The sequence below is a fragment of the Myotis lucifugus genome, unplaced genomic scaffold, assembly GCF_000147115.1.
Source record: "Myotis lucifugus unplaced genomic scaffold, Myoluc2.0 scaffold_78, whole genome shotgun sequence".
NCBI classification, from domain to species: Eukaryota; Metazoa; Chordata; class Mammalia; order Chiroptera; family Vespertilionidae; genus Myotis; species Myotis lucifugus.
Genome location: NW_005871126.1, coordinates 3490852 through 3562940, shown reverse-complemented (window position 1 = coordinate 3562940; position 72089 = coordinate 3490852). Strand labels below are relative to the sequence as shown.

The 72089-nt window shown below is 39.0% G+C and overlaps 3 protein-coding genes and 1 non-coding gene across 5 annotated transcripts in view; 2 read left to right on the top strand and 2 right to left on the bottom strand.

Annotated features, from left to right (window-relative positions):
* Positions 1 to 7436, top strand: part of GOLT1B (golgi transport 1B) — a 13746-nt gene extending 6310 nt beyond the window's left edge. Inside the window, exons 2-5 of the mRNA XM_006090666.3 lie at positions 2247 to 2338; positions 3725 to 3903; positions 4794 to 4875; positions 6903 to 7436. Coding sequence (XP_006090728.1) covers positions 2247 to 2338; positions 3725 to 3903; positions 4794 to 4875; positions 6903 to 6941 — 392 coding nt within the window. The 3' untranslated portion in view covers positions 6942 to 7436. The remainder of the gene's footprint in view (positions 1 to 2246; positions 2339 to 3724; positions 3904 to 4793; positions 4876 to 6902) is intronic.
* Positions 7437 to 15664: 8228 nt separating this feature from the next.
* SPX (spexin hormone) lies at positions 15665 to 20864 on the top strand. Its single transcript, XM_006090683.3, has 5 exons — positions 15665 to 15835; positions 16045 to 16102; positions 16672 to 16734; positions 18270 to 18353; positions 19540 to 20864. Exons 1-5 carry the CDS (start codon positions 15809 to 15811, stop codon positions 19596 to 19598), a joined length of 291 nt encoding a protein of 96 aa, XP_006090745.2. The 5' UTR covers positions 15665 to 15808; the 3' UTR covers positions 19599 to 20864.
* Positions 20865 to 23932: 3068 nt separating this feature from the next.
* On the bottom strand, positions 23933 to 67047 carry GYS2 (glycogen synthase 2). 2 transcript variants are annotated; one of them, XM_006090664.3, is made up of 16 exons: positions 66905 to 67047; positions 58557 to 58738; positions 55873 to 56064; positions 53143 to 53325; positions 47328 to 47472; positions 46729 to 46846; positions 46426 to 46546; positions 44238 to 44344; positions 43525 to 43584; positions 42383 to 42461; positions 41250 to 41363; positions 32168 to 32294; positions 30560 to 30655; positions 29436 to 29599; positions 27656 to 27736; positions 23933 to 24907 (listed from the first exon to the last, which is right to left on the bottom strand). In XM_006090664.3, the coding sequence occupies exons 1-16, from the start codon at positions 67023 to 67025 to the stop codon at positions 24686 to 24688; spliced, it is 2112 nt and encodes a 703-aa protein (XP_006090726.1). In that variant the 5' UTR covers positions 67026 to 67047; the 3' UTR covers positions 23933 to 24685. The 2 variants fall into 2 exon arrangements, with proteins under 2 accessions (XP_006090726.1, XP_023611307.1); XM_023755539.1 differs by lacking the exon at positions 55873 to 56064 and having other exon boundaries at positions 24581 to 24907; positions 66905 to 67025.
* Positions 41997 to 42159, bottom strand: LOC111826442. Its single transcript, XR_002829767.1, has one exon. It is a non-coding gene; the product is annotated as a U1 spliceosomal RNA (small nuclear RNA).
* Positions 67048 to 72089: the final 5042 nt, after the last annotated feature.

Here is a 72089-nt window from a genome sequence, read left to right as displayed (position 1 = left end):
ATAAGGAATAAATAGCAAAAGTAAACTCATATTTTTATTCTGATGCCAAAGGGATTTTTGTAAGGGAAAAAGATATATATAACCAAAGTTTTAGAATTCTGATTTATCTTTCTCTATTATGGTATTTTTAAGAAATGTACTCTTATGTAAGAACCAGAGGCCCGGTGCATGGATTCGTGCACCAGTGGGGTCCCTCGGCCTGGCCTGCACCCTCTCACAATCCGGGACCCCTCAGGGGATGTTGGTCTGCTGGTTTTGGCCCAATCTCCACAGGCCAGGCCAAGGGACCCCACCAGGCCTCTAGTATGCATATAAGATCTTTAGTTAATCTCTTCCCACCCTCCCTCCTACCCCCTTCTCTCTGAGATTCATCAGTCTGTCCCATGTTTCCATGCCTGTGCATTGAGCGTCTGCCCCCTGGTAGTCAGTGCACATCATAGCTACCAGTCAAATGGTTGAATGGTCAAACGGTCGCTTAGGCTTTTATATATATATACTAGAGGCCCGGTGCACAAAAATTTGTGCACTCAAGGAGGAAGGGGGGGGGGGTCCCTCAGCCCAGCCTGTGCCCTCTCGCAGTCTGGGACCCCTCGGGAGATAACGCCCTGCTGGGTTAGGCCTGCTCCCGGGTGGCAGAGGGCAGGCCCAATCCCTAGGTGCAGCCCCTGGTCAGGCTCAGAGCAGGGTCGACTGGGGAGTTGGGGCGCCGCCTCCTGTCACACACAGAGCAGGGCCCATCAGGGGGGTTGGGGCTCCATACCCTGTCACGCACAGAGCAGGGTTGATCAGGGGGTTGGGGAGCTCCCCCCTGTCACGCACAGAGCAGGGCCCATTAGGGGGGTTGGGGAGCTCCCCCTGTCACGCACAGAGCAGGGCCCATCAGGGGGTTGGGGAGCTACCCCCTGTCACACACAGAGCAGGGCGGATCAGGGGGTTGGGGCGCTGCCCTCTATCACCCACAGAGCAGGGGCGATCAGGGGGTTGGGGCGCCGCCACTTTCACACTCAGGGCAGGGCCAATGGGGAGGTTATGGCTCTACCCCATCACACACAGAGCAGGGCCCGTGGGAGGCGGGGGAGTTGGGGCGCCACCCGCTATCACTCACAGAGCAGGGCCAATCGGGGTTGGGGCGCCGCCACTCTCACACTCAGGGCAGGGCCGATGGGAAGGTTATGGCTCTACCCCGTCACACACAGAGCAGGGCCCGTGGGGCGGGGGGGTTGGGGCGCCGTACCCTGTCACACACAGAGCAGGGCCGATCAGGGGGTTGGGGCGCCGCCCCCTGTCACACACAGAGCTGCAGGGCGATCAGGGGGTTTGGGCGCTGCCCCCTGTCACGCTGATCCCGGTGCTGGGAGGCATATTACCCTTTTACTATATAGGATAGAGGCCTGGTGCACGGGTGGGGGCTGGCTGGTTTGCCCTGAAGGGTGTCCTGGATCAGGGTGGGGGTCCCCACTGGGGTGCCTGGCCAGCCTGGGTGAGGGGATGATGGCTGTTTGCAGCTGGTCACACACCCTTCAGGGTAGGGGTCCCCACTGGGGTGCCTGGCCAGCCTGGGTGAGGGGCTGAAGGCTGTTTTCAGGCTGGCGGGTGACTGAAGCTCCCAACCGCTCTTTTTTTTCTTTTTTTTTTTTTTTTTTATTCTGGGCCAGCTTTAGCTCTGGCTCCATCTCTGAGGCCTCTGCTGCTGAAAGCAGGTATCTGGTTTGTTTGGGTTCTATAATCGAAACACTGTATCAACTCCAGCTCTGAGATCCCGGCTGGCTGAAAGCAGGTTTCTGGGGTTTTGTTTAGCTTCTATATTTGTAACAATGTTTCAAACTGCAAGCTCAGAGGCCAGCAGCGGCAGGCGGGGAACGTTGGCTTCCTCCGTCACTGAAGCAAGCAAGCCTCATGTTCGCTTCCAGCTGCCTGGCTGCCGGCCGCCATGTTGGCTGGCAGTTAATTTGCATATCGCCCTGATTAGCCAATGGGAAGGGTAGCGGTCGTACGCTAATTACCATGTTTCTCTTTTATTAGATAGGATAGATTAGAAATTTCCATTTATATTTTAAATTTCAATGAAATTGTTGATGTTAATTTGTTGTAGATGTTAGTGAATGTCATTATAAAGTTAATCTGCAATGTTGGAGACTTTTTTCTTATATCAGCCAAAAGAAAAACTGAAGAATTATCTTAGTTTACAGAAATTTTAATGGAACCAAAATGTTTCTCTACCTTTAACCATATAACTTATATTGCAGAAATTGGAATGGGATTAACAGGATTTGGAGTGTTTTTCCTGTTCTTTGGAATGATTCTCTTTTTTGACAAAGCACTACTGGCTATTGGAAATGTGAGTTTTTCAATATGTATTTTAACTAACTTCATAAGAAAAAGTTAGCTATAACTGAATTCTTGCCTGCTATTGAATTTAGGTGAAATAATTCACTACTACTCATGTAAAAATTTCTCTTACATTCTCTGTTTCCATCAGAAATGAAACCCGTTAGCTTTCTGTTTAAGGTAAACACTTTAATGAGGTTTTCTAATTCCATGATTATGTTAAGTGTTTGATATGTGATTTACAATAGAACAGTGGTTCTCAACCTTCCTAATGCCGCGACCCTGTAATACAGTTCCTCATGTTGTGGTGACCTCCAATCATAAAATTATTTTCGTTGCTACTTCATAACTGTAATTTTGCCACTGTTATGAATCGTAATGTAAATATCTGATATGCTATATGTGTTTTCTGATGGTCACGACCCACAGGTTGAGAACTACTGCAATAGAATAAGTCAAGGCAGCCTCTAAATAGGAGTTAAAAATAGATGACTTGGGGGCATCTGTAATAGTCTCAACAATAAAGATTTTTTTAAAAAATAGATGACTTGATAGCCCCCATTGAATATCTTTGACAAGTGTATATTACCATTGGGCTTTTAATTGCAAATTGGTAAATATAAAGGAGAGCAAAATTATTCAAAATTGATGTTATAATAAATAATGTAAACAGCATTGGTATCTCAGAATCTGAAGCTTAACCATTGACTTATTAATCAATATATATATGAAATATTTTTCACTAAAGAAAGTTAATGAAGAAAAACAAGGATTTGGGAATAAAACTTGGGGAAAAACACGTTTTCTAATAGATCACTATTTCTTGTCCACTGTCTGAAAACATGCAAAATATATGTGTATTTGAGAACACGTAGCTGTATTTTTATTACTGCTGCTACCAGGTATTCTAGCTTCGCATAGTTTCTTCTTCTGTCACCTTCGCCACATCAGTATTTCTCCCATCCACAGGAGTGCCTATAGCTCAGGGTGAAGTTTACAGAACTTGGAGCACCTTTAGGTGACATATTTATAGGCAGCTTCCCTCTTTTGTCTTGCCATTCATCTGTTTGACTAAGCCATCTCCATCTAGCTTAACCCTGGGAAAACCACTGCTGATGCAGATGCTGGTTGGTAACCTCTAATCTTTCCTTGTTTCTCTTTTTTTCCATTTACTCAAGTTAGAGGAGGATTGAGAAGAGTGCAGTACTACTACAGCGTTCACATGCTTAGCCCACTCCTTGGTTCTGCTTCTTGGTGTGCATTGTAGTTTTCTCTGCCCAGTTGCCACAGTGAAAACTAGATGTGCTCCTTTTTTTAAAAATACTTAACTTTGACCTTCAAATTTATGTAGTGTGCTTACTTACTTTTTCTGTGTTGCATTTTCTTTCTTCTTTAGGTTTTATTTGTGGCTGGCTTGGCTTTTGTAATTGGTTTAGAAAGAACATTCAGATTCTTCTTCCAAAAACATAAAATGAAAGCCACAGGATTTTTCCTGGGTGGCGTATTTGTAGTCCTTGTTGGTTGGCCTTTGATAGGTATGATCTTCGAAATTTATGGATTCTTTCTTTTGTTCAGGTAAGGCACTCATTTTATTTGTTTTCTTTCAATAAAACAGTATGTCAAATAATTACAAAACCCAGATAGTTGTATCAGCATGAGTAAGAAGACTATAATTTTCTTATATGGATTCTTGTTTACACTGCATCTTTTATTATTATACTTTTAGGTAATTTAATCAACTATAAAATGTTTTATCAGGTGTGAATAATTGCCTGTTTAAAGCTATGAATTATCTTGTAAAGAATTTTCAATTTAATAAAATTAATTTTATTGGCCTTTTAAGGCACTGTCTTTATGTTTGCTATTTGCATCAACTAAAAGTGATAGATAAATAGATATATAAATATACCCAACATTTTAATATGTAGAACCTGATACTGCATAGTTACTGCCACTTGATGGCAATTTCTTTAGTGCTTATACATATTAGAAAATTTTGTACTATATATACTCTGGGAGATTTTGGTCAGTTAATATTTTACAAATGCCAGTTACCAAGTGAATAAACAATAGAATGTAATTTAAGAAAATACCTTTAAGTACGATTGGTTTAAAAATTTGTTCAGAGAATGTATATATTTTGTCTTCTATCTGTCAGGCACCATATTACCCACAGGAGACATAAATATTAATTAAGTGCCAAATCTGCTTTAGAGAATCTCATTTTTAATATAGAAAATACATAAAGAAACTAGTAGGATATAGTAGTAATGCTATATATACATATATATGTAAAATTTTATAAGAACATAATTAAGGAAGGAATCAAATCCTGGGAGAAAAGTTAACTGAAGTTTAAAGTCTCTAAAATATTCAAATTTTGACAGGTTCTTTTTACTTAATTAGCAATTGATTTTGGTAATAAAGAACGTATAAGTACAGAGAACTGTTTTTTCTTCTCCTAGGGGCTTCTTTCCTGTGGTCGTTGGCTTCATTAGAAGAGTGCCAGTTCTTGGATCTATCTTGAATTTACCCGGCATTAGATCAGTAAGTAATCTGTATTTAAAAATATAATCTTTAAACCATCAAAATACTCTTCAATGCTCTTTACTTCCAGAAATTAGAGTAATTGATAACATGATTAATTGATGTTTTTATTACAATATAAATGGTTGCAGCACATAGATCACGGTAACCATGAATACCAGAGAAAATAGTCATTGGTAAATCTATAAAGCCTGAAATTTTGTTTCACTGTATTCCTTTTTAATACTGTTCTCTATTTTTTAATACAACTTGGATTGATATGCTATGCTACCTTTCACTTTGAGAGTTCCAGGTACTTTTCAGGTAACTTTTATGTCCTCTCTAATTTTAGAAGCAATAACATGAAAATGATATTATTTCTTACGAATATTTTCTTTCTTAGACCATCTCACCAAATGAGGTGTATTAAGACAACTAAATGGAGCACTGTTATACTGAAAGTCAGATGATAAAATTCTGTCCCCAGCTCTCTATGAGTTGGACACTCTTAGCAAATCTGTTTCTCCAGTGTGAGTGTAAACTTGTTTGTAGATTTTTGTAGATGTTTCTAGAGAGACAGGCCATAACATTTACTGAATTCTCAAAGAACTAAAGGTACTACTATAAGCCAATTTTTTTTTTAATCCTCAAGTCAATTGTAGAGTCAAACTTGCAGCCCACACAACCTACATATTAGAAGTTACCTTTGAAGAGGGAATGTTGTGCTTTCTCACCAACTAAATTTACCTTAAAATTCTAATGAATCTATGAGTACTTTCAGAGCAACTTTTAGTTTCAGAGTACCAGTCACTTATTTACCATGATATAAAATAACATAAAACAAGGTGTTGGAACCTAGGTTTACAGGGATATATCCTGATTTTATTGGCATTGATCTCCAAACTCATAAAGTACCAGCGGTTCTCAACCTGTGGGTCGCGAACAATGAAAATACATCCTGCATATCAGATATATTCATTACGATTCATAACATTAGCAAAATAACAGTTATAAAGTAGCAATGAAAATAATTTTATGGTTGGGGGTCACCACAACATGAGGAACTGTATTAAAGGGTCGCGGCATTAGGAAGGTTGAGAACCACTGTGAGTAGTCAATGCTGTTTATACTTAGCATGGCTTTTGGAATTACTAAAACTTCTAGTTATAGAATTGTAATAATTATTCATGTCCTTAATTTAAGGACTCTTCGATATTTGCATAGATGGACACCCAATGCTAAAAGTTATGTTTCCTATTAATATTATTTCATTATAATAAAATATTTAAGTAAAAACATGATTAGTGAAATGAAAGAATTAGATGATTGCTAGACTTGATAGTATTATAGATTTGATGGTTGCATGACTTTTAATATCTCCACTATTACTTTGCTTCAATATTTGTTTGCATCACCATCTGGAATGCTTAATATTTGGGATGGAGTAACCAAAGTAAATAACCACTTACATGTATATGTATTAAAATTGTAAATTTATGCTTGTACCCTTACATCTATTTTTAATGTCATTGCCACTTTCAGTCCATAGTCCAGTTACACATTTAAAGTATTTTTAGTCAATAGCTGCTGTTAATTATTGTACTTAATGGACTTAAATCTGTTTGTTCAAAGACTACATAGGCCCAGAAGAGATCCACAGTCATGGTCAGTTGAAATATCTTATTGGGTTCATTAATGAATGATTGGCTGTGACATTTCAGCTTTTTAATTTTTTATTTTTTTCTTAAGCTATCAGTGTTAACTTCATTTTATCCAGTTTTTTTTCCCATTGTGTTGTATTTCTCATGTCGCACCCTTAAAGTCATATGTATAGCATGTCATGCAAAAATAACTTTTAGAAAAAAAATTTTTTTATACACATTTACGTGTCAGAAGATGGTGGTGAGTAGTACTGGATTAATCATTGTCAGTCATACCTTAAATTTCCACAAATCTTGTAAAGCTGAGTTTTTAAATTAACATTTAAAATGTTGATGTAATATTTAATAATGCTGAAGGCTTTCTTTTGTCTGTTTTTCTTCTTGCAGTTTGTAGATAAAGTTGGAGAAAGCAACAATATGGTATAACAACAGTACATTGAAGACTCATTTAAAATATTGTATTATTTATAAAATCTTTTGAAGAATATCCAGCACAGATTAAATTACATGAAATAGCTTGTAATGTTCTTTACAGACATTTAAAATGTATACCTACAAAGTACCAACAACAGTTAACAAAGAAGCAGTGACAACAGGCTTCTAATCAGGTGATGTAAGAAGACAGCAAGCAAACTGAAGGAGATGAAATCTGTTACATTGCATATTGAAACTCTTGAAGGCGATTTTTAATTTTTTTCCACAATGTGCGAAACACAACTATCCTCAGAGAGCTATGGTGCCTGATTCCTTTTTATTTTTTTTATTTTGAAGATTCAGGGGCACCCATAGGCATTTGCTTTTTAGAAATGTCCACTGCAACTGGAAAAATATTTCCATTTGCACCGTGTCTCCGAAAGTGATGCATGGGTTAGATTGGATTATGTCATGTCATTTTAATGTATTAAAACCTAGGAAAACCCAGTTTTGATATATGGATCACTTTTTTTGGTAAACTTGGTGAAGATAAAACTGTTGCGATTCTTCTGAGTCTTAATATTTTAAAGCCAGATGAAAATATGAACTAGATATTCTCTGTTGGAGTATGCAAAGGTCATTCTTTACTAGCTTTTAGTTTCTAAATTATAGCTGACTATGCACTTCTTTGGTCAGCAACACACTCTGGAAATACTCTTACTTCTTGGGAGTCTTAAGACTGTATTTGTATCATTTGTTACATATAGGCATCTAACAAAAAGCATTCTTGACAATGAAGTAGTCTGTTACGTAGCTTGTTTCATTGAATAGGGTGTTATTTAAAACATTAATTGCAAACCAAAAGGATTTTCCTGTCATGATGTAGATTTTTTTTTCTTCTATTTAAAAAAAAAAATTAGCAGTGGTTTATTATGTTTTTTACAAACTAAAATAACTAACTTGGTAATGTTTACTTTAAGACATAACATGTTAAAAGGTTCAACTTACAGCTATTTTTTAAGGGCTATTCATGTAAGCTGAGTTTCCCCTTATTTTCAGCTTTTTCATAACAAAAATCAATAGGTATGCTTCATATGATCACTCTTCATCTTAAGTCATAGAGAAAATATCTGAGTTCACATGCTGAGGCCGTTTTACTGTAATTAAACTGGTTATTATTTCTTAAAAATATGACACTAAAAAAATGATGTGTTGTTCTTTTCTACCGTTGCTGCTTGACAGGCAGAAAGAAACTGGTTGTTTCTTCATTAGTAGTTTTCCACAGTGGCAACTTGTGTGGTGGATATAGGAACACATTTCAGCAGCCATAGTACTATTTGTTTTACCACTAATGAGTGCACTATTTACTTTTTTTTTTTTTAACAGTAAAGCTTTTTAATACATGAAATCATAATTGAAATTTGTGGGTTTAGTTACAAACATGTCTACAAAATGTATTACACCTTATGTTACTTTTAAGTTAAATCTTTTGATGCACAGAGAATTCCCAGCCTTGCTCATTTAAAGAAGGACAGACTTGGTGTATAACCTAATGGTTCAGTCTTGTGGATTACTGTCTTTTTGGTACTGGCGTATGATTTAAGGCATAATCTGTGAAATCTAGATGATATTGATGAAATAAGACTCCTACCTCAATAGTTCATGGAATATTAAGAGACTTAGTAGTGTGTCTAATGTTCTTCAAAAGAATAAAATCCTCACTTGGAGAGTGTCAAATATATTTTGGGGACTGACTTACACAAGTTTCCCTGTAGGACTCTGTTAAACATATTTTTGACTGACCCTTACTATTTACAAAGACTAGATCATTCTACCTTTTTAGGGCAAAATAGTATCTGTTAATGTAAGGAACATCTGTATTATTTAACTCTTTTGTGGACATGAATTTCTACCAAAATGTTCTTTGCAAAGTAACAGAGATCTCTTTTCAACAATCTTATTTCAGAAAGCATTATCAGACAGAAGCGTGTCAAGGACTTATTAATCTACTGGTCCTTAGTAAGATTGAGAGGCTGGAGCAGTTTTTCAGTTTTATGGAGACCATGTTTAATCTCAAATGTGAGTTTGGGACTGCATGGCAGCATTGTATGTTTCTTATTCAGAACCATTGAGGAGGCTCTATTTTTAAACATACTAGTCCTCCACTATTTCAGTTTTTCTAAACCATGTTGATTTTTCCTTTCCAAAATTAGCCTTCTGTCTTCATGACAAAAAAAAAGAAAAGATTATTGCTATAAAGATGGAGGAAAAGGTGTAATTTTACTTAGCCTTAAAAGTATCTGTCATTGTTCAAATGTATTTTCTGTAACAGAAACCTATTTGGAATGTTTTTCTTTTTTCCTTATAAATTGTAATTCCTGGAATACTGCTGCTTTAAAAAAGTCTCACAGTCAGACTGTCTGATCTAACCATTGAATATTGTAAATACACTTGTCTTATCTCTCAATAAAAGGGTACTTTTCTATTAATTGCTTGTTGTCTTAGTGAGCTGGGCTCCTACGACAGAATTCCATGGACTGGATGACTCAAACAACAGACATTTATTTATTACAGTTATTGATGCTAAGAAGACCAAAATCAAGGTGCTAGCAGATTCACTTCCTGCTGAGGACCCTTTCTCTTGCTGGCTGCCTTCTCATTGGCTCCTCACATGGGAGAGAAAGGCTCTGGTCTCTCTTCCTCTTCTTACAAGGACACTAATCCCATCATGGAGGGCCCTACCTTTGTGCCTGCAACTAAACCTAATTACCTCTCAAGGCCCCATCTCCCAAGTACTATCATACTGGGTATCAGGGCTTCAATAAGAATTTTGGAGGGGTACACTTTAAGTCCATAACAGTGGTCAAATGTATCATTATGAGATTCTAAAAATTGATTTAGCGTTATACAATAATCCACCCTTTTTCTAATGTAATTTAATTTTTTTTTATAAAATGGTCATCAAATCTTCCATTTCCAAGTTGTATAAATGTAATCAACTAGAAGTAAACTTCGGGTAAACCAAAAAAGTAGGCAGTAAATTTAGAAATGAGTCGAGCAATGCTTAAATATTTTTTCCTCAAGGTAGAAGTAATATACACTTGGATTATTTAAGTATTTGTGACTTAAAACCACTTAACATCTGCAGTGTTTTGCTCACAGATTTTGATAAGGCCAAAAAAAAAAACCTTGCCAAGTCTACCACTTAAGTTAAGGTCCCCAATAAATGTTTGTTGAATCCAATTAAACTGTAAGTCTTGACTATTGTCCCATGAACTCGAAGTCTTGAATCTGTTATTAAATATCCAGCATATCTTTCTAACTTTGTCCTCGGGGCTGAAAGGTTCCAACCTCGGCCCTTTTGCTACCTGTATCCATGTAGGAGGTTGTACACAGAAGCAGCATGCCCCAGAATCCTTAAGACTCACTGACACACTTCCATAACCTTACCTTTACTGCCTCTCAAGACATGATTAAAAGGTCACCTCTATTCACCTTTTTTGACCCACTAGGCGAGTGGTTCTCAACCTTCTGGCCCTTTAAATACAGTTCCTCATGTTGTGACCCAACCATAAAATTATTTTCGTTGCTACTTCATAACTGTAATGTTGCTACTGTTATGAATCATAATGTAAATATCTGATATGCAGGATGGTTTCAGGCGACCCTTGTGAAAGGGTCGTTTGACTGCCAAAGGGGTCGTGACCCACAGGTTGAGAACCACTACACTAGGCCAAAACAGCTGGTCCTCTCATAGAACTTTCTGCTTATTTTTGTCTTTATTTGGTTATGGAAAAGAGATTCTTGTGGTTTAAGTAAAAGGACAGTGGTAAAGACATTGGCCAATGAATGGAGAATTTTATTTTATACTAGAGACCCGGTGCACAAAAATTTGTGCACTCAGGGGGGCGGGGGGGCTCTCAGCCCGGCCTGTGCCCTCTTGCAGTCTGGGACCCCTCGGGGGATGTCCATCTGCTGGCTTAGGCCCGCCCCCTGGGGGATCCGGCCCAAGCTGGCAGTCAGACATCCCTCTGGCAGCCCGAGAGCCCTTGGGGGATGTCCACTTGCCAGCGGGGAGCAGGCCTAAGCTGCAGTCAGACATCCTCAGCGCTGCTGAGGAGGCAGGAGAGGCTCCTACCACCACCGCTGTGCTGGCAGCCATCAGCCTGGCTTGTGGCTGAGCAGAGCCCCCCCTGTGGGAGTGCACTGACCACCAGGGGGCAGCTCCTGTATTGAGTGTTTGCCCCCTGGTGGTCAGTGTGTGTCATAGTGACCAGTCATTCCCAGTCTTTCTGCTGTTAGGGTCAATTTGCATATTACCCTTTTATTATATAGGATAGCAGGCCGCCTCAGTGTCCCTAAAGCCCCTCCTAAAATTGGTAGGCCTTGGGAAAATGACCCCTTTCACCTTTTTGTGAAACAACTGGCCTGTGGGACAAACTGACCTTGGCACAGAATCAGGCCAAAGGAGGAGCTCAAACCCAATGATGTCATTCATACTATTTCAAATTCCTCTCTATTCTTTCATCAAAGAAGCAATTTGGGTATGTTCGTATTATAATAGCCATATTGCCCAGGTAACCTAACCCAAGATAGGGGCTGTTTTCTATGTGGACACAATAACCACTGACCTTGTAAGAATGCAGTTTCAACAACAGTTATTGTTAAAATGGGGCCTGAGCACCCTGGAGTCAACTAGAAAAATTCAGATAACATCAGCTATGCAGGCAAAATGGTCTCATTGAATATGCCTATTCAAAAGGCTTAGGATCCAATTTGTTCAAATGCCCACTGCCTGGTCAGCAGAATAAATGTCAGCAGAATAAAACTGAGTGGTTAAATCCATCAACTTTTTTTTTTTTAATCAAATTTCTTAGCCCATCTCTAGGTTTAGACCTGTAAAAATCTTAAAATTTTGTGATTTAACAAAAACATCTTATTGGCAGTCAATGCCCTTTTAGAACAAACACATTCTGGCATGCTACTTTTGATAAGACTACAATATTGATAATCTGTCAAAGCTATTCTCTTCACTTGTGCATATTATCCCGAAAATGGCAGCATTGACGTCAAACATCTGCCTGTGAACTCGTTAGCTAAACTGTTATTAACAAACTGCATTCATTTACTTTCCTTTAAAATTGGAAATTCAAAACAGTTTTAGTGGCAACTCATTTTCCTGTTCCCCTTTATTAAACCTTTGTGTGTCTTTGGTGTGGAGAGAGGAAAAGGGCATTTTACTTGTTTGTTAGGTAACCTAGTAATTGGGTTTCATTTAAGAGTTCATTTAAATCATAAACACATGCATACTTCTATTTAGTTTATTGTTCTTTTTTTGGAAGTTGCTACAATCCCTTGAAATTAAATCCTAATATTTAAAGAAATATTTATATTTTGTCCAGTTTGGGTGTTAACCTTTTAGTCTTTAATTTTTTTTAATCTTTCCCCTCTCTTAAGACAGTGGAAAACATTACAAGCTTTGACTCTTTCTTGTTGATTCTTTAAAGCGAGTAAATATTCCTCAAGTTTCTACTTTCTGTATTCCATTCACATTTACTAACCAAGCTCCAGTTTTCTTGTCTGCACATAACCATGAAGTCTAAATAACAAGTATTAACAACAAATCTTTGTATTAACAACAAAGATTTGCAGGTAGCATCAGCCCCTCAAATTTCAAGCCCCAAGCAAACTCATCTGTTCTCTCCCCATGTTCCAATATTTCTACTGCTAGCCATTTTCCCAGCCACACAGACTCTAACGTTTACCTTTTATCACTTCTCATAGCCTCTAAAGCTTTACTACTCAAAATGTCCAATGATCAGTAGAGCAGCAGATATCAGCATCCCCTGGAAGTTCATTAGAAAAGCAGAATTTCAGGCCCGGCCCCACCCATACTAAATCAGAATCTGCATTTTAGCAAAACTCCCAGGTGGTTTATTAATACCTGAGAACAACTGGTATAATTTTTAGAAGAAAGGGACCATCTCTCTTATCCACTGTATCTTAGCATAGGTGGGCACTCAGGTCCTTGTTCAATATCTGTCTATATATGTAACTTTCAACTGCATATTAACATACTTTGGATCCTATCCTCTTGCCTTCAATGCATTCCTTTTTGCAGATCTCTTCTGCATCATCCATGTATCCTTTCCACTGATCATCTCCATCAGCATACATGTCCCGCAAATGGTCTCTTAGTTGTCATCAGAAAAACCAACAAACTGGACTGATTTGAGCAAGAGGACTTCATTATGAAGACCCTACAGGTGGTAACACCATCTTGGAATCTGCTATTAGTGTTGTAGGCAGTATTTCCCCCACCAATTCAAGCTTACTACAACCCCACTGTAACAGTGTTTCTCATGACCTCACTTGCTTTCATCCTATATCCAGATTGCTCATCTAGGTGAGTATATCTGATTGGTGAAGCCGGAATCATGTGCCCACATCCTACCTGATAGGGAGGCTGGGAAAGTGAGGATCTGGCACTTTCAGCTTCTACAATAGAAAAAAAAAGTCTCTGCTTCCCACCAAGAGTCCCAATTCCATAATTCATAATTTAGAAAATTTTAGGAATTCCCTAAAAGTGAAAGGGTTCAGATATTAATGAGGCCCCCCAAAATAACACTTCCACCACACTCAAGTATCTCATCTTTTAAAGAGATTCATTTTTCCTTTCCCCCTTTTAGTGAAATTCCTGAAAGAAGTTGTCCAAGCTTGTCTTTATGTCCTCATATCTTATTCACTTCCATCCCAATCCAATCTAGTTTATGTCCTCAAAAACAAATCCAGTATACACTTCTCAGCTCTCATCTAGTTTGACCTTTCAACACAATGGATAGTTTTCTGGATTCCTTGTCTCCTGGAATTTCTCCTTTCTTTCTGATTGCTTCACCTCAACTTCCTTACTGACTCTCCCTCTGCTCATTCTCTGCATATTTATTTTCATAGCTCTATCTCTGCCTCTCTTCTTTAACTTCATTCACTCCCTAAGTGTTATCATTCAATCCCAATCTTTTTCCTGCCTTAAAATTCATAGAATTCTTAAAATTCTGAAATCTGGTAATTCCTGCCTTCAGAAAAATATTGATAGGTTGATGACCTCTTTGCTGAACTCTATAGAGTTTTGTATTTCCAGTTGCCTACTTCCCCCTTCTACTTGGATGTCTAACATACATTTTAATTTTAATATGCCCAAAAGACAGCTCTTAAGTTCCCTCTCTGAACTGCTTCCTTAAGAAGTCTCTCTAGCTTCAATATATGGTTTCATCATCCACCCAGTGTTTAAGCCAAAAACCTAAGAATCATCCTTGATTTATTTTTGTCATACTCTCATATCCCACCAAGCTCTATTTTCTACCTCCAACCTGCACCCCAAATTCATGTACAGGTCTTCATTCCCTGCAAGGACCATCCGAGCCTAAACCATCATCATCCCTTGGTTATAACCATGTTCCCAAATGAACTGGGCCATTTCTTCCTCTCCAATCTCATTTCAAAGGGGGGTGGCATTACTCACACAACTTTCACTTCATTGGTTTCCTTCCTATTCCTCAAATGAGCCTAGTTCTTTCCCATCCCGAGATTTTTCTTTACTTTCTTATGCATATAATACAAATTCTCACTCCAACTTATCCCATCTCTGATTCCACCTGAACCTTCCAGACCCCTCCCTCTATTTTTACCTTCCTACCATTTACTTTACCTCATCATGTTGCTTACTTTTACTTCATAATGCATTTAAAACATCCTGTAATTACCTTGTTTACCTGTTTACTAGTTTAGAGTGTTTCTCCCCTGACTAGAAGGTAAGCTTGATTAAAGCAGAGACTGTGTCTCTTTGATGCCTGGCTGTGTCCCTTGAATTAAAAGGAGGCATGTCTAATGCATCGCAGGCATTCGAGAAAATGAATAACCGATGTCAAATTCCATTGAGATTCCCTAACCTTTTCATTTCTGCCGAAATGATTCATCATTCGTCATCGGTGATAGCTTGTAGCTAGTTACCCAAACAAGTTTTCTTACTTTATTCATTTAGTGTTGCTTGTGCCAAAACTTAATCATTTTCTTTGGTGATGATGATGATAAAGAAGAAGATGATGATGATGATGACCATGATGATGATGATACGCTGAGAAGTTAGTGGGAAAAATGGACAATAAGGCTGGTATTTTCAGAATATCTCCCAGTTGGTGTGGTCAGTACCTGAACACACGGTGTCCACCCATCAATCATTTCTCTACTTCCTGCAATTGAACCTTCCTGGAGGAGTCATCAGATCCTCTCACTCTGGAAGACTGACATGAAGTCCCCGGGGACTCCCTAATTCTCCTGAAGCCTCAAGGAGGGGCCCTTGATGCGAAGGCTTTAAAAGCCTCCCCTTCAAAACAAGCTTGGAAAACTCACAGGTAAAGTTATAGTTATCGCGGGTTCTGGAAAGGAGCAGAGCATGAAGGCAAGTAATGGTTTTACTTACTTAACTTTTAAACTATTTTATAAAACGCTTCAGAGCTGTTTACCTATTAAGTATTACTGTATACTTAATAAGCATTTTAGAGGATATTTAAATAATACTCCTTAACATATTAGACTCATTTGATATTACTAAGAAAAAAAATTCACTTATTCACACATAATATATAATTTTTTTAAAAGAGAACTCTCGTGGATTAAAAGGCAGACTGGGGACCCCTGCCCCCATTCTGAGTATTAAAAGAGATTCTGAGCAAAAAGTAAGGGGTTGGTAACTGTCCGGGCGTCAAGAAAGAAAGCAGAAGATCCTACAGGCACAGAAATGACTTTCTTTGATTGGTGGTTTCTTGCAGGGATTCCGAAGTCTGGCGGCAACAACCCTGGCTCTTTTCCTGGTGTTTTCTCTCATGGGAAATTCCAGCAGTGCCCCACAGGTAAGCAAACGCAAAAGAAAGACAGAAAGAAAATCAAGCTCCTGAATGTTCTTTCCTTCTTCTTTTCTCTTTCTTTCCCTCCCTCTCCTATTTTTCTTTTCTACGTTTGTTTCTTCACCCTCCTCTCCTTCCTTCCTTTCTTTTTGTTTTTCTAATAGAGGGCTGCGCAGCAATGTCTTATTAACTGCTTTTCTCTTTTCGGGTTGTAGAGACTCTTGGAGAGAAGGAACTGGACTCCTCAAGCTATGCTTTACCTGAAGGGCGCACGTACGTTCCAAATGCTTTGCTCTTCCTTGGGGGCGGTGCATGGGTCCATGGAATAGATGGAGAGCTGCGGGGAGGGGATAATATCAAGTTTGTTACCTTCAGGAATCGAGGTCAAGGTCATCCCGGTCTCAGTTAATCAAGGGAAAGGGACGACATTGGGGTAGGGTGGGGACTGCTATTGGCAGGGGAAGACTCTGAAATCCTGATCCTAATAAGGGTTGCTGGCTCTTGCCACAAAGGACGACTCTGGGGCTACCTGGGGAACATCGCACTGGCTGGGGGACCAGACCGGCGCTCCAAGGCCCACTCACGGCGTCGGGCGGGGCGCGCGGGGCGGGCGGGGGGCGCGCGACCTTCCTCCCGGTCTCTCCATTCTGGCCCAGCCGGGGGTGGCCCGCCGAGAGCCCGAAACCCCGCAGCCCGGCGCAGGTCCTGACCCGGGGCTTCCCTGCGGCGGCCGCCGCGTCCCCGCTTCCCCGCCCGGAGGCTGCGCGGCGCGGGGCGACTGCCGTTTAGCCCCGATCGCCCCGGGCCGGACGGGCGCTGAGTCCCGCTTCTCCCCTTTGCAGAGGGGCGCCGCTTCATCTCAGACCAGAGTCGGAAGAAGGAGCTCTCCGAGCGGCCGCCGCCGGGTGAGTGACCGGGGAGTGAACTGGGCTGGAGCGAGCGGACAGGGCGCACTCCACCGGCGCGGAAGGAGAGCGTCTCCCCGCGGGGAAGGGCCGCGCAGGGCAGCGGGAGAGCTTTCCCCGGGCCCAGCCCCAGGGGGCAGAGCTCAGAGCTGGGGGCTCACGACGCCCCGCCCTGGGCCGGGGCTGCCACTCCCAAGCTGGACTTGGTCACAGCTGCTCAAAGTGTCGCTCTGGCCACCCCGGTGTGCAGAAGACCCGGGGAGTTACCCAAGGCCTGGGGTTCAGCTCTGGGGGTTAGGAGGGGTAGGGGAAATTATACAGCTTCTCCCAAAATGTACTTCCCCGCCATGACAGGACCTTTACACAGTCTCCTCTTAAACATTGTATTATTATTGTTGTTGTTAAAACAGTGATTTACATAGAAACTTCAAATCTATGCCTCTTATGTTACTAGAAAGAGCTATCAAAATGTTCCAAACCAGAAACAGTTCAATGGAGGCTATAAAGAATGGTGCTAGGGACTGTTTTTTTTGTTTTGTTTTGTTTTTTTCATGATAAACCTTTCCATGCTACTGGATCATAAATCAATGAATTTTGGTAAAATTTAAAGACTGAAATGCTAAAATTAAAAAGTATATTTACTTTGCCCTGGCCAGTATGGTTCAATGGTTAGAGTGTCGGCCAGTGCACAGAAGGGTCTGGGTTCATTCCTGGTCAAGGACACCTACCTGGGTTGCAGTGCAACCCAACTGGGCCTCAAATCCATGTGTGTCTTGCCCACATCTCTCTCTCTCTCTCTCTCTCTCTCTCTCTCTCTCTCCCCCCCCCTCCCTTCCACTCTCTAAAAAAAAAGGAAATTTAAAAAGTATATTTATTTTGAAAAAAACAAACTGTGTTCACCACCTATAGGTGCTCAACAGGTATTCATTTACCTTTTTTGATATTGCAGTGTAATTAAGCTTATTTACTTTACCAAGGTAAGCCATGTTTTCATTTGCTCCCAAATTAAAAATAGTGGTTTGTGTTGAATCAGGATGTTTTGTCTTCTGTCAACTTGGACTTGAAATAATTTTGAATATTTAGCAGATATGCATTACTTCCGTCAAATAATTGCCTTATGTGTGACCAAGAATGTAGATGATCTTAAGTTGCTTTGGAAGGAATGACAGAAGAGGTTGTCCAGGCTCCAAGCAGGATCACATGTAAACTTTTCTGCCCAGATATCCCACATTAAGCTCTGAAGGGAGAAATTTCTCATGGGCTCCTTATCTTAATCCTCCTTGCTTTCATGAAATTCTGTGTCATCTATAGCTTACATTCTGTGATATACAACATAACCAATTGTAAGCAATGTCCACGGGAAGTGTGAAATGTTTCAATTTATAAAAATCAGTCTTCTGCGTAGGAACTCTTTGCTGAGGGATCACAAATCTATCTCATAGAGGTTTTTCTAGTGTCGTAGCATAATGGGATAGGATTAATCTATATGAATAGTTAAATACTAATAGGATCTTTATACATTTTTGTTTCTCCAGAAAGACGAAGTCCAAACGCCCGACTACTAACTCTCCTGGAGGCAGCAGCTCTACTATTGGCTTCCTTGCAGAAACCACAAGAAGGTACAAGTATAGTGACTTCTTTCAACTGCAGGACAGAGAGGCTTTGATTACTTTTTGGATTCTGTGTTGAGTGCAACAAAGTTGCCTTTATGAATTCAGGTGTTTTTAAAAAATAATTAACATTTCTCCCTCTTCCCCCCGAAATTCACAGAATGTTAATTATAAAGGCTAGTATATTTCTCATTAAAGTGAGTACTAAGAACATAAAACTATTTCCTTGGAGAGACTGGGGAATTTCATATGAATTACCCAGCCCATAGCCTATTGTAACCTTTATTTCTTTTAGAACTTTAGAACTGAAAGAGCTCAAAGTCCAACTTTATTATTCTACAGTTGAAAAACCTGAGGCCCAAAGAATTTTAAATAATCACAAATCCAATTGCTCACTATTAAAGGTTGAACCAAATGAAATTGCTGAAAACCAATTTTTCGTACACTTACAAACACAGCGGTTTCATATGGTTCACCCTAATAGATATAGGACAGTTCTGATTCTAAGCCTGTGTACTTTTCACTACATTGGACAGCTTATTCTAGGCCAGGATTAGGTGTAACCTTCAAATAGAGACATTCTGCCTGCGTAGCATTAAAACTACTAGTTGAATTAAGAAACATCTTGATAATGGATTAGCCACGGCTTTTGGAGTCTATAGCAGTACTTGGTTCAAATTCTGGATCTGCTGCATTACTACCCGGGTGACCCTGAGCTTAGTATCAATAGGTAGGATGGAATAATGCTATCTACGTGCAGGATTGCTAAGAACCAAATGAACAAGGTATATAAGTTTTATGACTATTAAAAATAGAGGTCATCGAAGCATCATAAATAGACCTGGACTTTTCCTTCTCAAAAATTATAATGATGCAGTATTTATGACATAATTTAAATGTTAAAATGTATAAAAAATACAGTGAGTAGTCTGGTGGTCAGGGCACAGGCGGCTGGCCCACAGCTCTGACGCTGTGCTCATGGAGAGTGAGGTGTGAAATGTGAGCTCTCCGATATGTCTCATACTGAGGAAAAAATTTAAAACTAAATCAAATCCTCTTTTTTTTTAAATTTTCAGTAGCAGAGTGCATGAGTTAACATAACTTAAGAGATTAAATATTTTTCCGGTGGTTCTCCCTTTTTTTTTTTTTAACCATGAAAGTATGTTCATTTTATATAATTTTTTTTTTCTTACAGCTGGAGAAGAAAACCTTGATCCAACCAGATTTCTGGACGACAGTCTGCTAAACTGGTGAAAATACACCAAATTGAATGCAGTTACAGTTCTGTTCTTGTTGAAGACATGAAGCATGTAAATAAAACTCGTGGACCCTTTTTGCTCCATTTGCGGTCTTAGGAACAGGCACAACTAGTTTAATTCTTCTAGAAGCAAAAGTGAGGTGGAGTTCCTAGCTGGGAATATCATTGCCTTTTATTATTATTATTATTATTAATTATTATTATTATTGCTTCAGGGCCTTCTGTCTTAGATCACCTTCTGTCTTACTCTCGAATTTTTTTAGATTATAAGACTGAATACTCCTGGTAGTGTTCTTTTTGTTACAACAGATACCCTCCTGATTTAATATTATTAGTTGTTGGTTTTCTCATCCTGTCACCCAACTTGCATTGTCTTGTCGTCACTCAGCAGGGACTCTCCTTCTCCTTGTCTCCCTTTCCCACGTCCGAGGAGGGTGGGGAGAAAGCATGGCAGGATGAGGAAGAGTAGAGTGTGATTCTCTTGGCAGTTCACCCAGATGTAAGTTATGCAGGGAAGGGGTGGGATGGACAGGAAGGAAGCCCTGTGATTGGAACACTCAGTGCCGTGGCTGGGAGAGGGATCTTCAGTGAGGCTGGAGAAGCTTGGAGCTCCCCCTTGTGCTCTCTGGGATCTGAATTCAGTTTAGAAACATGGATCTGAAAGTTACTGGAAAATCAGCAGATGAGACACCCTCTGTTCCTCTGTACCCCAGTTTTTTAGAGGTAACCCATTTTCCATGGCTAAACAGACTCCAAGACTGCTTACTCCAATGGACTAGAACGCTAGGCTTCTTTTGACATCAAAACATTATGTAAAGACACCCTGACAAAGCATGGTACAATGTCTAATTTACTTCTTTTTAAAGTCAACTTGGGTTCAATACTATCTGAAAAATATAGACACACATATACCTACAACACGCATAATGATATATTTATTTGTAAACACAATATGGCCAACTTGTTAATTATTTTTGACATAATTAATTGAAAGTTGTCATTGATAGATGTCATAACTAGAAAGTATTGTTAATTCTTATTGTCATCAATATATAGCCATTATTCAGTAGCTGAAGAATATCCTTATGTGAATGCCTGTAATTGGAATTACAATTTGACTGTGTTAAATAACCAAAACGCTGCTTATAAGGTTTGTCTGTAACTTGTTTCATAATTGAAAATGCAACTATATTCAAGTTAATGTAACATTGATCTCTGACAAAAAAATATGCTAGCATTAAAAAAATCTATGTGGCATCATAGTAGACACCTGTCATTAATTATGATTTGATTTTAAAGTGGATTTTCTAGACAGTGCATATATCCAGTTTATTGATAATTATTTACTCATCTGACATAGATTTGTACATATTGGCTATTTAAACATTATATCTATTCCCAGACCGTTTTAAAAACATGTTTATTGAGAGGAAAGGAGAGAGAGAGAGAGAGAGAGAGAGAGAGAGAACAAGAAACATCAATTTGTTGCCTCCCATATTCGCCCCAACCAGAGAGTTGGGGACCAAACCTACAACCTAGGAATGTGCCTGACTGGAAATCAAACCCTCAACCTTTTGGTGTATGGGATCAGGCTCCAACCAACTGAACTATACCGGCCAGGGCTATTCCCAAAACACTTTTTAAATCTATCTTATGAATAATAAAGACCATTATAAACTTATGAACAAAAATAGGTACAGAGGCAGTGCTGCCTCAAACAGACTGTCAAACTGCAGCGGGAAGGCCTGGGAGGGTAGGGGGGCAGAAGGGGGGTGAGAGATCAACCGAAGGACTGATATGCATGCATATAAGCATAACCAATGGACACAAGACACTGGGGGGTAAGGGGGGCCAGGGGATTGTCAAGGGCGGGGGGAAAAAGGAGACATATGTAATACCCTTTGTAATACTTTAAGCAATAAAATCTATCTTATGAAGTAATTCTTCCAACAGTGAACTAAAACAATCTCAAGTATTTTGCCCCCAAACAGAGTTTTTAAAAGCTGTCTACATGACCAGTTAAAATAATGCCAGCTCCATGTATTATAAGTAGATGAATTCTTCTGCTGTACAGATATGCTGATTAGCACAGTCATTGCATAAAGGCCCCCATGCCCAGTTTGCTGTAACTTTCTATCTCTTTGCAATCCTTTTTATTTCTGGTGTGTGTGTGTGTGTGTGTGTGTGTGTGTGTGTGTGTGTGTTGTTTTTCAACACTGAAATGAACAAATGATCAGGGATCAACATTTTTCACATTGTGCGGCTTGGATTTTAAAATTAGGAAATATCTGCCTCCCATGCATGCACTACCTCACCTCCAGGTCGGACTTTGAAGCCACTTTTAGCACAGTTCCAGTTGCTCTTCCCCTTCTTGCCTCTCTATCCTCTCCCCCCTGTGGCTATCCGGGCATTGTTTACATATATAACCTCCAGTGTGGGTTCTCAATTACTCTTTGTTTCCCTGGTTTCCCCAGACGATACCCCTCTCCTCCCACACCACCATTGGGATCATGAGAGGGAAGAGAAGGTGAAGAGGCCCTGACTTTAAAATAAGCTTCCAATTCACATTTCGTTCTTTACCTGGTTATGGGAAATGAAAGTCTATATCCTATCAACCTTGAGTTACATGATTCTACTTCCACCTCAGGAGAAAGGGAAGTTGAGAATGTAGCCTGTTTAGTCTCCTGATTCTGGACTGTAAGTTCCTTTAGGAAGAGTTCATTTCTGTTTTGCTTTGATCTTTATAACTGCCATGTGAAGCAGGCAATTGTGTCTCCCATATTACTTCATAGAAAGTTAGGCTCATCCTATGAAGCCTCTTGGGACTGCTCCCCACCCCCACCCCCACCCCCCTCCACACACACCTGGCCAGTTCCTTTTCTTAGTGCCCCTGTGCCCTGGAAAACGATTAGTATTGCACTTGTAATATTTTATATTCTCGTCTATGTGTGTAAAACCAGCTCTATTAACCCTAACTCTTACCATGGGAGGAAGTGTGGCACAACGCAGAAGAAAATGTCTTGCTGTCAGCTGGTCAAGCACACGCAAACCACTCTCTATAGTTCCTGTCCTCCACCTGCTGAATACCTACATTCTTTAAAAGCATCGTTTTTGTACCTCTTTCTCTCAATAAGACTATGCATTTATGCACCTACTGTATTGGGCCCTGTGCTAGACACAGAATCATCTAAAAGTCCTATTTGCTCCTCATCACCAGGATTTGTTCATCTTGGGGAGAAGACAATAAATTATCAGGACAAGGGGAAGGAATCAAGTGGCAGCAGCTGTCTGAACAGAGGGTCTGGTGCAGGGTAGAAACTGATGCTGACACATGCCACTCAAAACCAGGTGTTTGCAAATCAGTTAATTTCCATGTGTACTCTCCTTTGTACTCATTTCTAATCAGAGGACTCTTCTTTCATTTTGTAAAAAGCACTTGAATTTGAAAGTTTTATATTATGAACATATTTTATTATATAGCTCATAAGTGACCCAACCAATTACCAATCAAGAGTATCAACTGAATACATACAGTATGTCACTTTACCAGAGATATATTTTTATGGTTATTTAATAGTGAAACTCCTTTTTAATCATGAGATCTTTCTGGTACTTCAGCAAAAGATCTTAGTATCATAATACAAGTCCATCTCATATTTTTCTGATCTTCCATGCAGACCTTACAAATTGCTCTGCAGACACTGAGTTAACTGGCATCCATGGGGCATTATTCAAGGGTTGGGCTTTAATTTATTGCCCTTTTTTTCCTGAACATCTACATAAGGTGAGCTTGCAACTGTCTTCCATTTTGGCCTGATTTGTTGTTTTATCTACTGTTCTACTTTTTCCTAACAATGGGGCAATGGGAGAGCTGGATTATGGTTGTTAGCTTGTCTGGAACTATCTGACCCACCATCATTGTTATTCTTCCCCTGTTGCTATCAACATTATAGCACTGAGAAAACCAAAACATTTTTAGAGCCTCAATTAGCCAATTGAGATACCAACCAAGGTATTCACTGTGATGTAAATAATACTCAGTAACAACACTTGGTTGTGAAAAAAAACAATCCAAGAGTGAGTGTAGATTTGTTTTTGCCAATTTAGATTTAGTTACATTTAAAACACAAAGATGCTTAATTACATTCAACAAGGTCTCTATGCACAGCATGACTGTGTTAGAGACACTGTCCTTGTTATAGACTATAGATTTTATTTTTAAAAGATATTTTAAAATGTCCTTTGTAAGGCACTATTATGTAGCAGGTGCTTTATACATGTTATCTTATTTAAATGTCTAAAAGAATTTTAAACAAAACATTACCAATGAAAGTTAAATCTTTAAATATTGATATATTTATTCATTTGGATTTAAAAAATTATCATCTGTGGATGATTGACCAAGTTTTCAAATAAGCTTTCCTTTTAAACAATAAGAAAATTGTTACAGTCAGATGCTACAGTACAGGTGGTAACATCTTTCTATCATTAATTTGAGAAGTGTCCTTGTAAATATGCATGAATATGTATCAATATCTGGATTTAGGATAACTACTTTATTATGGGTTTTGATTGCCTGCAAAGCTAGATATAAATTCATGTTTTTGACTCATGTGAAAATGAAAATAATCATTAAAGAACGAGTTATTTAAAATATGTAGGTAGTGCACATTCATGCCTGAGAACAGAATCTTGGGTGGGGGAGGGATGAGGGACCTGTTTGGTAAGAATGGAAGCTGTATAAATAATAAGCAAAGGCTTATGGTGCTGATAATTTAAAAAACACTAGTAAAAATTGTTATTGCTTAAATTAACCATTTAAAAAACACTTCCAGTCCCTCTCCTTTAATTAACCCTCTTCCTCATGTCTAAATTTACTGGAGGGAAAGGAGTTTAAGAAAATAACTTGGCTTTTATTTTAAGTGATAAAATCGCTATTCATGTCATCTCCACATTTTAGGCAGAGAATAAATCCCACTGTGATTCTTAGAAGAAGGAAATGAGACTGGTGGCATTGCCATGGTTTTAATAACCATTCTTACTGTGCTCTCACTAAATGAGCTCTGTTCCACCAGGGGGGAATTCAGTTCTTATATTCACCATGCAGCTTTTTCTTCCCATGAGGGACATGGCCCAGAGAAAATGGTGACTTAATATTTAACCGATCCCTTTCCGCCTCCTCTTCCTCATTGTATCTCTCGTCTTCATCTTCGTCTTCCACATCACTGCTCTGAGGACTGGAGACCTGAGACCCCGTAGGAGAAGGTGGTACTGAGGAAGGCCTGGGGTATTTAAATCCCTCTGTCTGCCAAAGACAAAAATAAGATACAAGCATTATAACAACTTCTTAATTTTCCAATATGTAAATATTTTGCATGTGCATTTTATAAAAATCATAGTTGGATTTTTTTTTATGGCTGAAGGAGAAATTATTTCATTTACATACAATGTCTGTCTATGTATAAAATTTTATCTTTAAAAGATAAGTTAATAGTAAATTTGCGCAATTAAGTACCTCCCACTTTTCTGTTTGGGTTAATATTGAGATAGTATGAGGGTAACACTGGACTCCATCTTAGAGGCCTGACAGTGACTCCTTGCTTTTAGTAAAATTCCGTAGTTGAAATTAACCTGGCCACACAGTTGGATATTTTTTGTGGTCTGTTCAGGAGCTACTAATTTTTTTTTAATGAATTATTTTTTTTAATTGATTTCAGAGAGAGGAAGGGAAAGAGAGAGATAGAACATCAATGATGAGAGAGAATTATCAATTGATTGCCTCCTACACACACCCCTACTAGGGATCAAGCCTGCAACTGGGCATGTGCCCTGACTGGGAATTGAATGGTGACCCCCTGTTTCATGGGCTGATGCTCAACCACTGAGCTATACTGGCTGGGCAAGGAGCAACTAATTTTGATTCTGGTACCAACAAGCTCAAGAGAGATTCATTCAATAAATAGTTTTATTTTATTAATCATTGACTTGTGGCAGATACTATATATATGTTATTGTATTTAATCTTTGTAACAACACTCCAATAAATTTGTTTTCCACATTTACAGAAGAAAATTAAGGGTTAGAGAGGCCAAATGACTTGCCAAAGGTCATATAGCACATGTGGTAGAGCAAAGAGCTAAGGCCAGCATGAGAATCTCTCCAGAACTTTTAATCTCAACTGTTACATTACACTGCTGATCGTGTTAGTCTCTATGTCATCTTTTAGATTTGCTCGATGAAATTGCAGGACATGGGCAGCCACAACTACAAAGAATCCTGGAAACTGGGCCACTGAGCTAACTCTGAAATCCCACCAGCTGTTTTTAGTTCAGTTAATGAGAAAGTATCACTAAGTTTTAAACAAATTGTCCTTCCACCTAAGATTCATTGAGATAACTCATTTTATAAACAAATATTAAGCACCAAATATGGGTCAGGCATAATAACGGCAATGAGAAAACAAATGAAAAACATGATCCCTGCTCTCTAGGAGTGTACATGCTTGAATGGGGAGACAAATGTAAAACTATCACAGTACGTTACTGTATTTCAACTATTTTTATACATTATTATTATGTCATACTTGTACAGTATGACAAGTTCACATTTCAACACTCTATCTGAAAGCAACACAGAAAAACAGCTGAGTCCTGCACTTAGGACTTGACTCAGAAGAGATGCTCAATACTTAATAGCTGAATAAGTAGATTAATGAATGAATATAGCTGAATTACCTTCCACCTCTAAAAAGATAAGCACTCATTCTTTTAAAATCATGAACATGGGAGTGAAATTTGCAGAATGAGGGATTTACAAAATACTTTCTCCTTCTCTACGGGCAAATTTCACCTGTGCTAACTTTCTAGGTCTGTTCTGGACACCTAATATAGGTGGGATATAAATTGTATTAGTAGACAAAATTGTTTATGGTAAAGTGATCCTTGATTGAGAACTTAACACTGAACTTGGAGGATCTATAAATATTAAATGAGGATCCTTAGCTTTGGAGAATCCATGAATTTGATGAGTCTTGCAAGTGGGCATATTTTTGCAGAGACCATGGAAAATGTCTATGGAAATTGACATGAGATATTGGCTCCTGTGAGTCATAGAAGCTAAGCTGGATCTCATACCCAATGGTATGGTTCTCATCTTCTTGCACCTAACTATCACCTGAGGGGGACAAAGACATTTAGCTCTTTGACCACGATGTAGACTGCTGTAAGGACAATCCCACTGAAGAGAAATATCGATGCTGCCCTGCTTTAGGCAATGTTTCCTATCTTATATCCTTCTAAGTGAATCTGATGCTAAGTGGCTGATGTTGTCCCATAAATATAGTGTCTGGTTGGACTTTCGAAGACTCCCTGGTGGCCACTGCTGAATGGAACATAAATGTCCCTCCTGTCCAATCCCTCCTGTGGTGCTTGAATTCGGTCTATATTACTCTTGCCAAACAGTCACCCTACACTTAACCACTTCCTTGTATAGCAAATCAACTTCCTGTGCAAGCAGGCTACTGTATTTTGAACAACTCTCAAAAGAATGGATGTCTAATGGAGCAGTTTCGAACAAGAAGGCCGAGAGAGATTTCAAGAGAGATTTAACTGATTTCAGAGAGAGGAAGGGAAAGGGAGAGATAGAAACATCAATGATGAGAGAGAATTATGGATTGATTGCCTCCTACACACACCCCTACTAGGGATCAAGCCTGCAACCCGGGCATGTGCCCTGACTGGGAATTGAATGGTGATCCCCCCTGGTTCATGGGTTGATGCCCAACCACTGAGCCACACTGGCTGGTCAAGGTGCTTCTCTAATGACGTGAGTTAGCTGACTGTCTGCTCATCTTACACATGAGGCTGCCTTTGAATCAAGGGCTTCAAGTTGTTCTGATTTGTCAGTTTCTCTATTCTTTGCTTTGATGCGGCACTATGAAAAACTATAGTAGTTTGTGTACGTAGCTACTTCCAAATTAAAAGGTATTGTTAGGACTTACTCTAAATAAGAAATTTAGCTTTCAACACCAACAAGTAATACATAGAATACTTACCGTTGGTGGTGATGTGGATTCCGCATGGAATTTATCTGGAAACGCTCTGCTTAATGTCAGGTGCCTGGCATGCTGGTAATACTGTGATAGAAGACCGATTCACAGGTTAAAAAAAAATCTATATAGTTCAACAACCAAATTATTATGTAAAATGTTTTTCTTTTAGTTATGAAATATGTATTTTTAAGTGACAGATTCTATTCATTCTAAGTTTGAAAATCAGAAAAGAAATGACAGCTTGTGGTTTTCTTATTTACCAATGACCAGGTAAAGAAACACTACAGCCCGGCTGGGGTGGCTCTGTGATTGAGTGTCAACCCAGGAACCAAGAGGTCACCAGTTTGATTCCTGGTCAGGGCTCGAACCGCAGAATGGGGCACTCGCCGCAGAAGGCAACCAGTTGATGAAGTTTCTCTCTCATCGATGTTTCCATCCCTCTATCCTTTTCCCTTTCTTTCTCTCTAAATATCAATAAAAACATTTTTTAAAAGAAATGCTACAAAACATGGGAGGGAAAAAACAGACTGGCCTTACTGAACTTTGAATTAGTGCTAAGGGTTCATTCTACAGAGAAGCAATATGTGTGGAGAGAAATTATGAGACCCGAATAATCAGACAAACTGAATTTAAATCCCACTTTAGACCATAGGTAAGAAATGTAAGTCCGAAGAGCAGCAATTTTCAACTGGTGTGCTGCAAGAATTTTTAAAACATGCAATACCTGACTATTAGTCAAGGGCACTGACCTCTTTCCCCTCAGTGGTTCTCAACCTTCCTAATGCCGCGACCCATTAATACAGTTCCTCATGTTGTGGTGACCCCCAACCATAAAATTATTTTCGTTGCTTCTTCATAACTGTAATTTTGCTACTGTTATGAATCCTAATGTAAATATCTGATATGCAGGATGTATTTTCAGGGGTCGCGACCCACAGGTTGAGAACCGCTGCAAAGGAAAAAAATGACAACAGCCAACACAACAATAGTAGGACAGTTTGTGAATGAATCAAAATGATACTTATGCTTTTTGTCTGATAGACAAAAAAATATATACTTTTTGCTGCAGAATTTTGATAATTAGTTTATGTGTGCCACTAGATGAAAAAAAGGTTGAAAATCACTGCCTAAGAGCCTTATTATTCTGCTTTCATTATAAAATGAAGACAATAAAATGAATCACCCAGGGTTGTAATGAGCACTCTGCAAATGGCAGCATCTATCATTTGTCTGGGGAAGTTTAGCAGTATCTAAGCAGATACAATATGCGAAGGCAAAGTCAGTTCATCTTTTCTAAATTATCCAGTGCTAAGATATAGGAGTATCTGGGTATTTATGAACCTACTTCATGAAAGAAGGTGTTTCCCTTGGCACTTGTCATTTTGAAAAACAACATTATTCCCATTACCCCTGAGGCTGAGGAATAAAATCAGATTATCTCTTAGAGTGAAACAAGGTAGGGATCTTCTCTTGTTTTCCTCATCTTCATTAAATATTTCTGCTTACCTGTAATGTATCAAGTTAAGCAATGACAATAGAATGACTAGTAAAAATCAGTGTTAGATCCTGATGGCCTGGCTGTTAGAGGCTCAGACGAAATGTGAAGAATGGAGTTTAGGATTTTTCACATTCATAATATGTAAAAAAAAGTACATGAAAAGTCACTGAGGTTTTAACAATTATGATACCGAGTTGACTTTACAGATTATGCGGAGGATCAATACGTTTGTGGTCCAGTGGAATTTTTAAAGGGGTCCTCTGTGTTGATCACCAATTTGCTTACTCTGCCTAAGTATCTCCAGTCCAGAAGATCTGAGAGCCTCTCAGTTCGGTTCCTCTGGATAATTCTTTGGCGACGTGACTGTTTGCAGAATCCATAGAGAAACTTTGTCAGCTGATTGCAAGAATCATCCGGAGAGCGGAACCGCCTGTCAACAATGTAAATACCTGAGGGGCACAAAAGCCAATGCACAGGTAAAAGGTAGGGTTCACCTTAGAGCATTTCTTCTCCTATTAGGTTCTTTGGTAGATCACATGAACGATCTATTCCCTAGCTCCCCATTGCCTCTACTTTATCTTTTCCCTTCCAAGGCTGTGTCTCTTTGATCTCCTAATGGTTTATAACTGTCACCAACATGCAGCCAACAAAATAAAAAAATGAAAAAACATTTGGCAATATAGGGGTACCCTGAATCGGTGATTCTCCCTGGGCTTCTCACTAGCCAGAATCTCTAGGGTGAAACCTGGGTGTCAGTGGTTTTTAGACGCCCCAGTGTTCCATGTGCATCCATGGCTGAGAACAACAGCTCTAGCCTGAGGAAAGAGAACAGTGACAATGTAACTGTACAGGACCAGGGAATTGGCAACGTGTAGGCAGAGGATCCAGCCCATTGGAACTTGGCTTGTTGCTAGGCAACATGGACATAGAGATGGTGATAGGCAAATTCTCCAGCCATCTTAAATATTGCATGTGAATTTTGCTAACTTGGCATGGATCTTTTAAATAATTATGGTGACCAATATAGTTCTTGTAATATCACCTCTAAGACCATAGTTATTGTAATATCCCTTCTAGATAGTAGAGGGCCAAACCAATTCAGAAAAAAAAAAAAAGGTAAAGGGCAGGTTCATTTAAGTTTAACACTTCTTTTGCATTTTTTTTCCTGTTTCAATTTTATTTGTTCATTTAACTCCTTTTGTAGTTTGTATTTTGGACAATGTATTAAATATTAATAGCATTTTTATTCCTTCTATAGATGACATAATTAAAATATTTTATTGAACAAAAAAACCTGTAAACATCCATTTAATCAGGTTAGGTTTAGAGTTGGACTCTGTAAAGACCCTGCGCTTTGATTGGTTAAGTGTCATTTCTCTCTGGAGTGGGTTTATGATGAAACATCTCACCATAGGCAGTAGGATCAGCCACATGCTCCTGCATGAAACAGCCAAAGCCGGAGAGGTTGGTTGTCACGCTGGGGATACCCATCACAGTGCACTCGGCTGCCAGGGAAACAGACAAAGGCTTGGCTTTAAACCAGCTCCGGTGTCCTCTGATGCACGCAGAGGAGGAAAAAGCCCCCATCTAGCTAGTAATAGCAATGTTTCCTTTGTGCCAGGCTCAGTACTACGCTCTTTACATGTATTAACTCATTTAATTTTCTCAACAACCCCGTGAAGTGAGGTTACCATTATTTCCATCTTGCAGATGAAGAAATTAAGGCACAGAAAAGTTAAATATAGCTTGCCCAAATTCACAAAGCCAAGGGGGAGCGGTAGGATTTCCAGCCACGTGCCCCACTCCAGAGACCTGGCTGGGAACAGCTACCCTATACTGCCTCTCTCAGTACTAGTTTTGCTTTTCACTCCATTTCTACGTATTTGGAAGTTAATGGGGTAGGTAAATATTTTGGACATGTTTTTGAAATCTTCCTCCACACAAATCCCGTGAACCCATTGTCTCTCTCAGTCCTCTCTCACCTTTTTTGGTCAAAATTTGTTTGTTTTTGGTCAAAATTTGTTTGTTTTTTCAGAAAATATCAGATATGTCTTGCGAATATTACCACTCTCAGGGATATCTGCATTTTAACAAAGACATTGTATTTGATTGTGGAATAACTCTTGGTTGGCTAGTGGGGTTGGGTAAAAAAGAAAGAGATTTCCCCATTACCCATGAAGTAACACAATTAATCAGTGGCCCTTTCTCCTGCTCTGCAAGTATTTCCTCTTGGTGTATCTCTAGAGAGCAGTGGTTTCCTAGTTTAGGATGGGGAGGGGTAGGTGGAATGGGATTATTGACCCATTTGAGAATCTGATAAAAACTCAGGAAATCGTCCCTAGAAAAACTGTGCTACAATTCGATGGAACTTAACAGATCCTTATTTTTATTAAGTACTCATTAACACACATGTAGTAAAATGCCAGGTATCCATGTAAGCTCAGTATATGTTCATTCGGTGAATTTAATGAAATAAGTGCTTATATTCATTGTGCTTTCTCAAAGCACAAACTTTAATGAATACTTTCTGGAGTGAATTAGAGTTAGTGTCACATAAAATCATTATTCTTAAAAAAAATTAGAGATTTATCTAATAGGCTAACACCAACCTTATAGCACCAGAGGTTTCATTTTTTCTGTAATTATAGGTCTGATGAGAAGTGGCCATCTTCCTTGGGTTAATTCAAAACAGAATGACTCATTCACTATGGAGTATTCCCCAAACTGTTTCTTTCATTTAGTTATGTTTTATAACACCTTGAAAACTAGATATAACTCCTCTATCATTTCAGGTTACGTTTAACTTTGTCCTGTAAAGCGACATTTTTGCTAGAAATCTGCCATGAGTTATAAATCATTCTCTTTACCGATATTAGTGATCTCCCACATTCCCTCAGTCACTTAAGCTTTGGTTTTGTGCTTCTCTATCCAATAGTAAATTAAATGTCAACTTGGAATATCACACGATAAGCATGAAGTAAATTCCAAAACATTCCACATCTATACAGGTCACGTACCTGGAGTATAACCCCACGGCTCATAGTATGACGGAAATACTCCAAGGTGACAACCTCGGACGAACTCTTCATAATCCATGGGTAACAAGGGGCTGGTGGAGGATAGGAACTCTGGGTGCAAAATCACCTAAAAAAGGAAAATTCTGGTGAGAAAAAATAGGGAGAAAAAAAATTAAAGCAAAAAAAAAAAAGGCCTACAGTTTGGTTATTATAATCCTGTAAAATCCTTGTGTTCTAAATTCAGGGGAGAAAAAAGCCTGGGGGCTTCTTTTCTCTTCTCAACATCCTGTGTCAGTGTCTACTCTGTGGACTGTTTCCCTCAGACCAAGGCCAGGACTGGAGGATAGGGAGTTTGCATGCCATCGTTGTTCTCATGCTAAACTATATCCTCCAACCCGGCCTTTACTGGCAATAAAGGTTTTATTTGTTCTCTAACTGCTTCTATTTCACTAAGGTCTTAACACAACCCAGAGTGGACCTTTAACAATGTCAGCCACTCCCCTGCTCAAAATCCTTCAGCAGCCTCCTATTTCACTCAGAGGAAAGCCAGTGTTTACCACAGCCTTTAAGCAGTGGCGTGCTGGTAAATGTTCAAACACCAAAAGTCAGAAGTATAAACATGTATTTGTACATAAGTTTATTGTCAATTTTACTGATGGAAAGATAGCATTATAGTATATAATTTCCAAACTATAAAAATGTACATGCAAAAAATCTGCACACAAATGTCTATTATCAAATGTATTCATAATTGTTAAAACTTAGAAGCAACCAAGATGTTCTTAAGTAGGTGAAGGGATTAATAAACTATGGTACATCCAGATGGAAGATGTGCTATCAAGCCATGAAAATACATGAAGGAACCTTAAATGCATATTACTAAGTGAAAGAAGCTAATTTGAAAAGGTCACATACTGTATGTTTCCAACTATGTAACACTGTAGGAAAGGCAAAACTATATAGACAGTAAAAACATCAGTGATTAGCAGGGGATAGGAGGGAGGGAGAAATAGTGCACAGAAGATTTTTAGAACAGTGAACTATCCTATACATAGTGTGTGTGTGTATATATATATAAAAGCCTAAGCGATTATTAGGATAGGTCAACCTAATGACCGGCCGGTAGCTATGATGTGCACTGACCACCAGGGGGCATACACTCAATGCAGGAGCTGCCCCCTGTGGTCAGTGCCCTCCCACAGCCAACCTCCCGTGGCCAGCCAACCTCCTGTGGTCCCTCCCTACAACCAGCTGACTCTGATTGGCTCTGATCAGCCTCGATTGCTGGCCAGGCCAAGGGACCCCACCCGTGCACAAATTCGTGCACCAGGCCTCTAGTCATACTATAATGGTGAATACATGTCATTATACACTTATCAAAAACACATAGAAGGTACAACACCAGGAGTGAATCCTAGTGTAAACTATGGATCTTTGGTGATAGTGATGTGTCAATGTAGGCTCATCATAACAAATATATCTCTGTGGTTGGGGATGTTGATAGTGTGTATGTGTGTGTGGTGGGGGGGATTGTGCATGCTTGGGGGAAGATGATCTATGAGAACTCTCTATACTTTGTGCTAAATTTTCTGTGAACCTAAAACTACTCTAAAAAATAAAGTCTATTAAAAAAGCATAGACCTGGCCAGTGTGGTTGCTCAGTGGTTTGAGCATCGTCCTGTACACCAAAAGTTAGGGGGCTCAATTCCCTGTCAGGGCACACATCCCGGTTGTGGGTTCCTTCTCTGGTTGGGGCTCGGGCAGGAAGCAACCGAACAATGTTTCTCTCTCTTTCTCTCTCTCTAAAATAAAATTTTTAAAAAGTTAAAGAAATATATGTATATGTATATATGTGTGTATATATATATATATATACACACATATATACACATATATAATACTCTTCATTGTTAATTCTATATAAATTAATTATAACATAATGCTTTTGTTGACTTTTTAGAAAATCTTGTATTCATTACCGACTTATGGTTTTAACTGATGACTGAATATATTTCTTTTTTTTTAAAAAATATATTTTATTGCTATTTTACAGAGAGGAAGGGAGAGGGAGAGAAATACAGAGTTAGAAACATCGATGAGAGAGAAACATCGATTCAGCTGCCTCTTGCATGCCCATTACTGGGTATGTGCCCGCAACCCAGGTACATGCCCTTGAACGGAATCGAACCTGGGACCCTTCAGTCTGCAGGCCGACGCTCTATCCACTGAGCCAAACCAGTTAGGGCCACTTTTTATTTTTTATTCACAGAATAAGTCTATATTCTTCCAAAGAGATTACTTTGAAAAAAACCCTAATTTGGATATATAGAAATACTGATAACATTAGTTGTATATAATACTTTATACATTATAAATAATTTTCTTTGCAACATTGTGAGATGAGTAGAATAGACATTCTCAATGTCCTAATTTTAGAAGTAAGGAAACTAAGACTTTACAGGCATTAATTATATATATATATATATATATATATATCAGTAAATTCATAAATAGGAAATATGTTAAACTTAAGAGTAAAAAAAATCATAATTTTCCAAAACCAGTACCATAAAAATGATTTATTCAATCACAAGAATAGCACATTGATAAAGTAAAAATGGATAAGATATTTTTTCTAGAAAGCATGATTTGAGTTTCGATTATTACACTAGGAAAGGAGACCAAAAACACAGATATGACTGTCTGGGCAACCATCAAATCAACAACCCATTATATTCTCTTGGCATATATTAGGAAAGGGGGATTTGAAAGGCATTGTGCCTATTTGGCATGTCCACACTTAGGAAAATTTGTACTCTCCAAAGCCCATTTTGGAACATGAAAACACCATGGCTTGTTTGTTTTGTTCCCAGCCAAACAGAATGATCAAGTGACTAAAATAAGAAGACAGCTGCTCTGGGCCCTAAAACAGGCGATTGCAGAAGCCCAAGGTGGAAGAAAGGGTATTAAAAGTCAGCCCAAGGTTATGGGAGGGATTAAATGAGATCCTGTATACAAAGCCCCCAGCAGAACACCTGGCTTCTATCAAGCCCTGGATCAATACGGGAAAAACAAATGAACTAAAATTTGTTTGACTGCATTTATCTTAGGAGGGAAGTAAGTTCCCAGGAAGTTAGTTACAATCACAGTGTCAGTACAGGGCGATGACCTGGAATTTGCAGTCTAGGCTTTTCTCACTATACCCGACTGCTGACAGAGGATAAATTCAAAGTCAAAATAATCTGCAACATTTCCTCAATCAATGGTCACATTTCTATAAAAACTTGTCAGTTCACTCTGAAAGTTAAGAATTACTCTATCCTATATAATAAAGAGCTAATATGCAAATGGTCATCACGCCCTTGCGCCCTCATGCCTGGGCTGGGGGACCTGAGGCTGCGCCCCCTTGCCCGGCGGGGCTTGACGGGGGAACTGAGGCTGGCCCGGGGGACCTGAGGCTGCACCAGGGGACCTGAGGCCACACCCCCTGCCTGGCACCAGGCCGGGGGACTTGAGGCTGTGCCCCCCTGACCAGTGGGGCTTGACAGGGGACCTGAGGCTATGCCTCCCGCCCCAGTGCCAGGGCTGGGGGACCTGAGGCTGCACCCCTTGCCCGCTGGGGCTTGACAGGGGTGGGGCTGGCCAGGTCTGGGTCTCGCACGATTTCAAGGCACATGCAGGTGGGCGGGAACTTGACTCTGGGTCCGGCAGCATGCCCCAGATTCTGACAGGAGGGAGATTTTCTTATACATTTTACTAATTTTCTTTCATCTCTGACACTTATATTATAGAGAAAGGGCAAATAGCAACATTAAAATATTTTCTCTAATTAATTCCCTTTTAATGTGCACAAATTTCATGCACCAGGCCACTAGTAGAGTTCTATAAATATACAGGCATCAAATAGGACTTATATTATTAGCACAGACCCCAAGTTAATATCAAGTTTTTAAAGGATATCTATATAATAAACGCCTAAGTGACCATTACGGCGGAACGACTGGAATGACTGATCGCTATGATGCACACTGACCACCAGGGGCAGACGCTCAATGCAGGAGCTGCCCCGTGGTAGTCAGTGCGCTCCTACAGGGGGAGCGGCTGCTCATCCAGAAGCTGGGCTCACGGCTAGTGAGCACAGTGGCAGTGGCGGGAGCCTCTCCCACCTCCACGGCAGCACTAAGGAGCAGCAAGCTGAGCAGTAAGGAGCCTGCCACTAAGGATCAGTGAACCAAGTGGTAAGGAGCAAGCAGGTGGGAGGTAAGGAGCGAGGGATCCTGAATTGCGAGAGGATGTACGACTGCCGGCTTAGGCCCGATCCCCTGTGGGGGATCGGGCCTAAGTCGGCAGTTGGACATTCCCTGAGGGGTTCCAGACTGCAAGAGGGCGCAGGCCAGGCTGAGGGAACCTCCCTTCCAGTGCATGAATTTCATGCACTGGGCCTCTAGTTATTAATAAAACACAATACCTAATTCTGAACTGACCAAAGTTTATTTCAGTGCTTTGAGGATATATTGTTAAGAAGGGTTATTCTTTTATTTCTTTTGTATATGTGTGTTTGCTTTATGATAATAAATGAATATCTCAAAATATTGATGAGTATAACTGCATAAACAATTTGTATGAGATGAACTTCCTCTTCCATTCACTCTTTGTAAGCCATGTGCTATTGTATCTCTATGCCTTTTCATCTACTTCTGCTGGGTGAGTCCTCCTTCCTGTTATTTGCAGATAAACTACTGCTCATGGGTCAAGATCTAGCTCACTTGTCATCTCTTTGATAAAACATTTTTTCAAATCCTGCAGGAAAGACAAATCTTCCATCTTCTACTGGACTAAGTACAAATAAAAGCTAATGTTCATTATGAATTGACTGTGCTCCAATATTGTACTAAATGTAACATCTATTACTTTTTAAAACCTACAACAATTCTATGAATGCGGGCCTATATTATCATTTTAAAGATGAGAAGATTGAGGTACAAGCAGATTAAGTAACTTATAAACTGAATAAGTGGCAGAGATTTGAAGCCTGACAGTGTGAGTACCGTCTTTAAGGACTTGGTATGTTGCCTTCTTTAGACATGTGGCTGTCCTGAATTAGCTGTTAGATTTCCTCTAAGACATCCTGGACTGGGGACCTTGACTGACAGCCCCAACTGCATCCACCATAGCAGCTGCTCCTGGCTTATAGACAGGCAGATATGGGTACTAGTGCCAACCCACATCTACCCAGTGGGTGATTATTTTAATGGGTAACTTTTGTTTGGGGAATCCCTGTTGCTATTCATATGAATCCCCATTAAAATGGTCACATCCAGCTGCTCATAGAATAAGGCAGTCATCTGTTTGAAACTGTTTTGGTAGGTGAAAGATCAAGAAAAGGCTCCTAAATACAGCAAAATGTTGTATGTAGTAACACTAATGTATTTAAAATAAGTCAATAGCAAACCACACACACAAAGACATCTTTTGTATTAAGAAAGGAAGCATTGTAAAATAAGATGAATTTGGGTTGGCCTTTGAAAACTTTCTTCTTGTTTTTTTTGTTTCTTTTTGTGGGCACATGCGCACCCATGTGTATGTGTTTTTTCCACTAACTGACAAGCCATGTTGAGTTGTCTTGGTCCACTGCTTTCCCCCTTTTTGAGTCACTACATGGTGCTGCTATGTGTGTACATTTTCATGCATTTGTTCCTCATTATGAATTCTAGCTTTTTGCTAATTACATTTGACTTCCCTTTCTGTAAAAAAAAAAAAGAAAGAAAGAAAAGAAAAGGCTGAGACTGTTTGAGAAATGGGCTGCAGTCTGTGGCTCTTCTTACCGCCCCTTCCTTCCTGCTTTCTTTGCAATGTCTGACTGCACCTCCCCGCCTGCTCATGCTCTCACCTCTTTATCCTTCACACATTTCTTCCAACAAGTGTTTTCATATCTAGAACTGTCTTAGTGTCTACTTCTCAGAGGATAAAACGGGAAAAAATATGGGACATTATCACTGCCTCAAATAACTCAGTCTCTCTGGAGAAAGGGATAGATTTCATATATATATATATATTTCAATGTGATCATTCCATTAATTTCAGTAGTCTTAGGAATGCAGATAAGGAAAGAGGTGTTCTGTCTGGAGTAGATGACTGTATAGTAAGGAAAAGTGCAAGGAAGAGATGACTTTTGATTTGGATCCCAAAGCAATAGCTAGAATGACTGAGATAAGGGTATTTCAGAAAGAGAGAACAACATTAGTCAGCAATGACACAGGGGTATGAAAGTGTTAGTATGTTCATTATATGAGGTTCTTGCCCAGTTCTGGGAAGTTGCCTCACTGCTATCACACTTAAAAAACAACACATAGATCAGCAAAGTATACTTTGTTCAAAACTTCAAGGGACCTCAAGTCACAGTAATCCCAGGAGCTAAGAAAGTCAGCTTCATCTCTCCTTTTCCACCTTCCCACATCATCACCTCTATCTGCATTTATTGCATATAACATGTTCCAGGCACAGACAGGTTGTCAGAGGAAGATTCACAAATATGGTCGGACATAAAATGTTCTAAGAAAAACAGAAATCTACAGGAAAATAAGAGGCTTTCTTGCTCCCACTATTTATTTCCTTTTGAGAGACAAAAATTATATATACAAGTAAATAAAATGAGAAGCACCAATTGAGGGTAAATTATATGAGAAGGAGGCCAAGCTACTGTTAATATACTCTGATGAGTCTCTCTGGATCCAATCCAGCTGAAACACGTAAAGGAAGGGGCATCCTTGGCAGAGACAATCCTGCATTTCCAGGGGAAAACTTGTAGCCTGACTATTTATTATAGAAGGTATGCTAAGTGTTGAAAAGTTTGGAAATGCAGAAACACAAATGAGAAAAGACAAACCACCCATATTGTATGGCACAGGGCAATATACACACATACATGCATGTGTGCATGTGTGTGTGCGTGCCTGTGTGCGTGCATGTGTGTGTGTATGTGTGTAGAATATCTATAATAATAAAAGTGTAATATGCTAATTAGACCAGACAGCGGGGGTTGAGGCAGAGGCAGTTAGGGGCGATGAGGCAGGCAGGCAAGTGATTAGGGGCATCAGGCAGGCAGTCAGAGTGGTTAGGGGCAATCAGGCAGGCATGCAGAGTGGTTAGGGACGATCAGGCAGGCAGGCAAGTGGTTAGGAGCGATCAGGCAGGCAGAGTGGTTAGGGGCGATCAGGCAGGCAGGCAGGTGAGTGGTTAGGAGCCAGGGGTCCCGGATTGCAAGAGGGATGTCCGACTGCCGATTTGGGATCAGGCCTAAACCAGCAGTCGGACATCCCCCAAGGGGTCCCGGATTGTGAGAGTGTGCAGGCCGGGCTGAAGGCCCCCCGCTCCCCTGTGCACTGGGCCTCTAGTATTTGAAATAAAAAGACTAACACAGCATGGAACATTTTATAAATAGCTAGAGAATTTCTTCTGCTTGATTTCTGCAATATTTTCCTTTTCTAATTCTCTGCTCTTTCTTTCCCTGACTTTTTATCTTATAATCCTCATCTTAAATCTCCACTCATTCAACTTTGTCTTCCAACATGGCAAGGTGGTCATTCCCTGGTCTCCACTACTGTCCATGCACTGGTAGCTTCCTTTACAACTGCCCTTGTAACCCTCAGGCCTATGTTTTCTAAGTAACATCTCAAATTGAATATCTCACATGTCACTCAGAGTCATTCTATCAAAAACTGAACTCAATTCATGACATGACTCTCAAACCAATTTCTGTTAAAACTTTTCCTTGGATTTTAGAATCTGTTGGTTAGATACTGAAGCCAGAAGGTTATTACTCTTGCCTTCTTTCTCTTTCTCACTTCTAATGTCCATTGGTCACTAAGTGTGATCTTTTCTATGTGCCACCATCTCTCCCATTGTTTCATCCTCTCCAGTACATCTGACACGGCCTTCGTAAGGGGCCCTCATCATCTCTCACCTGTACTGTTGCAGCGAGTCCTTAATTTGTCTCCTTCCACTACATCCACCCAAGTCTACATCAAGGACTGAATAAAAGATAAAAAGTGAATATAAGAATAGACTGATATAAGAAATTTTGCAGAACAGGAAAGATAGAAACATTTAAGAACATCAAAAGGAGACCGGGTTAAGGCAAAGTTGTTTTTTAATGTAGAGAAATTAAAAGAATATTTGTCAACAGCAAGGAAAAGAGTTGTCTTTTATTGCCTACACTGTAAGAGAAGGTAAACAGGTTAAGTTTCCCACGAATGTGAGAGGGAATGAGATCCTTTAAAAATCCTTAGGACCTCAAGGAAAGGAACCCAGAAGAGGTAAAAAATCTATAGTTGAGGCCAGTAGGGACACTGAAGGAATTCATACTTTTGAATTCTCAGTTATGCCATCTGCTAAAGGTGAACGAAAGAAGGGAAAGGGAGACCTTTGAAAAGATTGGTAAATGTTTGACACCTTGATCTTGAATACTGGTGAATGAAATTGAGTAGGGTTAAGCAATTATTTGTCGACATGTTCACCATTGCCAACCACACTTAGCAAATGCCTGCAACAAATAGGCCCTCAGTAAACAACAGAGAGGTTAGGCATCACAGTGGTAGAAACCAGGTCTTAGTCATACATCGAGCATTGTGCCTAGTCATTGTAGAAACTCAAGAGTCAAAAGTACAAATTGGTCTATAGAAAATTGCATAAAAACATCGTTAGTCACATTTTTTAAAACTGGAAACTTCTCATATTTTGCCTTTAAGTTGAACATTATCAGAAAGAAACAAAGATAATTCATGTAATCTCAGAGATTTTTTAATTAATTCTTAGAAAATATTTAAATCATTAAAAATTAGATAACCTTATGCTTACTAACAGATTGTACAGTGAAAATAAATGCTAGAATTATGAATCATAAAGCCATAAATATTCTTCAGTTCTCAAGAATGATAGCAAAATAGTCATTATCTTTTAATTACCCAAGAGAGGAAACAAAATTAATCTCCTTTAGAAAACAAATAAAGGAGGCTTCTAATAAATTCTCAGTAAATATATGCTATGTCACCTTGAAGTGACCTACAGAAACAATTAGTTCTACCTTAACTCTGTCTGTGCGACTGTTGAAAAGTCCAATCCGTCTAATGGTGCTGAGGATGGGGTCAGTGGAGTCATCCATCATGTTGTGAGTGGTCACTGGAGGCAAAGACTGTCGCTGAAGTAATGGAAGAAAATGTCAATTATGGAAAGAATTAATGTGTGACTAATTTCAACAATAGGTCATTGGCAACATGTCATACAACCTTCCTCCAGTCTTTTGAGACGATACTAATGACGATGACTAAGTTTTGTGTGTTTCAGAGGAGGAAAATGGGTTCAAGCACTGCCTTTGTATATGGTGAACACATGCTACTTTTGTTTTTCACCTGCAGCCACTATACAAAAGGCCAAGACATCTTGCCTGCTCCTGGGACTTACTTGAAATATGAATGTCCTGAAATCTTGCCTTGAGAGGAGCACCTCTTTTATTTTTATTTTATTTTATTTATTTTATTTTTCTTTATTGATTAGGAGCTCCTCTTTTAAATCCTTTAGTGGGGCTGTCCTCCAGTGTCTGATCCCTCACTATTATGACAAGAGTTTGCTGTACGCCTAACACAACACTTACCTTTTCTTCTTTGCAATAATTCTACTTGTCTGAGAAACATTCACGTTTTCTCTACTGTAACTCAAAATTCTATGCTTTTTGAAAAAATTAGTTTTTTATTGTCATTGCACATACACTTCTTTTCAATTGGACACAATGGTTCCAAATTATTATTATTATTATTATTATTATTATTAGTGCCCGGGGAGAGTGCAAACACAGTCCCTCACTACCACAAATTATGCAGTTGAGTTTTCTACATTTGGGGACATCACAGGGGTCAGCACACCCAGAATGCAATGGGTGAGCCTTGCCCTGGGAAACTACCCTTGGGATCATGGCATCTTCCCTGCTAAGTAAATATCAAATATAATTTTAAATTGGATACAAGAAAAGCCCTGTGTCCAATCTCTCTTATGAACCACTCATAAAAGAGAATACAAAGTTGACATTTCGGTGAATACAGAAGAATGACTTTCTAGTCCTTGAGTTTAAAAATTTCCCAAATTAGCCCATTCCAATAAATTAAAATATCAAATACATTGATTTTAACATTGGGAAGTGGTAGGCACTTTTTTCTTTACTACCTGAGTTGAAAAGATGGCTCTTTTCATTATTGTTAGATCATCTCGATCCAAAATATTGTTCATATCAGGAATTTCTCCTCTGTGGGAAAAACAATGTTAATAATAAAAATAAAAACAACTGGCACTAATTTGGTGCTCTTTTGTGTCAGATACTGTTCTAAGCACTTTAAAAATAAAAGTAAATATAGTTTCCAGATGAAGCTCACAGATAAATTCCTAAAGTGTGAAGAAGTTTGGTAAAGATAGCATTGCTCCAGCCAGGTGGCTCAGACAGTTGGAGTGTTGGGACTCATACAGGAGGCAACCAATACCAATTCTTGCTTCACACTTCAATATTATCTCTCTCTCTCTCTCTCTCTCTCTCTTCCTCCCTTCCTCTCTAAAATCAACAAGCATATCCTCAGGTGAGGATTTTAAAAATAGCATAAAAAATCAAAATTGATTTTTTATAGCATTCATGTTCACCATCAGGGGACACTCTCATTGTTTTGCCCATTTCTGAGTACTACATTCTAGAGTGGCCATAACTTGTCCACCTATAAGTTGATATTTTTACTGGTAAATAGAAATGATGTTCACCTACTACCATGGGTCAGGAGACAACATAGTTTTCAAATCACAGAAAAAATCATGTATTTTATTATTATTATTAGGTTATAATACATTTAAATTTGATTTTGTTACTTAGTCTTTATTATATCTGTAAATTACATATATTATTTATTATTTATTAATAAACACATACTCAGTAATATTAATGTTAATTAATATTCATTAATATGTTTGGTTAATAAATAAATCCTGATTTAATATGTCAACATAATTAATATATTAAGCCAATATATACTTTGACTTAAAATCTCATGAACTCTTAGCTTCAGATTGGCATACTAACATTTAACAAGATTTTCATTGAATTAGAACCTATTTGCATATATAAATATGTTCTCATTTGTAAAACCTGTTTACAAGTGTTTGTCAGATGAAGGATAAAAGAAAACCTACTGATATGATGTCACACATCTTCAAAGGTTATTAATTCCTTTATATTCAGAATAACATAAATATATTATACCACTAAAACTGTTAAGATGGAATGTGACATCCAAATGTTTGAGGTGGTACGTGTTCCAAACACCTACCTTAATAAGGCATCATAGAGTTTCTTTCCAAACTTTTCCTTCACAGAATGTGCAATGTCCCTGATTGGGAAAAAAAAATCTATAATTTAAACAGTGTCACAATTTTACATCTTTATTCATCATGATAACGCTGTTGTCAGTACATTGTTAAAATTACAGTTCTCTTTTGTATAGACTCCTCTATTATCTTCGTATTTGCCAATTTGGCTTGAGTTAAAACCCCCAGAGCTGAGGCAGCAGAACCCTGACCAGCCCACATTGTTTAACTTTTTTTTTTTTTTGCTTGATGATATTCAGGGTAGGGCTGAGGGCTGGGAGGGGGAGTGGATGCAGGTATAGATGTAACAAGATTGGGAATGTGTTGATAATTGTTGAATATAGGCTATGGGCACATAAGAGGTCATTATACTAATTTGTTTACTTTGCCATGTTTTTATTTGCATAATAATTTTTAAAAAATTCAACCCATCTTTAAAGAGTTCTACAGAAGCTTTATCCTTCCATGGTAGCCTATTTCAAAATTTTTATTGTAACCCGGTTGTATAGCCATTACCTAATCTAGCATCATAGCCCAATGAGAAGAGAACCAAGTAGTATTTATGCTATAATAATCTTAAAGGAAAAAATAGTTCAGGAATATATATCAGAAATCATGCACATAAAATAACCTTTTGCAGTTTTTGCTTGAGAACATTTATAAGACGTGAGATTACCATAGCTGCTTTCGCACTGCCTGGCCTTTCAGGGTTTCCACATTGAAATTGTTTGTCTTGGCAGGCATAATGAAAAACACCACCACTGTGACATCACTTTTATGCATCTAATGAGGAATCAGAAAACATAACAGAGTCAATGACCAAAGTTCAAATAAAACATGTGACAGATGGACCTTCCATTTTGAACAAACAGTGTTTAAAAACATCTTTAGGCAAAAAGAGTACTTTTTGTGATTCACAGAAAAATTGTACCCATCTTCCTAAGGCTTTTTCAGAAAATTTATTTTAAATTGGGCTTTCAATAGATGTTTGTTGATTAAAAATTTTAAAATTCAGACAAAATATTTTCATGGCATGAATCACCTAAAATACCTAGCAATCGATATTGTTATCACAATCTTCTCTGTAGTTAAGAAAGTAATACAAATTTGAGCTAATACTAAAGGGTCAAAATTCGCTCTTTAAAATTTAAGATTGGAAACTTAATGAGGATTTAGTTTTGGTTTATTCTATTTTTTCCCCTTAGCTTATATACACTGACTTACACAAAAGATTATTTACATTTTTTGTCAAGTTTCTTGATTCTCATGATATCGCATTTTGGTTTTTTAGCACGAAGGTAGAGAAGCAAACATAGGGTCAGCAATTTTGTTGATGCAGACACTGTGCTGGATGCTTTAAATGCACAATTCAACCCAATCCTTGAATCGCTGTGCACAATAGATGTCACTCTTCTTGTTTTACTGACATCAGAAGAGAGGCATGGAGGTTCCATACAGACATCTGACCTCCTATAACAGATTAGTGGCAAAACTGAGATTAAAACTGGAGTTTAAGACTCTAAAATCTGTGGGATTTTTTTCCTCTTCCCACAAATATTATTGGCCTAGCATCTCTCTCAGAAGGAAATGACATATCAAACGGCCATGGGAATGAAAGCATAAACTCAAACCATGAACAGATGAACGCTCATATGATCTAGAAATGACTATCTCCTGAGTGCAGGGCATTTATCATCTAATCTGCCACCTCGCACTCTAGGGCCTGAAAATCTATGAACATAGGGATGCATATATCCTTTCTGATTGGTGTTTCTAGTTTCTAGTTTCTTGGGATATATTCCTAGAAGTGGGGTTACTGAGTCAAATGGGAATTCCATTTTTAATTTTTTGAGGAAACTCCATACTGTCTTCCATAGTGGCTGCACCAGTCTGCATTCCCACCAGCAGTGCACAAGGGTTCCTTTTTCTCCACATCCTCTCCAGCACTTGTCCTTTGTTGATTTGTTGATGATAGCCTGACAGGTGTGAGATGGTACCTCATTGTTGTTTTGATTTGCATCTCTTGGATGATTAGTGACTTTGAGCATCTTTTCATATGTCTCTTGGCCTTCTGTATGTCCTCTTTCAAAAATTGTCTATTTAGGTCCTTTGCACATTTTTTGATTGGATTATTTATCTTCCTTTTGTTAAGTTGTATGAATTCCCTATAAATGTTGGAGATTAAACCCTTATCAGTGATAACATTGGCAAATATGTTCTCCCATGCAATGGGCTTTCTTGTTGTTTTGTTGGTGGTTTCTTTTGCTGTGCAGAAGCTTTTTATTTCATAGCAGCACAATTTACAATACCTAAGATTTGTAAACAGCCTAAGTGCCCATCAGCAGATGAGTGGATTAAAAAACTGTGGTACATCTACACAATGGAATACTACGCTGCAGTAAAAAAGAAGGAATTCTTACCATTTGCAACAGCATGGATGGAACTGGAGAGCATTATGCTAAGCAAAATAAGCCAGTCAGAGAAAGATAAGCATCACATGATCTCACTCATTTGTGGAATATAGTGAACATCATAAACTGATGAACAAAAATAGATACAGAGACAGAGAAGCATTGAACAAAGTGTCAAACTTCAGCAGGAAGGCAAGGGAGGGTAGGAGGGGGGTAAGAAATCAACCAAATCAACCAAATGACTTGTATTCATGGACACAGACACTAGCGAGGTGAGGGCATATGGCGGGGAACGGGGAGGGGGGGTGGAGGGGAGAGGCCAGGGAGAAGTCAATAGGGGAAAAAGGAGACATATGTTCTACTATTTGTAATACTTTAAACAATAAAAAAGAAAATAAGTCTATGGAAGCCATAGCACAGGAAACATGATATAACATTGTAGAGCTTCCTTACCCTCAGCAGGAAATTGAGCCTGGATAAGGACTCTAGGAAGATGTCAGCTCCTTTGTTTGAAAACTCATACCTCCCAGCGATGAAAAAGAACAAAGTTTTTTCAAGATCAAAGTCCAGATGACTAAAACAAAACAAAACAGTTTCAAATGAAAGAAAGCACCAGCAACAAAATGTACACAGGAATCCTGTTAAAGTACAAAGGGGATGGGAAAGATAAACATGTACTGTAACAACACTGTTTTCTCTATACCAGAGATCCCTAACATTGCACCCTGATTTTTTTTAAGAAAGAAAAACACATACCCATAAAAATGACCCCGAACAAATTCTTGTATCCTAGCCTTGTACATTGCATGTAGATTTTGAAACTCATGCATTGCTGAAAATTTCTTAACATTCAAGCCATTTGGAGTAACTACATCTGGAAAAGCAAAAATAAAAGTTATGAAAATGTTCTTTTGAGAGAGGATATCATTGTAGAAAAACAGTGTATTTAAATTTATGTAAAGTTTGATTCTATTAACATTTCCAGGTTATGACTACCGCAGAATTGAAAATTCATAAATGTTCACAATAAATTGTAGAAATAGGAAACGAGGAGTGCATGACCAAAATAACATTGGTTCAATGACATAGTAGAGTTAAAAGCAATAATGCTGATTGTTATAGTTTCATTGCTTACTATGCACCAGGCACGGCTCGCAATGCTTCACAATGTAACTCATTAAATCCTTGTAACAACCAATGGAGTTGGTGCTCTCATTTGCATTTCCAGTGGCAAAAACATTTTTTTTCCCCTCTACTGTTTTATGCTTTTTGTTTGTTTGTTTGAACCAAAGTTCTCATGCTCTCTTGTCATTTGGAATGGAAAGATCAGTGACAAACTGAGGGGTCAGCATTACCAGGCTTTCTCTTCAGCATGTGTTCTGCCTCTATTGCTGTTATTTCAGAAACTGTGGTGAACACGTGCGCACAATGGACAGAGGCCCGCTCCATGCAGTACCGGTGGTAGATCTGCCTTTCCCCAGCCTCTTTGTCTATGTCAAACTGTTCAAAACAAAACACAAGCACAAAAAATAAAAATAAAAATAAAATAAAAAAACACACAAAAAAAAACACAAGCACGTGTCCATTTGCGTACACTGATTCTTCCACACAAGCAAAACAAAATCACATATTTTTCCTATTGTGCTCCCCAAAAGCCGTGTGAAATTTTATGCCCACTAAAAAGTAATGAACATTTGTATTTAATCCCATTTCTAAGTGCAGAGCTACTTATGCTTACACAGGTGTTGCTTACTTCATTTCTGTTTCAAAACTGCTATGTAAACCCCTGAGTAAATGACATTTCCACTTTGTTATAATCACATAGAAATCTTGATTTTCTTTGGCATTTCAATTATACTTTTATTTATCCCACATTTTATAAATACTGAGCTAATTTCTTTCCCCAAGGTCCTTATCATGTTTTTGCCCATGAACAATGAAGTAAAGCTGACATTAAACTTGATACAAAAAATTAAGTTAATTATTATTATCCTTAACTCACTGAAAAGAAGCCTGACAAAGAAAAGACAAATGTTTTTCCATGACTATTGTAGTCCTACCACTATATAATTTCAAGGGTGTACAGTTATATTAATTAGATAGTGTGATAGATTGTGTAATCATTCTATCAAGCCAGTCAGAATATTCATTATTCTGGATATCTTAACTTAAAAATATACGCACAATAAGCAAACCCCCCACAATTAAATAGTTGGCAACAGTTGCGGGCTTTTGCCATTTGGCTTAGTTACTGAATATTATTTCTAATATAGTTGCATATGAAAGTAGCAATGTCTAAGAGAAAAAGCTATATAGTTTCTGGCCTTGTATCATCAATGCACTTTTCATATTAGAAGCTTTTCAACACTATGCATCAGACATTCTTCTAAGCAGGACATCATATTTGATCCTCATAAAACACTGAGAAACTTATTTTGTCTTCATTTTATAGAGGGGGATCGAAATTTCTAAAGTTTAAAGAACTTGCTCAATGTAATATTCATATCTTAGCAGAGTCCTGTTGATCCAAATCAGTCTGACTGCAAACTTGTGCTCTCACCTGCTTTTATACCATTTAGTCTCTAACTCAATCAACAAGTCAGTCCCAGTAATTACTGCACCATATAGAGGAAAATACTAACAAAAGATTTATTAGATGATTCTAAAGATTAGAACAAGAAAATTTTAGAATAGTCTCTCTTGACTGTAATATTTACAAACATCTCTCTGAAATGGTTTGAACCTGGGTTCTCTCTATATGGTATCCTTGAATCAGCAGAAGTTTTTCTTAAAAGCTTTTTATGGCTGGTCTTATTTATTCAACCAATCTCTCATTCAACCAATATTTGTGGAATAATTTATGTGTTTCTGTTACCTTCAAAGAGGCTATAACTTAGCAAGCAAATGAGTAAAAATCAGGCAGAAATGAGTAAGTGTCTGAGTAAGGTATAAGATCAGAACAGGATAGGGAAAGTATTTCATCCTATATAATAAAACCCTACTATGCAAATTGACTGGACAGCAGAACGACTGGTCACTATGACATACACTGACCACCATGGGGCAGACACTCAACACAGGAGCTGTCCCCTGGTGGTCAGTGTGCTCCCACAGGGGGAGCGCTGCTCAGCCAGAAGCTGGGCTTATGGGTGGCGAGTGCAGCAGCAGTGGAGGGAGACTCTCCTGTCTCCACTTCAGGCAGGTGGTAAGGAGCGAGGGGGTCCAGACTGCGAGAGGGGTATCTGACTGCTGGCTTAGGCCTGATCTGGGAGGGGGGGGGGGGATAGGGCCTAAGCTGGCAGGTGGACATCCCCTGAGGGGTCTTGGACTATGAGAGGGCACAGGCCGGGCTGAGGGACCCCCCCCCCAGTGCACGAATTTCATGCATCAGGCCTCTAGTACTATATAAGTATTCATATTCTCAATATCACCTCTAGAATGTAAGATTTTTAGGGATAAGAACCATGAGTTATGCATAAAATAGCATTTGGACATGAAAATTTAATTTGGGGAAAGATTATTTTAGGCTGAAAAATTAACTGCCCTAATAATCAAGTATACTAAATCAAATGAAATTTGCAGAAAATGTATGGTGTGACTGTGGCATTGGGTGTAGAATGTAGGAGACATAGTAGGGTGACATCCTGGTAGGATATAATAGGGCCAGACCCCAGAATTCCCTGAAGACAAGACTAGAAATTTAGCCTTTGTCCTGTATACAATGGCAAGACTAAATGGGCTTGTTTAGAGATATGGTAAAGACAGCCTATGTTTAAGAAAAATAATTCTGGAAAAGTATGTTTCCTATCTCACTGAGCTTTTGTAAAGAGCAAATGAGGTAACAAGTCAAATATTTATAAAAGTTCCTCACACATAGAAAGTGCTCAAGAACTTTAACTATTGTTATTATTCATTGTTGTTGTTAGGAATAATATGATTTCATATATGGGGCAGTGTTTAATATTTAGACATGTAGAGATGGGATGATAGGTTTTCTAAGTAAGTAGACCAAGTACGCAAAGGTGAAGACAGGCACTTGTGCATGTTTCTGTCTTTTCCTGGCCCCATGGGGCCCCTTATCTTTTAGGCCTATAGTATGTATGCCTGGTCACACCCATAGGCTTCACAGCAACCCTATCTATTTACACTTTCTTTCTTTCCCCCATATTCATGACAGCATGTTAAAATCTCTGTCTGGTCATTCCAACATCTAAAACATATCTGGGCCTGGTTCCTTTGACAGTGGAACTTCCTTCCCTGTGTTTTTTTTATATCTCATAGCCTTTTGTTGTATTCTAGATAATATGTATAAAAGAACAAAGAATGAGGTATAAGGTTACAGTGGAGGGTAACCTTATAATTGAAGTTCACTAGTTTAAAACTTGGTCAGAGGAGAGAGTTAAAATCCATGAGACCATTGTGTACCAGTTGGCTTCCTTCACAATTTTCTAATCCCAAACAGCAATGTCCTCATTTCTATCAAGGAAAGTCTGTTGCTATTAAAAAAAGAGAAGCCAAAACCTAAAAAAACTTTTTTAAAAGCATTAGTTGTCTAGCTATTTTATTTCGTTGAATGTATTGAGGTGACATTGATTAATAAAATTATATAGGTTTCAGGTGTACAATTCTAGAATACATCATCTGTATGTTATATTGTGTGTTCACTACTCCAAGTCAACCTCCTGCCATCACCATTTATCCTCCTTTCACCCTCTCCAACCTCCCCCAACTCCTTCCTAGTTATCTAGCTATTTTAGTGGAGGGAAAAGTTGACCCATTACTGGACTAATAAGAATAAATTTAAAAATATCTTGAAGAGTCTCAGAAATTCATATGCTGGCTAGAATGGTTGGAATGCTCTTTCAGCTAATAAATTTAACTAAAAACTTTAACCAACTTCAAAATCTTGGTGAATTGGCTAGTAACAAAAAATGTTTTCAGTTATCAATTACTATTTGAGTAAGTAGTTTTATCTTTCTGGTTTTAGAGAAGTTGAATACTTTTATTTTTCTTCTCATTTCCCCACTCCTACCCCATGTTCATCTGCCTAAGCCAGAACTTACTGAGGCAGATCTTGGGTCTTGTTTCAAAGACTAAATTCTGACTCATTTCTTATGTTGAACTTTTAAAAACTTTCCATGTATATAATTTGGTATTTTTTTATGTATCACCCAAATTCTAAACCCAATGTGAGCATGGGGAAAGGGTCTACTATGGAAAATGATTATAGGGTGTGCTTTTTCTGTAAGAAATGGTTATGAATTTAACTCAAAATCTAGTTCTTGACTACTTGTTGTTTACCAGTGACTCTGCTGGCAGGGTATTTTACTAGAACAATGGACTGGGGTCTTACTTCAACCAATGAGGGCCTTTAAGTTGGGGAATATATAATCCTATTTGAAGATAGTATGATATAAATACTGACCTTTATCAAGAGGATAAAGTTGTTATATATAACTATATATACTACCATGCATTTGTTCCTTAAAAAAAAACAATAGCTGAAGTATATTCTTAGTTGTTTTCCTTAATTATATAATGCTCTTAAGAATTCTACAATAAAATATTTGATATGCCTCTCTAACATTTTCTCTTTCACAAAAATCAAAGTCTGCCCTTCTCCAGGAAACATGGTTGGTGAGCTTACCACAGATCACTGGTTTGCCCTTATTAATCTATCAATGTCATATGCCATTAAAAAATTTCCCAGTTCTCCTGACTTTCTGAATCCTGTGGTGATTTTATTTTAAATGTACATCTTATGTTTACAGTTAGAGACCTTTGGAGTAGGTTGACCTTTTTATAGGTCAACTCTCTTTAGGATCATTCATTGCTTTGCAAATGTTGAAGTTTTTCAGAAAAAAAACTTTTCTGCATTCTATTCAAAGTGTCTTTGAGATAGTAGTATTACTTGTCACAACCACTATCTAAGTATTATTCATGTACCAGAGGCCCAGTGAATGAGATTTGTGCACTGGGGTTGAGGGGTCCCCCAGACCGGCCTGCGCTCTCTCGCAGTCCGGGACCCTTTGGGGGATGTCTGCCTGCCAGCAGTCAGACATCCCTCAGACATCCCTCTGCAGTCCGGAGCTCTTGCAGTCCAGGACCCCTCCCTCCTTACCGCCTGCCTGCAGTGGAGGTGGGAGAGGCTCCCGCCACTGCCTCTGCGCTTGCCAGACATGAGCCTGGCTTCTGGCTGAGCAGTGCTCCCCCTGTGGGAGCACACTGACCACCAGGGAGCAGCTCCTATGTTGAGCGTCTGCCCCCTGGTGGTCAGTGTGCCTCATAGCGACCAGTTGTTCAGCCGTTCAGTCAATTTGCATGTTACACTTTTATTATATAGGACTACACACAGAGACACACACACTATTTCATAGAATCCTAGCACTTTTTTAAAACTGGAAAGTCTTTAGAAATCAACTTTCCGACGTACTCATTTTCCTGACAGTAAAACAGAACCTCTAAGATAGTAAATTGATTTGATTGGCAATAGAGAAACCAAATCTACAAACCCCCTGACTTAGTGGTATGCACATGCCTTGTTGATATTATTGGCAGATGATGTAAAAGACATACTTTAATCTAATTTAACTGGTGGGAAATAGAAGGAAGAAGTCAAAACAATGACCTTGGGTCATGGAATCGAGCAGTCTTCTCAAATGAGCAGACATAACTGGTCACCAAGGACCCACATCCCTGTTTTTAATACCTTCCGTCTTATTTGACCCTGATAAAACCCCACCTATGCATTGCAGAGTTACAGGAGCAATCTGACCATTTTTCACTTGGGAGATAGAGGAGGTAAGGCTCATGGTGCAAGCTGTATGTCTAGAATCCTGGCTCTCTACCTGCCACTCAGAGCTGTGTGTGATACAGGATCCTCGCAGCATTTCCCAAGCTCCAAGGTAGCCAGGAGCCCAACCTGTGTCCACAGTCTTACCTCCCCACCCCCACGCCTTTGAATCTTGGATCTATTGCTCCAAAGTAGACACACACCGCCTCTCTGTCAAAGGGGCGGCTTTGTCATGCATATTGATTAGTTGAAAGGGCATTGCTGCCATCTGGCTGGCAGATGAAATGTCAAGATCAATACTTCTCATCCTTCAGCTTCCAGGATGAGAAAAAAGGTGGTGAGGGGGAAGGTAGTAGGACGCTTTACCGACTATTTACCTCATCAAGATGGTTGTAGAAATCGATGTTTGCGGCGCAGAGATACCTCCCAAGCAGTGTGGCGTGAGTGGTAAAAATTGTAGCGATAGGAAGTTTCCGGGCTCGAGAAAGGATCAGTCCGGTTCCGGCCTGCCATTCATGGAATTGGGTAATGACGTGTTTACCGTCTGCATGGTCTGTCACCTACATCAGGAAGGAAGCATTTAGAAAAGCTGTCGGTGAAAGTTGATCTTGTTCATGGCCCACAACATCAGGAAAGTTATCGTGCCTGTAAGTTTTAGCTCAATTTGAAGGGATCTATATATGAAGCAGGCAGATTTAGCAAGAGTGTTTTATAGGATTCAGTGGCATAAAGCCCAGCGGTCCTCACACTTAGCCTACCTACCTCAGGTCACCTGGAAGGCTTGTTAAGCACAGACATCTGGGGTCTCATTCCCAGGTAATCTAATTCAATGATTCTGGGCTGGAGGGCAATACTTTTCATTTCTTACAAGTTCACAAGTGATGCTGCTACTGATGGTCCAGGAAATACTCTTATTTTATTTTTTATTGATTTCAGAGAGGACGAGAGAGAGATAGAAACATCAATGATGGGAGAGAATCATTGATCAACTGCCTCCTGCATGCCTCCTACTGGAGATCTAGTCAGCAACCCAGGCATGTGCCCTGACAGGGAATGGAACCATGTCCTCTTGGTTCATAGGTCCATGCTCAACCACTGAGCCACACCAGCTGGTCTGGGAAATACTCGTTGAGAACCACTGACTTAAGCTAAAACCTTTGTATTTGCAAGTATCTGCTCTTGCCCTGGCCAGTGTTGTTTAGTGGTTAGAGCATTGGCCCTCGACCTTCCAGCCCTGGTCATCACCTCTGGAAGGCAACCAATCAGCATGTCTATCTCTTCTCTCTCTTTCTCTCTCTCTCTCTCTCTCTCTCTCTCTCTCTCTCTTCCCCCCTCAGCTTCTTTCCCTTCCTTCCCTTCCACTCTCTTTAAAAAGTCAGTGGAAAAATTATCCTCCAGAGAGAATTAACAAAAATAAAGTATCTGCTCTTCACAAAGGTTTTCACGGGTATGAACAGCACAGGTCAATGGTGCAGCAGAAGCAGTGACAGCAGAAACAGGACTTGCCCAGAAAAGCCTTGGGGTTTTTTCAGTGTCTTTGTTTACCCTTTGAACAAAACACAATCTCAGTTTCCAGAACTGCTTTACTTTAGAGGAAGTCGAGCTCTTACTTTCTTGCTTCTCTCCCTTGTATTCCCTTTAACAGAAGGATGACAGCAGATACACACACATGTGCACACACGCACACTTGAGACTGATTTCCGCCCTGAGGGCAGTGGCTCAGGGAGGCAGTTTGCAGACAAAGACACTAACAGGTACTAAAACAAGATTTCATGCTGGTCATTAGCCCAGATCTGCCAGGACCCTCACCCTCCTTCTCCTATTCTGTCACCAACACAAAGCAATAGGACTGCTTCTCCACCCTCTCCTTTACTTTGAGGCAGCCCTTTATGGCTATTGGACTATGATTCAATCAGTAAGAAAGACTGGCCAGATGGAACCCACTCCCAACATACAGATCTGTGATTTGGCTTTAGACCACACCCCACTTTGCTAGGGATGCTCTTTCTTCACCATCTAATTTTCAGGTTAAGCATCATCGTCTTGAGGTAATGCAAAGAAGGTGAAGAAATCTACTGCCAAGCTTGGAGGACTTAGGAGAGTGCAGGCTTGGCTCACTTAAAAAGGACTAGTTTGGCCCTAGCCGACTTGGCTCAGTGGATAGAGCGTCAGCCTGCGGACTGAAGGGTCCCAGGTTTGATTCCGGCCAAGGGCACATGCCTGGGTTGCAGGCTCGTTCCCCAGTAGGGGGGGGGGAGGGGGGTGCAGGAGGCAGCCAATCAATGATTCTCTCTCATCATTGATGTTTCAATCTCTCTCTCTCCTTCTCCCTTCCTCTCTGAAATCAATAAAGTAATATATATATATATTAAAAAAAGGACTAGTTTGGCCAGGCCACCACGGTTGAGTGTCAACCTAGGAACCTGAGGGCATGGTTCAATTCCTGGTCAGGGGACATGCCCAGGTTGCCGGTTTGACCCCCCAGTGTGGGGCATGCATGAGGCAGGCAATCAATGATTCTTTCTCATCATTGATGTTTCTCTCTCCCTCTCCCCTCCTCTCTGAAATCAATAAAAATATATATTAAAATAAATAAAAAGGACTAGTTTCTAATATTCTTTTTTTTCATCTATGGGATATTTCACTGCTATGGACTCCTTAGCACTTGCTGGGATCACTTCAGCACTTAGCGAATGATAAAAATATCTAAAAGTCACTGCAATTACACAAGAACTCATGCATAATCAAAACCAAATATTTCAAGCTATTTTCTATTCCATTGAATCTATAATTCATATACATAGTGCATGATGTATACTATTTTTTCTTGCGCATATGTTGAGTATCATCTATGTAGCAGCAAATATAATTGGATTTTATACACATCATTCTATATATTAATAAGCATTATTATTACCCCAGTCCAAAGGCTGATAGTTAATTTGAGGAAGGCAGAACATTTTCTCAGAAATGTACTAGGACAATCAATAAAGGCAGCATCTCAAAATTTACTTAATATAAAGGTCATGGGGTCATTGCTGGACACTGCTGGGCACAGAACACAATTGTGCTGCTCCTCTGTTGTATCACCATCCAGTAAACTGTACCTCTTTTAAGAACCAGGCTGTTAAAGATCCAAATATCAACATGTCGTTGGCTTCTCGGTCATGATAAGGAATGCCGACACTGCATGCTTCCCAGAGGTCACCCTTCCACCTGTCCAAATTCCAAGCTGAAAACCCTATGTCAAAGAGCACCACGTAAGGACTCCCCTCTATCAGCCATCTTCCAAAATGTACCTGCCAGATAAAGAACACAGAGCCATGTAGGAATGCTAGGACATGTATTTGTGCTCAGCAGATGTAAGCTTTATTTAGAACTCAATTGCAGATTACAGATGCTGTACAGAAAACCACGGTGATACCACAAAGCTCTGATATGGAGTTAGAATGGGCTTGCATTCATTCATCTAAAATATTTCCCTGCTTGGGAAATGCTTTTCATTAAATTTAGTCATTAAAAAAAAAGTATCATCACTCCTTTGACCTTGAGCTCATGGTTTAAGGATTTAATATTATAGTCTACTAGAGGCCCAGTGCACAAAATCGTGCACAGGTAGGGTCCCTAGTGGCTGCCGGCTGCTGGCTGCCAGCCGGAGCCTCCCTTCATTCTGTGCCACCCTCTGGTGGTCAGCACACGTTATAGTGAGCGATCGAACTCCCGGTCGGTTGAACTCCCACGGGGACATTTTGCATATTAGGCTTTTATATACAGAGATGTTTTTATGATAAAATCAAAAGTTGAACTGCTCTGTATCTTTAGCAACTCACAGTTTGATATTATTTCTACTGTGTCACTTATTTTCCTTTATGCAACAGGAGTTAACATATTTTCTGCTAGAAAAAGTGTTATTTTTTCCTGTTGACAAATGTATATGATTTCTCCAATTCCTCCTATAAAAATGAATGTTGCTGGAAGTGTTTCTCAGTATGGTTGCTGCCAGAAATCTTAATTAAAAATATTGCCTAAGATACATTATCTCATTAATGTAGCAGCCCAAAGTCTAATCCTATTACGTTCTTCAAAGTGACTGCCCATCAATTCAGTTAATCGCACAACCACCTCCAAGACTTTTGCCGGTTTGCCCCATTGCACAAATGCTGAAATTAAACACCATCTTCATCCATTCATCTTCCTGCACTTTCGCCCAGGCTGCTGATTGCTGCTGGAGAGAGTCACAGTCACGTACATTTGTGACATTGAAAAGCCATGACTGTACATCAGAGATGTCAGATATTCTTGATCTCTTCCTTGAACAGTTTTCAGAACTTCTTCCTTCAAATTTCTTATTTTAACACTTGCCTCCTAACTTCTGTAAGATGACCTTTAACTCCTACTTCATTAAGATCATCAAATACATTGAGTGAGGCCATACTGAATCCTTCATTCACCCTTTATTACCCGTGTGAGCGAAAGGGGAGAAAAGTGATCCTCTCACTAGTGCTTTGGGTCTTGTTCCCGCTCCCATTCTCAGTGGCCTTCCTTTCTTCAATCATTCATTTCTTCTGAATTTTCAACTTCTCCCTGTCTGCTAGAGATTTCTTTTTTGGCATATAAATATGCTCAGACCTCACTGACATTTAATAAAACACTAATTCTCAAAATCACACAACTCTGAAACTACTTAATTTATCTCACCTCTTCAGAGAAAAATCTCATAGCCACAGCTTTTATACTCTTTTCTCACCATTCATACATTCCTCAACCCACAGCAATCTGATTTAACCTCACCTTCCTCTGAAGCGTATCTAACAAGGTTACCATGAATGACCTTAATATTGTTAAACCAAAATGACCCTGGTTCAATCCTTTGTTGATTTGGTTCCTCCTTCATACTTGAAACTCTCTTCTCCCTTGTCTTGACCTCACTATTCCTGTATTTACAGCAACTAATTCTCAGAAACCTAGTGGCTAAAAGGACACAAAATAATTATTCTATAGGTTAGGGGGTTGGAGCGTGAAATCAATCTTATGGGTTAAAATCAACATGTTGGCAGAGTTTCATTCCATTTGTAGTCTCTGGAAGAGAATCTATTTCCTGGCCTTTTTCAGCCTCTAGAGGCCACCTTCATTCCTTGGCTAGTGGCCCCTTCCTCCATCTCCAAAGCTCCCAGTGCCAACCTCTGTTTCCATGGTCACATCTCTCCAAGTCTGATTCAACTGCCTCCCTCTTATAAGGACCCTTGTGATTACATTGGGCCTAGCCAGATAATTTCTCCATCTCAAGATCCTTAACATAATCACATGTGCAAAGTCCTTTTTGCTACATAAGCTACCATTTTCTTAGGTTCTGAGGATTAGGATTTGAACATTCTTGGTTCTATATTGCTAGCTGTGCTTCTACTTTTGCAATCTCTGACTTCTTTTACTGTAGTTGTTCTAACATGTTGCCGTCCCCAAGGTTTGGCTCAAAATGTGCTTTTAGTCTATAAACGTCCACAGAACAATACTATGAACATGAATTATATACAATTTAGACACAAATGACTTCCCCAGAAATATCTTTACCCTATAAATTCTGCTGAGCTCTAAACCCATTATGTTACTAGATATTTATATTGCCTCAAAAATGTACCTATTTATAATCAAGTTCATCGTCTTTCTCACAAACCTGCTCCTTTTTCCTACGTAGAGGAATGGTCTTCTCTTGGGAGTTAATGTGAATTGTGTCTGCTTGCCCATTACAATTTACTAAGACTTGTCAAGTGAAGTGTTGGTCAGTATCCCTTACTTGGCAGCCATGTTTATTCATTATGTCCACTGCTCTTCTAACAGCATCATTTGCAGGTTCACACTTTTCCACCTGAGTCTTCATATTTTGCTCAAAATATGGACCAATCAGAAAGTAATTGTCTCCCCATTCATCTGCTGTTGTTCTGGCCTTTGTTTGAATCACAGTATAGATGCCACCAACTGTTGAAAAGAAAAGGTTCCATTATCATTCAGCTTAATAATTCATTTAAGTGATAAAGGCATGGAAGCGAGTTCCCATGTTTTGTTACGTATTTAGGATCCATCAAGCACAAGGATTCATTTAACTTTCTAAAATAAAGTATTTAAAGACACTAACAAATAGTCATTATTAGTTCCCTTCATGCATATTTTAAAGCCCCTTCTGGGTACATGTCAGAGAATAGCAGATTGGCAACAGTAGAGCAGTACAAACATTTCAAAGAAATCTGAAGAGACTATTGGAATGAAGCACTTGGCTTAATGCTCTATCCACATTGGGGTGTCAAAATGGGACAAATAGCCATTGTCATGCCATAAGCCCTCAGCAGCAGTAGTCACCTTTCACCCCTTCTCTGACGGTGGTCCAAGAAGGGGCTAAGGTATATCCAAGTAACAGCCACTACTGAAATGATGAGCAAGTTTTCCAAATTAAGGAGCCACTTCCATTCTAAGGAACCAAGTGAGGTCACTTTTGCCAAGAAGATCGATCTGATAGATTTTGAGGGGGAATGTTTGGCCCAACTCTCATGTCAAACCCACTGACACAAATACAAATTTTCATATGGTATGTCCTTTCCCCTCCCCCCTCCTCTGGCATCGTGGCCACCACTATTAAAACACAAAGCCAAAAAACATGCGTACTATTGGAAAATGCATATGCCTTTGGATCCAGCATGTCCACATATAGAAAATGGTTCTGGAGGAAAACAAAAAGAGTGCCAAAAGATATGTGTAAAAGAATATGTATGGCCCTAACCGGTTTGGCTCAGTGGATAGAGCATTGGCCTGCGGACTGAAGGGTCCCAGGTTCGATTCCGGCCAAGGGCATGTACCTTGGTTGCGGGCACATCCTCAGTTTGGGGTGTGCAGGAAGCAGCTGATCGATGTTTCTCTCTCATCGATGTTTCTAACTCTCTATCCCTCTCCCTTCCTCTCTGTAAGAAATCAATAAAATATATTTTAAAAAAAGAATATGTATGGAGCATTACAATTTTGAAAATTATAACCAACTTAAATTGAACTAGTTAACTCACTTAACCTAAGGCTCAATTAGCTCATCTATCCAACAGGAATTTGCAGAGGCAACTAAAAATAATTTTTTTTAAAAGTGGGAGTCACATTTTAGCAACATATTTACATATATATATATAAGATTTCTTCAAATAACTTTTCATCTTCGGTTGATGTCTTTCCTTCATCTTCATCTTATCAGGGAGAATACGTTCTCGGGTTCTGATGGCATATGTTTATTAAATGCCTTATTCACATTTCTATTCTTGAATACTCTTATTTGCAACTGTGCATCTTGCCCAGAGATCTTAGAACATCCTTGTTAGATTATGTGTTCAAAATTTAAATACACTTGTGTAAATGCAAGCACATTTTTATTTGCTAAAGGACACCGGGGGGAAGAGAAATTCTTTATTTGAGAAATAAGTTGGGAATTGAAATGGAAAGATAAACACAGTTAATTAATTTGCTACTTCCTTTTCTGATTTGAGGCCTTCGGTCTTGATATAGATAGTCTCCAAATAGCCTTACAGTGTTCATAAATACTATGGCTCTGTTCTTTCAGTCTATCAGGAATAAAAACATAAAATTTAAAAATAAAAGTCCATCCCATCCTGATTGAGGTCTGATTGTAAATAAATCTTTTCTCCCAGACATCTCTCTGTACAGTCTTTCTGTGGAGAGGACCTCTTAATGCATTTCGTATGCTCAAGCACCAACTTTAGCCTCTCTCTGCTCTTCCCATATTCATATGCCAACTAGTTTCCCTTGATTTTTACTCTGTTTTCCACAAACTCCTCCGTTGGCATGCTAATTATAGGTGAGTGTGATGGCATAGACATAGGGTCATTCCCATTTTCAAACTTGAGGTATAAACCAGAGGTTCACCAACACATATTTTTTATTGATTCATTGTTTTGTCACAGCATAGATCACTGAATTTGAACTTACACTTCACTTTCAAACATGTACTTTGTATTTTATTGATCTTCTTTTTTTCCCCCAAAAAAACAACACGAGAGCTATCTTTAGTGTGAGGGCAAAGTATCAAGCCTTTCATAAGAAAGAAAAGACGAGCTCCCATGGCATATGTGTCATTGAGGTAGCTACAACCCCAAGTTTCCGTCTAGAAACTGCTGATGTTGCTAAAACCAGGATTCCAAAGCAGTATGGAATATGGACAGCAGCCAATATAAGACATTTTATATAGGAATATAAATTAGGAGTATCTTCACTACTTGATAAATGTTTAAAAGTTACAGAATCTGAAAGTCATATGACTTCAATATGCATAGCTAATAATCGGACCCTTCTGTCTTAAGACAGTTGCAGGAGGAATCATTATACAGTTAGAATATCATTCTGTGAGGCAGCAGGGCTGGTAGGATAGAAAGTAAATGTTACTGGTGATAATGGTCAACAAATGTTTGTGTGCCCAGCACTCTGCTGAATCTGTAGTCCAAAATCAAAGCAGCTTCAGTCTCAGGCAGGGAGAGGTGAGACACTTAGAGCAAGACCAGGTGCACACCCCTCCCCAATCATACATAGTGGCAGCCCATGTTCTATACAGGAGGCGCTCAGACATGGCAAGCAGGATGAAAAGGAACTGAGGAGACTAGGTCTCCTCTGAAAGCTTTGTGTGTACCAAGCATGGTTTTTCCATAGATTGTGTGTTTCACGTGGTGTCGTTTAAGATGCCGTTGACATGGTCACTGCATGTTCACACCAAAGAAAGGAACCTCAGCCCCAAATTACTGTGTTGCCAATAACTGTAGAAACCCTGTTCCATAACTTTTTGTCCACTTTCTGCTTTTGTGTTTAAAATCACTCAAAATCAAAGCAAATATGATCATGAATGATTCAACACACTCATTTTATTAATAAATTTTTATCCTATTTAATAAAAGGCTAACATGCAAATTGTACCCTTGACCGGGAATTCGACCAGAGGGCGGGGCTAGCTGGCCAGCCACCTGCAGCCCCTCCCTCTCGGCCAGTCCTGCTCCCAAAAGCCTCCCCCCTGCCCCCATCTGGGACAGGGCTGGCCGGCCAACCTCCCACATCCCCTCCCCCCAGCTGGCCCAGCCCGATCGGCTGTGATCAGGGCAGTTCAGCTGGACCCCACCGGTGCACGAATTCATGCACTGGGCCTCTAGTGAAAACACCTACAAAGTGTTTATTTAATGCTAGGAGTTATTCTAAGTGGTTTACAATTGTTGTTGTTTTCATTTTCACAATATCATTATAGGTAGATACTATTATTACAGTGGGGCCTTGACTTACGAGTGTCCCGACTAACGAGTTTTTTGAGATACCAGCTGTCTCTCGGCCGATTTTTTCCATTGAGTTGATAGAGTAATTTGAGTTAACGAGCTCCTTAACAAGCTGTCTCAGAACGAATTAAACTCGTAAGTCAAGGCCCCACTGTATCTTTATTTGTAGATGGGGAAACTGAGGCACAAAGAGGCTCTGAGAGGGATCCACCATCAAACAAGTAATGATGAGACTGGGATTTCAGTTCAGTCTGACTCCAGGGCCCACGGGCTATGGACAGCAAGACTGTAAGCTACTGTGCTGAGCAACATATTGATGGATCCTTAAAGATGGTGGCAAGAGGGACAGAGGAAGAAAAGAGCAGTGTCATAAAAAATAAACTCCTTCAGGTGTTGGGAGTTTCAGAGCCACTTGGAAAACAATACTTAAAGGAAATCACTTTTTAATTTCGGCTCTAGGCACTTCTGAGTTAACAGAAAAAGGAGCCCAGGGCTTAGAGGAAGTTAGAGCAGTGGCTCTCACGTTAATCGTTGAGGCCTTTAGAAATCTGATGAAAACGTTCTGCCCTCTTCTCCAAAACAGCACTCACAGGTAGGAGCACATATTTTCAGATACAATATCCTGAGGTTTACAAACGCTTTGAAGTCCACTCCTATCAAGATCCCCACCTTTAGAATGCCTGCCTCAGAACATGGACTTGCAATCATGGTCAGTTTCTACCAACCCCTTTTGATTATAGTTTTCTGAGTTTTTCCAAGTACCATTCATAGCATACCATGTGACCCAGAGCTAGTGATGGTGCCTAGCTTAAAGGAGGGAGCAGGCAGAATTATGTCCAGCAATATTCTGGCTTAGGGCTAAAACAAATAGTTTTTAGTTGATTTTAAAAGAGAAGCATTCATTTAGTAACTAAGTTACAAAAATGTTCACATCCTATATAATAAAAGGCTAATATGCAAATTGACTGAACAGCAGAATGACCAGTCACTATGACGTGCACTGACCACCAGGGAGCAGACACTCAATGCAGGAGCTGCCCTTGGTGGACAGTGTGCTCCCACAAGGGGAGCACCGCTCATCCAGAGGCCCTGAGCTGGCTCAAGGCTGATGAGCGCAGAGGCAGTGGTGAGAGCCTCTCCCGCCTCTCCCACCTCTGCAGCAGTGCTAAGCTGTCAGTTGGACATCCCCTGAGGGCTCCTGGACTGCGAGAAGGCTCAGGCGGGCTGAGGAATTCCCCCGCCTGAGGGAATCTCGTGCACTGGGCCTCTAATATATTACATTAGCATTCATTCTTTTTTACAATGTTCATTAAACTCTTTTTAATGATCCTAAACATCCTCAACATGACCATTGATTCATAGTCTACAATGATTTGGGCAAGTCTGTGCACAAGAAATGATTGTGGTAAGAGGTTTTCCACAAACCCTAAACTAGTTAGAACCCTGCCCCTGCCCCCCGCCCCGCATACATTATGTAGTCTTAGAGCATCTTGTACTTATTCTTACACTCATCACACTTGACTATAGTTGCATGTTCAATGTCTACCATCCTGCAAGTTTGCAAACTTTGGAAGACTGGGAACCAATTTTATATTGTTAAACTCTATGCTCCTCATCTCCTAGTACCTGACATGTAATAGACACTTGATGAATCTTTATTGAATAATAAGTGATTTATAATAATAAATGGATGAATTGATAAAAGCAATACATTTCAAGAATAACATGAACAAATGGAAAAAGTTATTTTAAGGTCAAAGAATTAGCATCCAATAATTTAACTATAACTCTTTCATTTGTTATAATTAACACATTTTCATTGTTTGCTGACAAAATTTTGGTAGTAAAGGATTTATTTTTCCTAAGAAATCTTTTGTTCTTGGATCTAAATACATTTCCTGTTTGCCACTACAAACCACTGTAAGATGGCTGAAGCATATTACGCTCATTTAATTCATGAAGAAACTGCTATTCAGATAGTATACTCAAAGGGGTGGGGAACATCAATCAGGCCTGCAGGCCGTATGAGGTCTGTGAAATCATTTGGTCTGGCTCTGCCAAGGCATTAGAGGTGAGTTAATTAAATGTTTGACCAAAGATAGCAGGCTAATTTTCAAGTTTATAATTTTGTATGGCTCGAGAATGATGGTATATGTATCCAAAAGGCCCTTGGCTGAAACAAGGTCCCCCAACCCTGGTTTAAGGGATGTTTTACAAAGTCTCGGGAATCTATGATCTTTGACTGCAAGTCCAGTGTTCTTTCATCTGTAGAAAATTTCCTTAGGCAATGGACGTTTTAATTTTATCTTTGTGTGGTAGTTAAAAGAGCAGTGGACTCAGAGGAGACCTAACTGCTGGTCCCGACCCTGCAATTTACTTGCTCATTAAAGCCTGTAGCTGTCTGTTTCATCTATGAGGAGTTGGGCTTGTGATCGCTAAGATGCCTCATATCCTGGCTATGAACTGGAGGGGAATAAAAGTTCAAAGTAAAATTTAAAAAGAAACGATGGTGTCAATGAATCATCAGAGGTGAACACAATAATTGTCCATTCATATAAACATCTCTAAAAAATCAGTCTGTAATAGATATGTTGGAGATGATATCAACTTGGTTAAATCACATTGTGGGTCCCTTCGCAAGACAACAAAATTCCCTTTCTCTTGCATGGAAATAAAAGAAAATAAGTATAAAGGAAGCGTAGAGGTTGAAAATAAATGTACAGTGGGTCCTTGACTTACGAGTGTCCCGACTAACGAGTTTTTTGAGATACCAGCTGTCTCTCCCCGATTTTTTGCATTGAGTTGATAGAGTAATTTGAGTTAACGAGCTCCTTAACGAGCTCCTTAATGAGCTCCGTCTCGGAACGAATTAAACTTGTAAGTCAATGCCCCACCCACTGTATTCATTTCCTTCATTTAAAAGAAAAAAAAATCCCTTTGAGCATTTTCTGTGTGCCAGGCACTGTTCTAGGTCTGACATCAGCATGCATGTCATCAGGATACAAGATCCATGGGTAACAGCTCTCACCAGTGTGTGCCCAGCACCAGGAGACAATGTTCCATTAAGGTTCGTTAAGTGGAGAGACCAGGAGGAAGAAGAAAGGGCTCTCAGTGGTTCTCAACCTCTGGCCCTTTAAATACAGTTCCTCATGTTGTGACCCAACCATAAAATTATTTTCGTTTCTACTTCATAACTGTCATGTTGCTACTGTTATGAATCGTAATGTAAATATCTGATATGCAGGATGGTCTTAGGCGACCCCTGTGAAAGGGTTGTTCGACCGCCAAAGGGGTCGCGACCCACAGGTTGAGAACCGCTGGTTAGGTGCTGGAACTCACGCAGACTTCTCCTGAACTGTTTCCTGCTGCTAGTAATTCCCTCCCATTTTTTCCACCAACAAGCTACATTCTTGAGTTCCTGCCTACTCTGTAGAGCAAACCTTTATTTAAAGGCACAGTCCGAGATTTATGTGTAACAGAGATGGCTCTGTTCCCAGGAACACGGGGTATATTTAAAAACCTTGAGACTGGAAAAAAAGAAACAGGTATTTGGAAACAGATATTTAAAAACACTTCCCTTCTCCATAGTATGGTTTCTGTTCTCTTTGCTTTCTACTCACTAAACTGCAAAAACAAAAAAAGACCGTGCTTTGTTCTCTTACGTTCATTCTGTGCGTTTCTACACGGCAGACTTGATTTTTAATTTTGATGGTATGATTTTATGAAAGCATACACATGAGCACTTTGAACATGTAGCATAAGGTGAAAATCTGAACAGATGCCGAATATAATTCCTCCACCTTTGAGGTTATGCTGGTTCTGATTAGCGAAAAGGAAATAATATATCATATTCATGTTATCATTTCAGATCCTTTCAGATCCTCTAATTCCACAAATTGCCACTGACTTTTACCCGTCAATCACTTGGCCTGGTCCTTCATGATCCTGAAGAATTCAACCTTCAAAACTTAGTTTTTCTTACTAATATTCTAGACTTTTAAACTAGAGAGTATCAATTCATAATTTTAAAGATTCTATAATTTTACAGATTCCTTTCTTATTAAAATCATTTAGGTTGAGTACTCCATTTTGCCTTCTTCAATCTGGCACAAATGAGATTATACCTTATTGGGAAATTATTTTAACTTTGTTAATTTGATTTCATTTCTTATTTTATAATTCCTATGTATATGTTATTGAAAATCACTTTTGTTCTTCATAATAGGAGCTCAATATTATGCCTTCTGAGCTGCTTCTAAATTAAAACTTTAATTCCAAGCTAATCTTGAATTACAGGAAACATTAACTACTTAATAGAAATGCTATCAGTATATGGAGTTAACGCTTCTAATTGATCCTGATCAGGTGCAGTCCTCCCTAAAATAAAGTACAAAGTTGGGTTTTTTGTTGAAAACAAAATCATAAAACCCCAAAAAGCAAGTATTAACTTCTTATTTCTATTTTTCCATAACATGGATTTTAAATGAAATGCACATTCCCTAGCAAAGACCAACATTTTCAGCGTTCCCTTCAGCACATATAAGGTGTCCCAAAAATGTATACACACATTTTCAATCACTATAAAGGCAGTGTTTATTAAAATACACTTCATTTTCAACATTGAGCTATCAGCTATTAAAGTATGTATACATTTTTGAGGGGTATCTTGTATACACGTCTAAGTTTTCATTGCCTGTTGAAGTAGACACAATTAACTACAACCTAAGCTTATATTCAGTTTGTGCCTACTTATTCATTGGCAATTCATCTGATTAATTCATTCTTCTAAGTCTACATTCTTCAGCAATCTGTCAATTAGCCACCTTCAGGGGCCAGTACAAACCTTTATTGGTCACTTCCCAAGCAACTTCAAAGAGAAGCAAATCTTCCACGGGAAGTTCTTCAACTTCCCACTGGGGAAGCCCACTCAGGGATGTCACAGATAGGGATCGGCCTCGGAGCATTCTTCTTCCAGTCCCCTGAAACTTGTTTGATTCACTCTTTCAATTAACCGTGGGAGCCGTATGCTTTAGAGAGTGGAGGTTCAAAGCCAGTAGTCGCAGGCTTGGATAGCTTTTCGTAGGAGCCAACCAGCAGAATAAAATCTCATCTGCTTCCCAGAGAACTCACAGGTGAGGGAGGAATTGTCCAGTTCTCTTTGCAGTCTTTCCAGGTGGGTCCACTGAGGACAATATCTCCAATCAGAATCTACGCAAAAAACCCAGAGCTATCACAAGTAAAACCCTCAGTCTGGGGTTTAGGCAAGCAAACCGCCCCCCCCTCCCCCACCTCGATAGTGCCATCCTCATAGGCTGATCATGGTACATGTCCAGACCTTTAGCCCTTGTCCTTTTGACCAAATTCCTAGACTCACACGGTCACCAACGCTTATTTCATCACTTCCCAAGGGATCCAAGAATTTAGCAATTCCCCTTATAAATTTTGCAGAGCATTTTAGATTACACATAGAATTGACTGGGACATATTTCTATACTTCCAATCACTTTATATTTCCTAAGTATTATTCTTTCTTTTGATTCTCATTTCTAGAGCATTAAAAATTATTCCTAATTATTTTATTCTACATCTGCAAATTTACCTTTGAAGGTAAGTATAGATTTTGGCTTCCCTTTTCTTAATTACTTTTTCTTTAAAATTTCCCTGTGAAAAAATATAAATGCAAGTGTGTGTTTGGGTATAAAACACAAAGAATATAGTTTTGCCTGATCAATGATTGTCAGATCATCATTTTAATGAGATAGTAGAAATAAATTTTAGTCCCATTTGTACATTACCTCAAATATCTTCAAACTGATAAATAATTTAGTGGATATAATTATGTTCAAATAGGAGAAAAATGCAAAATATATTAGGTTCTGAAATATAACCAGGATCACCTTGTCAATAAATGCCATATATTCACTTTTTTCATGTGTTTGTATGTATATACGTATGTGTGTGCTAATTTATTTACATACACAGAGAGACACATTCTATATTGCATCTAAATGGAGTAACAATGTTCTCAAGCATGCTGACTTTTGAAATATCTTACTTTATAGATTTAGCTTACAATCAGTATTTTTACATTTTCATTCCATATAGCGATAGAATTGAAATTCACACAAAATATCCTTTACATTAGAATTACAAGTAGAACTCTCTTAAAATAATTTGTCACTTGTTTGTACTATCACTATTTTATTTTTGCTATTTATTATTACTATTTGTTACTTATTAGTAACTTTTTATTAGGTATTTAGCCATTGTACAGTTGGCCTTATTAACTCAAGCCCTATATTAATGACTTAAAATAGATAAAAGCATACTTCATTATCTGATATTAAATCAATGTAAATAAGTAGATTAAATGTCTTTCATGATTACCAACATATTTGATTCTTATCTTTGTCTACAAAATAAATTTAAGTATATAGTTTATTATTCATTCAGTTGGTAAGAAAAAAACTATATGGTTAATAAAAAAAATAGAGCAATAAAACAGTAAATATAGGAGCCCAATTTATCAAAATGACTGTCTCCTTTACCAAATAATTTGCTGGTGTTGACATAACCTCTGTTGAGTCCTGCAAATACAAATTCCAATAAAACCAAACAGAAGGGCATGCTGACAAGAAGTGAGGATGGGGTGACAGGGTGATGACAGAGAGTCAGGTTTGGAGTGTTCAGGCTCAGCAACCCTGTGATTGGTTCTTCCAGGAATAAACAAGCCCCAGGATAGCCAATTCACAATGCCCAAATCACACTGTGACACTTTATTCATTTATAGCAAGTTCCAGGTACCATGTGCTTGGTTGTAAAATAATCATTCTTGAGGCCACATCCAATCTGCCACTTATCAGCTATGCAAACTCAAGCCAATTTCTTAACTAAGTTTTGGTTTTCTGACAAAAATAGGAAAAACACCATTTACATAGGGTACTTAGTAGAGTGCCTGGCACTATATTTACCACTTTATAACTGTCAGTCTTATTTATAAGACATAGTAGTCTATTAAAAGCACTTCTGGTTGTTACTATTGCAGAGGAAATGAAAGAGAGGTTTATTTTTCTTTAATTTTTTTGAATATTGTGCCACATGCATATGTTATCTGCTCAAATAATTGTATTTTGAGGGAAAAATGACCTTAGATCAATTAAAATATTTCAGAACATACTAAATAAAAGTAAGTAACATATAAAACAAAATAAATAGTACAATTGATTCAGTTTTGTACAAAAAATAGATATGTATTTCTCCTAGTGAAATATATCTATACTAATAAAATGGTAATATGCTAATTAAACTGGATCGACCCGACCTCTTCCAGACATCTGACTTCCTTCCAGACAAAGCCATGGTGGCAGGGGGCCAAGGCAGAGGTGGTTAGGGGCGATCAGGCCAGTAGGGGAGCAAGCAGTTAGGGGCAATCAGGCTGGCAGGGGAGGGCAGTTGGGGGCGATTGGGCCAGCAGGGGAGGGCAGTTAGGTGGTGATCAGGCTGGCAGGAGAGCAGTTAGGGAGCAATCAGGTCCTGGATTGTGAGAGGGATGTCTGGCTGCCAGACATCCCCCAAGGGGTCCCAGATTGGAGAGGATGCAGGCCGGGCTGAGGGACAACCCCCCCCCCCCCCCGCATGAATTTCATGCACCAGGCCTCTAGTATAAATATAAGACAGAAATAGATACAAAATTCTCACAATTGTTTTCTTTAGGAAGTACTGATAATGATTATTATTTATGTGCTCTTTTTCTTTACTAGTATTCTACAAATTTTCTGCAATAAACATGTATATAAATGTATATATATGTATATACATATATATATGTTTACACAGAATAAGTAAACAGTTTTTGAAAGTTTAATCACATCACCTCGTGATTATTTCATTCATTCTCACTCATTATTTTGCTACTTAGAAAATTTTAATCTCTGGCTCTCACTTGGGCTTTTGCCTCAGGCACAAGCACTCTCAGCAACACATCATCTCCTAGTGACCCCTCACAATGGACTTATATGACTCTTTTGATCCTATTATCTCAACATGAGGGCATTGTGCCAATTCTTTGCTTTCCAATGGTGAATGTCTTTTTCAAAATTGCTCCGAGTCAACAAAGGTGAAATAAATGGAACCACTCAAAATATGTCTGTGTGATCTTCATCTGTCCATGATAACTGGATGAATCCCCCTCTTTCCAACATATGTGAAAAGAAAGGCATTCACATATGCAATATGATCTGGATGGGAATCAGAGAAAGTTCTCTGCTTCCTTAATAGTCTGAGTATCCCTGAGTTCTCTACTCTAGAATTTATATTAAAGGCATAAATTGGTGAGCTAAGAGCATAATCAATGAGAGAAAGGGAAATGGGGTTTCCCCAAGATGGGAGAAGAAATCTCGAAAATTCCTGATCTCTAATTTCACACTCACACTAATGTGTTATCATTCAATAAAAAGACATGAGAGGACAATTAGAAAAAGAAAGATTTGTGTTTGGTTTCCTTGGTAAGTATTCCAGCAGAGGTCGCTAGATACATGTAGAAAACCACTCTTTGGTTTTGACATTTCCCAACCATCTTGGAAGTCTTTAGGATTTTGAAGGCTTGATTGGCCTGCTCCTGCATATCCACACAGGTTCAGTTAATGTATTTATGAGTACCTACTATGTGCAACTTACTATTCTAGAAGCTGAATATATTTTCAATGAACCTCAGACAAGTTCCTCCTTCAGTGAACAGATAGACATTAATCATGTAAACAAATACATAAATTATATTGTTTCAGATACTGCTAAGTTTCTGAAGAAGAAAGACTACAGAATGGTACAAAGTGCCATTTGATAAAAATTGGTGCTTTGGCTGGGGATGGCAAGGAAGACTGCTTGGAGGAAGTGATATTTCAATTGAGACACAAATAATGAGAAGGAGACAACATTTGAGATCTGGGAGAGATAGCAATGGCTTTAACACTTACAGGGACAGAAAGAAGACCAATGTGCTTGGAGCACAGAGCATAATGAATGAGAGAGACTCTGGTGGGGGGAAGTCAGAGAGGAAAGCAGGGAACACATCACAGAGAAGCTGGTAGAGAGCTTGCATTTTATCCTGGTTGTGATAGGAGGTCATTGGATGGTTTTAAGCAGAGGAGTAATGTGACTATTGAGACTACAGAAATAGGATTAAAATTAAGAATTAAATATGTGGTCATAACCCTTGACTTCATGAAATTTACATAGTGTCAGGGCAAGCCAGTATTAAAGAAGTAATTTAAAGACTTTGAAGGTGGTGAATTACATACAGTACTGTGAGAGCATATAATAATAGAATTCATGTGATCTAGAATATTAAGAATGACTTCTCAAGAAAAATAAAAGGCATCCAAATGAGAAAGTCAAAAGGAAAAATATCACTATTTGAAGATAACATTTTATTATATGTAGAAAACACTAAAGACACCATCAAAAAAGCTGTTAGAACTAATTAACTAATTCAGTAAAATTGAGGAATACAAAATCAATAAGCAAAAATCTGTTGTATTTCTATTCACTGAGAACAATCAAAAAATTTAAGAAAAATTCCATTTATAATTGCATTCAAAGAATAAAATACCTAAAAATAAACTTAACCAAGGATGTAAAAGACCTGAACACTGAAAACAATGAGACATTGATGAAAGAAATTAAAGACAATTAAATGGAAAGATAGTTTATGCTCCAGGATTGGAAGATTTAATATTTTTAAAATATCCACGTACCCAAAGCAATCTAAAGATTTAATGCAATCCTATCAAACTTCCAGTGGCATTTTCACAGAAATAGAACACATAACACTATAATTTGTGTGGAACCATAATCACAAAAGACTCCAGTAGCCAAAGCAATCTTGAGAAAGAAGTGCAATGCTGAAGGCATCATACTTTCTGATTTTAAACTGTATTACAAAGCTATAGTAATCAAAAATTATATTGCCATAAAAACAGACACATAGATCTGGGAACAGAATAGAGAACTCAGAAGTAAGCCCACACATA

Bases quoted from the DNA above. Each gene is read 5' to 3' on its own strand.
- GYS2 (XM_006090664.3), bottom strand. From the start codon at position 67,025: ATGCTCCGAGGCCGATCCCTATCTGTGACATCCCTGAGTGGGCTTCCC. The intron at 56,065-58,556 runs GTAAGGGATACT...TTTATCTGGCAG, and splicing joins TGAATAAACATGGCTGCCAA to GTACATTTTGGAAGATGGCT. The intron at 30,656-32,167 runs GTACGTGACCTG...TTTCCCTGGCAG, and splicing joins GCCGTGGGGTTATACTCCAG to CCGAGTGCACTGTGATGGGT.
- SPX (XM_006090683.3), top strand. From the start codon at position 15,809: ATGGGAAATTCCAGCAGTGCCCCACAG. The intron at 15,836-16,044 runs GTAAGCAAACGC...TTCGGGTTGTAG, and splicing joins ATTCCAGCAGTGCCCCACAG to AGACTCTTGGAGAGAAGGAA. The intron at 18,354-19,539 runs GTACAAGTATAG...TTTTTCTTACAG, and splicing joins CTTGCAGAAACCACAAGAAG to CTGGAGAAGAAAACCTTGAT.